This window comes from Pseudophryne corroboree, chromosome 1, assembly GCF_028390025.1.
Source record: "Pseudophryne corroboree isolate aPseCor3 chromosome 1, aPseCor3.hap2, whole genome shotgun sequence".
NCBI lineage: Eukaryota > Metazoa > Chordata > Amphibia > Anura > Myobatrachidae > Pseudophryne > Pseudophryne corroboree.
The window spans coordinates 602,573,357-602,645,445 of NC_086444.1; positions in this window are offsets into that span (position 1 = coordinate 602,573,357).

Consider the following 72,089-nt stretch of genomic DNA (forward strand, 5'->3'; position numbering starts at 1 on the left):
TACTTTGTACCGGTGGCAGAAGAGCCTTTTTCTGGATCAAATTGCATTGGTGTTGTCTCAGTAGTGTTCTGGTGAATACTATCCGTAATCCCTATACCTCCCCCTAGTAGCTAACCTTGACCTTTCCCCTCCCCGAAGCCTAACCCTAGCCACCCACCCCCCCAGTGCCTAACCTCCCACACGCAGCGTAACCCTAAACTTACCCGTAGTGCCTACTATATTGGCGTTATGTGTAAAAGGAGCACTACTGTGTGGCGTAATGTGTATAAGGAGCTCTACTGTGTGGCGTAACCTGTATAAGGGGTACTACTGTGTGGTGTAACATAAATAAGATGCATTACTGTGTGGTGTAAAGTGTATAAGGGCTACTACTGTGTGGTGAAACATGTATAAGAGGCACTACTGCGTGTTGTAATGTTTATAAGGAGCTCTACTGTGTGTTGTAACATGTATAAGGAGCAGTACTGTGTGGCGTAACGTGTATCAGGAGCACATCTACGATAATTTAATCTGACATGCGGGGGGACGCTCAGCACAGGGTTAGTCCGCCCGGCATGACTGGCTCTAGCCCCCCTCGCACAGGTACAAAACCATTGCACAGTGGCGATGATTTTGTACCTGATGAGTAGCTCCCTGCCAGGCCTCCGTTGTCCCGACCGCGGTTCTTACACCGTTAGCACGCCCCCTCCCACCCCGTGACCGCCTCTGCCTATCAATCAGGCAGAGGCGATCGTAGCCCTGAGAGCATCTCACTGGGCTCCCGGGGTGTGCACGGGAAGGGCACACTCCATAAAGTGATTCAGACTGCGATTGCTACCGCTGCAGTGATGCAGTCTGAATTATACCCTAGGCCCGCAGAGACTGCTTTGCAGAATTTTAAAAAATCTTTGTGTGCAGAGCCTGTATTGCAAGCCCCTGATTTAAGATGTCAAATTTGTGGCCCAAGACTAGTTAACCCTTGCAAAACTACAGCTACTTATTCAAAATGGTAAATTATGGTGTGTTTTTTGCCAGCATTTGGCCAGGCAAAATACAAGTGGGTCATATGCAAGTTACCACCCTCTGTTGATTTCAGGTGTCACATTTGTGGCCCAAGACTAGTTAACCCTTGCAAAACTACAGCTACTTATTCAAAATGGTAAATTATGGTGTTTGTGCCCACTTTGCCAGTGTATTTCATGCCCAAAACAGCATTGGGCCAAGCAAAATACAAGTGGGTCATATGTAAATGACCATGCTTTGTTGATTTCAGGGGTCAAATTTGTGGCCCAAGACTAGTTAACCCTTGCAAAACTATAGCTACTTATTCAAAATGGTAAAATATGGTGTTTGTGCCCACTTTGCCAGTGTATTTCATGCCCAAAACAGTATTGGTCCAAGCAAAATACAAGTGGCTCATATGTAAGTGACCACAATTTGTTGATTTCAGGTGTCAAATTTGTGGCCCAAGACTAGTTAACCCTTGCAAAACTACAGCTACTTAATCAAAATGGCAATTTATAAAATGATGTTTGTGCCCACTTTGCCAGTGTATTTCATGCCCAAAACAGTATTGGTCCAAGCAAAATACAAGTGGCTCATATGTAAGTGACCACAATTTGTTGATTTCAGGTGTCAAATTTGTGGCTCAAGACTAGTTAACCCTTGCAAAACTACAGCTACTTAATCAAAATGGCAATTTATAAAATGATGTTTGTGCCCACTTTGCCAGTGTATTTCATGCCCAAAACAGCGTTGGGCCAAACAAAATACAAGTGGGTTATATGTAAGTGACCACCCTCTGTTGATTTCAGGTGTCAAATTTGTGGCCCAAGACTAGTTAACCCTTGCAAAACTACAGCTACTTAATCAAAATGGCAATTTATAAAATGATGTTTGTGCCCACTTTGCCAGTGTATTTCATGCCCAAAACAGCATTGGGCCAAGCAAAATACAAGTGGGTCATATCTAAGTGACCACCCTCTGTTTACTTTAGGTGTCAAATTTGTGGCCCAAGACTAGTTAACCCTTGCAAAACTACAGCTACTTATTCAAAATGGCAATTTATAAAATGATGTTTGTGCCCACTTTGCCAGTGTATTTCATGCCCAAAACAGCATTGGGCCAAGCAAAATACAAGTGGGTCATATGTAAGTGACAACCCTCTGTTTATTTCAGGTGTCAAATTTGTGGCCCAAGACTGGTTAACCCTTGCAAAACTACAGCTACTTATTCAAAATGGTAAAATATCGTGTTTGTGCACACTTTGCCAGTGTATTTCATGCCCAAAATAGTGTTGGGCCAAGCAAAATACAAGTGGCTCATATGTAAGTGACCACGATTTGTTGATTTCAGGTGTCAAATTTGTGGCCACAGACTAGTTAACCCTTGCAAAACTACAGCTACTTATTCAAAATGGCAATTTATAAAATGATGTTTGTGCCCACTTTGCCAGTGTATTTCATGCCCAAAACAGCATTGGGCCAGGCAAAATACAAGTGGGTCATATGCAAGTGACCATCCTCTGTTGATTTCAGGGGTCAAATTTATGGCCCAAGACTAGTTAACCCTTGCAAAACTACAGCTACTTATTCAAAATGGCAATTTATAAAATGGTGTTTGTGCCCACTTTGCCAGTGTATTTTTATGCCCAAAACAGCGTTGGGCCAAACAAAATACAAGTGGGTTATATGTAAGTGACCACCCTCTGTTGATTTCAGGTGTCAAATTTGTGGCCCAAGACTAGTTAACCCTTGCAAAACTACAGCTACTTATTCAAAATGGTAAATTATTGTGTTTGTGCCCACTTTGCCAGTGTATTTCATGCCCAAAACAGCGTTGGGCCAAGCACAATACAAGTGGGTCATATGTTAGTGACCATGCTTTGTTGATTTCAGGTGTCAAATTTGTGGCCCAAGACTAGTTAACCCTTGCAAAACTACAGCTACTAATTCAAAATGGCAATTTATAAAATGGTGTTTGTGCCCACTTTGCCAGTGTATTTCATGCCCAAAACAGCGTTGGGCCAAACAAAATACAAGTGGGTCATATGTAAGTGACCACCCTCTGTTGATTTCAGGGGTCAAATTTGTGGCCCAAGACTAGTTAACCCTTGTAAAACTACAGCTACTTATTCAAAATGGTAAAATATGGTGTGCGTGCCCACTTTGCCAGTGTATGTCATGCCCAAAACATCGTTGGGTCAGGCAAAATACAAGTGTGTCATATGTAAGTGACCACCCTCTGTTGATTTCAAGGGTCAAATTTGTAGCCCAAGACTAGTTAACCCTTGCAAAACTACAGCTACTTATTCAAAATGGCAATTTATAAAATGGCGTTTGTGCCCACTTTGCCAGTGTATTTAATGCCCAAAACAGAGTTGGGCCAGGCAAAATACAAGTGGGTCATATGCAAGGGACCCTACTCTGTTTATTTCAGGTGTCAAATTTGTGACCCAAGACTCATTAACCCTTGCAAAAATGAATGATCTGAATAAGAAGCTGGAGCTCGACTAAGAAGTGAATAAGAAGCTATAGCTTGAATAAGAAGTGAATAAGAAGCTGGCCGAATAAGAAGCTAACTTCAGCCTCGTTGTAATTAGTAGAACAAGAAACAAAGGGCCATATGTATTAACCTGGAGAAGGCATAAGGAAGTGATAAACCAGTGATATGTGCAAGGTGATAAAGACACCAGCCAATCTGTTCCAATATGTAAATTAACAGTTAGGATCTGATTGGCTGCTGCCTTTATCACCTTACACATATCATTGGTTTATCACTTCCTTATGCCTTCTCCAGGTTAATACATCTGCCCCAAAGATTGAAAGCGCTGTCCACAATAAAGAGTAATTTATTCTTTAGAAATTGAAAATAAATAGTCATCAAAAGTACATAAAAATGCATAAAAATACCACCTATTTAATATCAATTCCTACAACTTCTCTGAATATAAGAGATTCTACATAACAAATGGACATTAAAGCATTCCTTGATTATAACACAGCTGTGTACAGTGGCTACACTTTCAAATGAATAGACGCAAACTATTCTATTTGAAACAATTGTATCATAATTAATGTAATATAAATTTATCCACAGTAAGCATTACTAAGGTACTCTCTGCCTCTCACTGATATAAACAGCCTCCTAGAAAATATTAAACTACAATCACTTATATTCACAGCCCAAGCATATCTAGAGGAAATTAAAGCTCCACATTTAATAATGTCCAAGGATGCCTATATCCTCCCGCTGGGACAGTGATGTATTGGTCTCAGAGTCACTGATATTAAGCACGCTGTATTTTAAATAAGAGCATTACATTTACCGGTCTTTAATAATCTCCTGTCCAAGGACTGGCTTGAATGGAAAGTTCTAACGGGCATCCCCGTCTACTTATGCAGTTGAGCTCCTTAGTGTATAAGATAGCGTGCTTCACAGTTAAATATTCACTCAGGTTGTAATGGAGAGCAAAGTACAGCTTGTTTCACCAGTGCCGTCCGCGGCTGCACCTCCCGCCCGGCGTCCGTCCTTGTCCCGTATAGCCCTTGGCTGCTCAGTTGTTTAGTTTGTGCTAGGGATCTCGTGGCCCGCCTCCCGGTGTCAATTAAGCACAGGTGGCTCAGGATATTACAGCTCCTCTGGCCGATTTGAATCCAGCGGCTGTGCTCACGGCTAGGCACTGATCTTTATCACACGGGATCATACGGCGGAGTTCACCGGCACTGGGATATTAAGTGCTGCTTTCAAATGCTTGTGTCCACAAATGCAGGGGTCACTCTTGACGCGTTTCTCAGCCGAGTATCTATGGCTGTTTTCTCAGAAGTATACTGTTTATATCAGTGAGAGGCAGAGAGTGCCTTAGTAATGCTTACTGTGGAGAAATGTATATTACATTAATTATGATACAATTGTTTCAAATAGAATAGTTTGTGTCTATTCATTTGAAAGTGCACCGCTGTGTTATAATCAAGGAATGCTTTAATGTCCATTTATTATGTAGAATCTCTTATATTCAGAGAAGTTGTAGGAATTGATATTAAATAGATGGTATTTTTATGCATTTTTATGAATAAAATACTCTTTATTGTGGACAGCGCTTTCAATCTTTGTTTCTTGATTCTGTCGGGAATCAGCATCGCGGCGGGGAGTTAAGTCAGAGAATGCCCGTTCTCCCGACAAATCAACCTGTTAAGTCTGGGAGAATGGGCATTCGCCGACTTAACTTGAGCTGAATTGAATAGCGACGGGAGCTAATTCCCAGTGCTATTCAACTGTCGGAGAATTGAATCGACCCCTATGTTATCGTAATACCAATGTCACTGTAAGCCACATGCAAGTGGTGTGCTTCCTGCTTGCTGAGAATGGGAAATGCAGTTGTTCTGGCTTAGGGGTCTATTCATGAAGCAGTGAAAAGAGTGGAGAAGTGAGTCTGTGGAGAAGATGCCTAAGGCAACCGATCAGCCGCTCTATATAAGTGTATAGTATGCAAATTATGAATGTTACTTTAATGCTGATTGGTTGCCATGGCCAACTTCTCCACACTTTTCACTGTTTCATGATTAGACCCCCTCAGTGTTTCCTGTTCAGGTTGGAAATATTTCAGGCTGTCGCTGAATACCGGGTGCCAGTCCCTTCAGAGGCGGCTTCTTATGTAGCGTGGTTAGTGTACGCTTGTGTATAATAAGCAGCTGGCTGAGCGGCAGACTGACGCTGACATTTCCCTGTATTATGGGGTTCCCTAGGCGTATTTTCAATTTATGTGAGCAAAGCACTTTCTTGTTCCTTCTGTCCTTGTCTTGCCACTAGGGTGGATCGCTGGCGCTATTACATGCACTGATTGCTGCTTCCACTACGTTCAGCATCACTGCTAAGTAGGCCACACTGAGACTGCTATGTAAACTGCTGGGCGTTTATGGATCAGAATTAACTTTTTAAGGGCAAATCAATTATCATGCTAAATCTCTCTGAAGTGACCAGAAACCCCGGGGGAGATCACTGTCCAAATGTTTTTATTTACTGTGCTGATCGCGCCCAGACAGCACGAGTTTAGCCATGTAAAACTGCTAAACCCAACCAAAGTGCTGGGCTCAATGCAAAAAGTGCAGTTTGGCTCCCAAATGGGTTTAATTTAGCTTTGTTCAGCTTGTCATTGCCAGCATGGGGCAGACAAGCTGAAATGCTGGCAACCGTTCGCACAAGAGCAACAATTGAATTGCTCTGTCAGGCACCATCTAATGGCGGTTGAGCCTTTTGATTTTTCCAGTGTCCTCTATTTAGTATTGCACAGGCTTCAACTGCAGGCTGGGCATGCACACCATGATGGTCAATCTTTTCACAGCAGTACTGTGATGCTCAGTCAGGAGACCCTGGCTGCCCTCTCTGTTTCCCCTGTACAGGGATGGAGGATGCTAGTGCACCGTGATACGTCATACTTGCCTACCTGACCCTCTCCATGAGGGAGAAAATGCTCTGTTCCTGGACTTTCCTGGTAATGTATGATTGCCATCACCTGTGGTGAAACTCCTTTCTTATCAATTAACTAGCTCACCACAGGTGATGGCAATCATACATTACCAGGAAAGTCCAGGAACAGAGCATTTTCTCCCTCATGGAGATGGTCAGGTAGGCAAGTATGTGATACGTTGAAGTGCCATATCGTTTTTTGGGGCATCGGACTCAGGTGGTCATTCCGAGTTGTTCGCTCGCTAGCTGCTTTTAGCAGCATTGCAAACGCTAGGCCGCCGCCCTCTGGGAGTGTATCTTAGTTTAGCAGAATAGGAAACGAAAGATTAGCAGAATTGCTACTTAAAATTTTCAAGCAGTTTCTGAGTAGCTCCAGACCTACTCCTAGATTGCGATCAGCTCAGTCCGTTTAGTTCCTGGTTTGACGTCACAAACACACCCTGCGTTCGGTCAGCCACTCCCCCGTTTCTCCAGACACTCCTGCATTTTTGCCTGACACGCCTGCGTTTCTTAGCACACTCCCAGAAAACACTCAGTTACCACCCAGAAACGCCCCTTTCCTGTCAATCACTCACCGATCAGCAGTGCGACTGAAAAGCACCGCACGAACAGCAAAACTGCTAAGTTTTTAGTTAAATAACTAAGTGCATGCGTGCTGCGTACCATGCGCATGCGCATTTAGCAACAAATCGCAGCATAGCGAAAAACGGCAACGAGCGAACAACTCGGAATGACCACCTCAGTGCCTTGTTCTCTACAATGTGATGTTGTAGAAGATAATTGATGCATGTACTAAAAGTAAGATTATACATTTTCGTTTTCTAAGTACCCATGTGGGGCTGAGTTCATACTAAATTGATTTCTCCCCAAGAACATCTTTAGTCATTAGAAAATCCCAGTGATAATTTATACTGGGTTTTCTCTTACGTCCTAGAGGATGTTGGGGTCCATTTTAGTACCATGTGGTATAGACAATTCTGCAGAAGCCTTCGGCACTTCAAGACTTTTTAACAGTGTGAACTGGCTCCTCCCTCAATGCCCCTCCTCCAGACCTCAGTTTTGAAAATGTGCCCGGGAGACTGGATGCCCACCAGTGGAGCTCTACAGAGCTTTGCTGGAAAAGACTTTGTTAGGTTTTTTATTTTACAGGGAAGCTGCTGGCAACAGTTTCCCTGCTTCATGGGACTTAGGGGGGATAGTAGGAACCAACTTCTCAATTAGTTCAATGGCTCTGCTTCCGCTGACAGGACACCATTAGCTCCCGAAGGGTACTAAACGCAGCCCTTGCCTGGCTGCTGCTCACTCCCACAGCACTGCTGCCACCCCCTAACAGAGCCAGAAGGCTGGTGAGTATTTACCGGAGACCTGCAGAGAGGGGTCCTCTGGTCATCATGGCGGCATAAAGGTACCAGCGCAGCGCGGTGGGCTGCGCACAAACATGTCTCTCAGCACAGGGTGCAGTGCGTGCGGGGGGGGGGGGGGGTGCTCTGAGGGACATGGTAAAATCCTTACTCTCACTGGCATAACAGTACATACATGTGAGCCGCTGATGTACATACCCCTGCCAGTATAAATATTGTAATCACTGATAATGTCGATTTATATACAGGAATGAAAAGCTATACCTTCTATACACTCTAAACACACTTTAAACTTTTAGCCGCTGCGGCCGCTATACTTGGTACACACGCTACGTACTTTTTACGCTATAAGCGTACAGAGTCCCGTACGATGTACTGACTCTGTGTACTAACGCCACGCTGACGGTACAATGCACCCGCAGCGCGTACACACCCAATGAATACGCTTTAAACCTTATACAGCAATGTTCTGCATTACTAATACACTTTCAAACCTTAGCGGGGAAAGGAAGACACAACACCGATTTGTAGTTAAATCACTGGGTTCCGACACCACAGCGTAATATTGCTGAAAGGGGGTTACAATATATACAATACAATATAAGACAATATAACAGAATAATGGCTACATTCAATGGTACATACGTGATTGGACAAGCTTGCGCAACCCGGCCGGTCCCCGGTCATCTGATAGATAACTTTGTGAGTCTTGTGTCAGACCAGGCCCGCAGCAGCTCTCTTTATACAATTCTTCCAAAAAGCAATACAATAGATACTGTAATCTCTTTGTCCATTGGACACAGGAATGCACATTTACAGTACAGGAGAGGTCATAGGTCTGTTTGAATAGGTGGGCGATGTCTATTTTCACTGCTCTTGTGGGTGGTCTCCTCTGGATTCCCGCTGCATACATAATGTACAGTAAATACAGTTTATATCTATATTCTGTTCCTGCACATAACTATCCGCAGGAACATGCAATCTTCCTCCAACCAACACCGGAATGTTTCTCTTAAAATACCCTACAGCTGGATACCAAACACCACCTTGTAACCTTGTTCTGTCCCCTCCTATCCTGTAAAGGTGAATCCCTTTGTTCTGTTACCATTTAAACTGATGTTAATTTCTGATGTGGTGCAAGGAGATTATGTGTACATTGTGCACTATTTGGATTAAATATGTAATGTATTTTGATAGCCTTCCATGCGTTCACAAACTCTACCGTAAATACTCATACCACGCGCTAATGCGCAGGACCGCGGGAGCGACCATACGCAAATTGCGAATATGTGCACGCACAGCAGAACAAGTACACGCGCGGAGGCCACCTGTGTGTAGTTTGTACGTGATGTGTGTACTGCAATATTTTTCAACTTTGACAGTCCACCCTTTGGCAGTCACCAATAACTGCCACTATCTAATCACTAAACAGAAAAATATCTACACAATATCTACAGAAGCTTGGAGTTGTCAGAGGAGAGTTGTAGGTGGGAAATGTATGACCTAGTGGGATAGTAAAAGTATGTATGTATGGATCCATGTCTGAGGGGCATGTATCATTGTGCTGTATATGTTCTAAATAAACTTCGAGGTATTGCGAAGTATACATTAAATCCTTCTCATCCCATACTAAGGGTCTGTAAATGGGCCAACAAACACTACCGAGCTCTTTTCGGCTTCTTGTTCCAACAAATGGGGTGCACATTTAGTTGATGATACATGGAGGGGGAAACATAAGTGAGTGCTAGTATATGTGGATATCACCTGTCGACTATGTGTGCTATTAACTGAAGGTTGCAGAGATGAAGATAAGACATATAAATAAAATACATTCACATAAACATTTTGGGTAGGGCTGATGTCTTTTTCCGGATGGATGTATCTGGGCAGAGGGGGAGACAAAAGAAAAACAGGTGAACGAAACAGGCCATGAAATTCATTTGCAATCCTTATCATATCACTGTCTCTATGGATGGGTCGTAAATTAAATCTGCTGCTATAACAATGCCCTCGCTCCCTAGACTCATCAACTTTGTGCCGTGCTTGCGCTGCGTCAGAATTCGAACACACCTAAATATCAAGCCAATAATTATGACAACTCCCAGGATACAAAGGAGAAACTTCCCTACACTCATAATAACATTTTGAGCCCACTCTCCTAATCCTGAGAACCAATTTTGTGGGTTCAACCATGAGACCCAGCCGGTCAGCTCATTTCCCACAGCCGTCAGGGTAAGGTTGTGTCTCCTCCGGAACTCCCACTTCAACTGCAAGATATCATCCATCTTTTGATCGATAATCTCGGTTGGGTCATCAGTGCTGTTTGTAATATACGTGCAGCACTTCACACCATATTTAGTTGCCAAAGTGACACAGTACCCACCCGTCACGGCTGTGATATAATTAAGGACCATCCTGTGCTGGATCAATTCCTTCTTGTAAGCTTGTAACTCCCTTCCCGTATACCTGAAGGTGTCGTCATACATCTCAGTGATATTATCTATCAAGTTCGCTAGCGCATGGATATACTTATAATTTATAATTCCTCTGGCAGTACGGGTGATGTCTAATGCGAGAAGGAATTGAATCCCGGTGGATTCGTGGATCAAATCAGAGGCTGCGTGCTCTGTCCTATCTATGAGGTGTCTCTTGACGATGTGTTCATAGTGAGTATGAGTATAAGGAGCCTGAGCACTGCGGTGAACATCTCTCATCTTATCATGGGTTATGGTCATGACCTCTGGCAGTACTCTCCCAATATAACACAATCCCTCTGAGCTCGGGGCAAGCCACTTGTACGCCTTCCTCCCACATATGAAATAGGCATCATCTGGGAGAACATAGGGGACAGAATATGACATCACCATATTACAAACTTTCCAAGTGAAAAACCCAATCCCTAGTTCTCCCATCTGCTCAGTACAAGTATCAGGATGGATGATATGAGCACAATACCCTGGTGATACTTTTCCAACCCACATAGTCTTGCTTCCATGAGTATACCTATACCGAAAATACCTCCCACTGTTGGCTATTTGGCGTACAAGTTCAGAGTCTATGGGTATCCTATTAGCTCTGTGTGAAAAGGTCATTGTCTGGTTATTCCACGTCACTTCCCAATTTCCCGGTTTTCGGTAATTGGAAATATTGAAACATAATAAGGATCTATCTACATGATACTGGTGGAGCTTCAAACTAGGGGGCCTAGAAATATTGAATTTCTTGTCCACCAGTCTCCCACCCCGCAATTCGAGTACCTCATCTATTGCTAAAGGGTACGGTACTAATCCTGACCTGCTCTGACCTTGAGGTACTTGTGAGCACACCCAGCATTCTGTCTGGTTTAAGACCTTACCCACTAGTGAGTGGTAATCACTCAACGGATGACGGTCCATGTCGATATTAAGGTTGGACTGACATCTCTGGATGCACCCATCCTCAACTATATTCTCACAATTCCTACAAATACAATATTCATCAGACAATAACCCCTCACAGTGCCTCCGAGCTCCCGGACTACCAGAGCGCTTACTGATGCTAGCCTTTACTTGAGCGATGTGCCGCTCCTGAGATTCTACAAATTCATACTCGTCATCAGAACCCATTCCAGATCCCTGCTCGACCTCTCTGGGACCCTCACAAAAACAAACTGTCCTAATCAAAACCAGAATTAACAGAACCCGAAACGAAGTTTCTTGTAATCGATCTATTTCGTTTAGGGAAAGGAGGAAAATAAGAAGGGGAAAAAACAGGAAAATGCAGGGGGAGGTGATAACAAAGAATGATACTACAACCGTTCTAGATCTGTGCTCGGATGCCCTTCAACAGTCCTGCCTCTCAACCTTCCCGGAACAGACACTCCAGTGATACGAGGTTCTCTACACTCTGCTCTTTGTCACGAGTTCTCTCCGGGTCAGCGACCTTTCTGTAGGGAACATAAATCTTGCATTTCAATGTGTTTAGCTGTTGTGTATCATCAGTTGTGTGACGTGAACCATCTGTGGAGAGTGAAAAGAGAAAGGAAATAATAAAAAGAAAATTTTTCAGATTTGCGTTCACCATCAGGCTGTCACGCCATCATGCATATCGGTGTCTATGCACAGTCTCCCTTCACCAGTATTCTCATTCTCCACCCTTTGTACATGACCAGGCACACTGATACTGGTGTCCCTATGCTGGTGAGATATACTGGATTTGGGCAGAACTCTGAAAGACGAGTATGCCTGTGGCGTCTGAACTGTAACCCTGCCGGTGGACGTAAGAGATGAAGAGGAAGCTTTGAAGACAAATCACATAGAGTTTAGTAACAGATAAGTTGGTAGAGGCAAAGAAGATTTTACAAAGTTTGACATCTGGATTGGGCACTAAGGGGAATGATTCTCTACTCGGTCTGCTCCCCCCCCCCCAAAAAAAAAAAAATCTATGTGTGTTATATCTCTACTGGGACTATCCCAGCCATCAGTCCAGTGTCCTGTCCATTCTAAATTCATAGGGAACCCGGTATTTTTGAGATAATTTCCTCTACCTGTGATGGACATGTAACTAGAACAGTGAAATGCAACCTTAGTCTTCGTGGGTATCCAACATAATTCGTACTTCCTGGGCGGGAGCACGCTATATGTATACCATCTCTAACAAAACTTCTGCTAGAGAAAGAGGTCACTTAATTAGAGGTCACTTCTGCTAGAGAAAGAAGCAGAAGTTTAGAGACCTCCTCCTAACCCCAGTAAGTTCTATCAATAGGGTAAAGTTGCATTTATTCCATTCTTCCCATTAACCGAATCTGTGTTTTCTATATGGCTCGTGACTCCTTACTATATGTCCCTTGATCCCGTCTATGTGTTTAATAACGTGGCTTGTTTTCTCTGTCTAGGGGTCTATATTGGCTATGTGCTCTACTACTCTTGCAATCTCTAGCAAAATGTCCTTTATTTTTTTTACAAATGTAACAATTTCTCGGTCTTTTCTTACAACCAGGGTTTTTGGAGTTTAGGCTGATGAGACTCTGTTGTAAGAGCCTGTATACTTTCAATCCCCAGCCTCTCCTCCTGCAGTTCTCTACGCCTAGCAATATTCTTATGGTGTTCAATCGCGCACTCTCTACGACAAGCTACTGTGGCCCCTCTCCAATCAGGCAAAAAATGTTTGTACCCTGTCCCTTACTGTCTAATTGAGTCCGTCCATTAATACAGAAACAGCTACCTTCCTGTAATTCGCATCGTTCCCTGTATCTGATACCCCCATGTATCTATCTATTATTTTCAGGTCCTGATGGAAGTATTCAGATGTCATTTAATTTTCCCTCTGTTTTATGGAGAAAATTTTTCTCCACTTAACAGTTGTGGGGAAAGACAACTCTAGTTGCATGTTAATTTGCTCTAAGTTCTCCTGATTGTGTTTTGTCAGTCATAAGACTATCCGACTCTAATCTACAATCAGTGGTACATTTTTGGGTGTCAATATTAGGAGGTAGGCACGCTTTCAAAAATATCCGCCAGTGTTTGTTTGTCGGTTCATACGCATTACCCAGATCTATGAAAATTTCTGACATCTGGCTAAATGCTTCTGAGGGTCGGGGAATTCTGAAATGATTGATCGCAGCTCATCTCTGGGCCACGGGCAATACATTGCATTATTCCTGGTGAGGATTATTCCCTGACTATCGTTTCCCCATTGGGGGTTACTATTTCCAAGACAGGGTGTAATCCTACCATTCCGTTCCTAATCTGTTTACTGTGGGGTGTTGTTGTCTCTGTGCAATGAACTGTCTCTAACTTACCGGTAGCTGTGACCTCACCAGTTCTTTCATTGGGGAATATTGTTACTGCTCTACCTGGTTGGACAGGCCCCACCTAAGTTTCCTGCAGCGAGGTGACTGCTTGAAGGAGAGCTGCGATTTGGCTGGATATATTTGTTATTAAAAAAAAGATATAGATTCAATATATATATTACAAAGTACAGTATACCTATAGTTACAACTCAAACAGTAAGCAGTTAAAACATACAGTTACATACAATTACAGTTACAGGCCAGTGATACAATTACCATTCCCTCCAATGCATCTTATGTCTCTCTCTCTCTGTAAATAAATACAGGAACTGATCTGCCAGCAAGTCCATCATCCTCTTGTGACCTATAACCTTGAAAAGACTTCAAAAACAGGATACATCTTGCAAAAAAATAATTAGGGTTAATACATTGTTTTTACATACTACTATATTTTACGGATATACCATTGACTGTAGCCATCTTCTCCCCCGCAATATACGGTAGTGGTGGTGCGGTCGCCATTGATTTCCCGCTAGGTTTGGAACCTGCTGCACGAGCTAATTCCCTTTGCATATCCCCCTCTTGCTGCCATAATTTTAAACAATCATTATGTCTAATCCTTTGTTTTTCTGGATTTAATCAGACATATCTTTAACCTTAGGTTCTGTAATACCTCTGGTTCAAAGCTGCTCACCTTAGGGAATGGTACCTTATCTTTGTCAGTCATACGTACCCATTGATAGAGTCAGTTTTGATAAAGCTAACTATTTATCTTTTAACGCAAGCTATTTACTAATACCATGAAGCCGTAATGGCCGCTAAACCACGTGCACGTGCTACGCACTCCGTACGCTATTTGCGTACAAAGACCTCGCACGTGGTACGCAATTACGTACACACGCTACGCTGAGTGTACGGAATACACACAGCGAGCGTACACACAGATAATAACCTTTGAAACCTTAAACACAGAGTATGATTATACTGTAAGTCTTAGTATTGAGATACTGTAATGATATACCACTGGTTAACCTGGATATTTAAGCAGGCTGTTTGAGTGATTGAGATACTCAGAAACCCTTTGTACTAGCTAGAGAAACACAGACACCTTGCTGAGGTTCCAACACCTTTACTAACGAGATTTAGCTATGTAAAAAGGGAAAAGTACAGTTAACAGCTTATACACTACAAAACTAACATTAATACCTAAACACAATAACTAAGCAGAAATACAAACATTAGCAAACGATTGCAAATACAAATAAACAGAAAGAGGATAAATGGCAAACACTTATAGGTTAGCTACAAAGGAACAAATGCATACATACAGAGTAACGAAATGGCCACAGAGAAAAACTTACACACTTGGGAATGAATCGCATGCGCTATCCTGGAAACCAGCTCTCAGTTAGTCAATGATGATAACCTTGTGGAGAGAAGTGAGTGAGCTGGCCCAGGCTGGCTGCCTTATATACACAACATAGAGTACACTACAAAGGGCCCTATAATCTTATTGTTCATTGGACACAGGAATGTCTCTCTGCATTATAACAAAAGGTCATAGGTGGATTTGAACAGGTGGGCTGTGACTATTTCAAACTGCTAAGGTGGGAGGTATCCTCAGGATTCCCGCCGCATGGATATTGAACTGTAAATACAGTAAATGTCCATAAACTACTTTTAATCATAACTATACGCAGGAGCGATTAATCTCTTCCTAACCAACACCGGAATATTCCTGATAAAATACTCTTCGGTTAGGTACCAGACACCACTGTTCAACCTGTGTCAGACCCTTCGTATCATGAAAAGAGGAATTCCCAAGTCCCTGAACCATTTACATTAAACATACTTACAGATATTATTAAAGGGAATATTACCTACAAAACACACTATGTGGGTTAAATATACTATAAACGAGTCGCCCGCTACAAGCTCATAAACTCTACCGTAAATACGCATATACCGCGCGTACTCGCTGGAGCGAGCGTACGCAATTTGCGGACATGTGCACGTACAGCAGACTATATGCACGAGCAGCGGGCATGTGCATGGGGTTAAATATATGGCAATGTGAAGCATGATATTTTTCGACTTTGACAGTCCAGCCTTTGGCAGTCAACAATAACTGCCACTATCTAAATAATCCAAACAGAAAAATATATGTTATCATGAAATACCTCATTATGATTGGGAGTAGGGAGGAGAGGAGGAGGTGGGAAATGTATGACCTAGTGAGATAGTAAAAGCATGTGTGTATGAATCCATGTCTGAGGGGTCATGTATCATCGTGCCGTACGTGTTCTAAATCAAGCTTCGAGGTATTGCGAATTATACATTTGAATCCTTCTTATCCCGTATTAAGGGTCTGTGCATGGGCTGTCTAACTCTACCGAGCTCTTTTCGGCTTTTGGCTGCAACAAATGGGGTGCACATTAGTTGATGATACATGAAGGGGGGAGTATGTGGATGCTAATATGTGAGAATCACCTTGTCGACTATGTGGGATACTACCTGGGGGTTGTAGAGATGAAGATAAGAAACAAGCGTTATAAATGCAGTCATATAACTATGTGAGTTTTAATAGACAGTCGCCGATTGGGGCCTTGTTGATGTCTTGTCTTGATGTACAAAAGCTTTTCCAGTGTCCATAAAATTACAGTCTCTAAAGTATTGGGTGTCTGTGGCTCAGTTCATCAATGGTCTGTATAAAAGAGGTTGTCAAATTCTTCTTCCAAGTGGATGTCTTTGTACCTTGGAGGAAAACAAAGGAGAAACGGGTGAAAGAAACGGACCGTGGAATCACCTTTTCATCACAACATTGTCTCTATCGTTGGGTCATAAATTAAATTAGTTGTTGTTATTACAGTGTCCTCGCTCCTCAGACTCATTACTCTGGTACTACCTTTACACTTCGTTAAAGTCCGAACGCATCTAAATATCAGACCAACCAATATGACAACTCCCAGAATACACAAGAGAAATTTCCCTACATCCATGATAATGCCTTGGGCCCATTCTCCTAAACCAGAGAACCAATTTCGTGGGTTCAACCATGACACCCAACCGGTCAGCTCATTACCCACAGCAGCGAGAGTGAGATTATGCCTCCTTCGAAACTCCCACTTCAATTGCAAAATGTCATCCATCTTTTGGTCTATGACCTCGGCCGGGTCCTCAGTGCTGTTTGCAATATACGTGCAGCACTTTATACCATACTGAGTTGCTAGGGTAACACAATACCCACCTGTCACTGCTGTGAGATAATTGAGAATCATCCTATGCTGAACCAGCTCTGTTTTGTAGGCTTGTAACTCTCTCCCAGTATACCTGAACGTGTCGTCATACATTTCGGTGATATTGTCTAACAAGTTTGCTAGCGCAGATATATATCTATAATTTATCACTCCTCTGGCGGTACGAGTGATATCTAACGCGAGTAGGAATTGAATCCCGGTGGATTCATGGATCAAATCAGAGGCCGGATGCTCTGTCCTTTCTATCAGGTGCCTTTCAACGACGTGCTCGTAATAAGTGTGAGTATGAGGAGCATGGGCACCGCGGTGAATGTCTTTCATTTTGATATGGGATACAGTCATTACTTCAGGCAGTACTTTTCCAATGTAACACAATCCCTCTGAGTTTGGGGCACGGAACCTATACGCCTTTCTCCCACACATGAAATATGAATCATCGGGGAGAACATATGGGACGGAGTATGGCATAACCATGTTACAAACTTTCCATGTGAAATCTCCTAACCCTAATTCTCCCATCTGTCTAGTATACGTATCCGGTTGTACGATATGTGCACAGTATCCTGGTGATACTTCTCCAACTCGCATGGTCCTACTTCCTAGAGTGTACCTATACCGGAAATATTTTCCACTGTTGGCTATCTGGCGTATAAGCTCTGTGTCTATGGGAATTCTGTCGGCTCTGTGTGAAAAGGTCATGGTTTGATTACTCCATGACACTTCCCAATTTCACGGCTTTCGGGGATTGGAAATGTTAAAGCATACTAACGACCTATCCACATGATACTGGTGGAGCTTCAAACTAGGAGGACTAGAGATATTAAACCTCTTGTCCACCGGCCTCCCACCACTTAACTCAAGTACCTCTCCTACAGTTAAATGGAATGGTACTAGCCCTGATTTGCTGTGACCTTGAGGTACTTGAGAGCATACCCAACAGTCTGTCTGGTTTAACACTTTACCCACTAAGGAGTGATAGTCACCCAATGGATGCCGGTCCATGTTGATATTAAAACTGGACTGACATTTCTTGATGCACCCATCCTCAACTATATTGTCACAATGCCTACAGATGCAGTTCTCTTCAGCTAACAATCCTTCACAATTCCTTCTATTGTCAATGCTACCAGATCGCTTTCTGATACTCGCCTTTACTCGGTGATTGTGTTGCTCTTGGAAATCTACGCCTCCATCCTGGTCATCTGAACCCATTCCAGACCCTTTCTCGACCTCCATGGTACTCTCACCGAAACAGACTGCTCTGGTCAACAACAGGGTCAACAGGAAAATCCAGATCACAGTCTCTTGGGGTAAGTCCATCTTATAGGAGGAAAAAGAGAAATTTGTAATGAGGGTACAGAAAATAATTGAGGGGAAAGAAAAATGTTACGATGTCTTCTAGTCTTGTTGTTCTTCTTGCTCTGTCGTCATCTAAAAGGTGCTGTCTCTCAGTCTTCCAAACGAACATTCCGGTGATGCATTATTCTTTCCGACTCAGCGATCTTTCTGTAAGGAGCAAAAAATCTTGCATTACCATTTGTCTAACTGATGTGTGACATACCATCTGTAAAGCATGAGAACATGAGAAAAAAAAAAATAAAGAGAGAGAGAACAATATATATATGTTACATAAGACACAACCCAAAAAAAAAAACATTGTCAGATCTTCCGTTCACCATCAGGCTGTCATTTCAACACGTCCATTGGTATCTTTGCACAGTCTCCCCCACCAGTATTTCCACACTCCACCCTTTTGTGCCTGGCTAGGACACACCGATGTCGGTAGGTCACACTGGGGTTAGGTAGACTTCTGCAAAGACCAAGTAGTCATGTGACGTTGGAGCTGTCGTGGTGAACGTCAGAGATGGGAAAAAGAAACATTTACAGATAAATTACAAAGCTTACCCAGCCGTTCCTGTGTCTACAAGGAACGGACCTCCCAATTTCATTAACTGTAACCTCAGGCTTACTGTCACGACTAATGATCAACTTTACCGACTGCACATTACAGGTGCGGCCCAAACTTCTTCCTAGGTGATTCCTGATTACAATTTCGTGTGTCATGACTTTGCTCGTGTTTTTGTCTAGGGGGTTTATCTACCTTGTGTGTATCTTTAAACCTACAACTTTCGTGCAAAATGACCTTCCCTCTGGCAATTATAACATCTTATCACCTTTGACTTACCCACAGGGATCTGAGGCTTCTTACCTCCCTGTGCCTCCCTGTGCTTGCTGATGTTTTGATCATGCCCAACAGCGGACTTTCTTAATGCAGCCACCGAGATATTTCTTCAGTTTGGGTTGGTGGTCCGTACCCTTGTTCTCAATACTACCTTTAAACCATCCATTAATACCTTAACCGCTATCTCTCTATGCTGTGCATGATATATAACACCGTACTTACCTGTGGACACGACCTCACCTGATCCTCCGTTAGGGGGTTTGACTACTGCCTTTACCGATTGGGTCGCGTCCACCTGGATGTCTTGTATGATGGCTGCTGGAAAAGGTGCCGACATCGTGCTGGGCTCACTTTCTTGCTTGTAATCCTGAGTGAAGTTTAACATGGAGTGCAACTTGCACGGGTTAGAATTTGTACATTTATCAGTTTTCCTTCTATCATTATTACATTTATTATACTTATCACATTTACTCTTATCATTAATAATACAGTTGCTAAGTGCACAATTATCATATACCAGTGTGCTATTCTCTGCAGCCATTTGTTCTCCTGTTGCGATATTTTTCTTACCAAAGTGAGAGTCAGCTGTGTAAGCTAATCCTCCTTGTATCTCACCTTCCCGTTGCCATAACTGTAAACAATCATAATGTCTAATCCGTTGCTTCCCGGATTTTATGAGACAGATCCTTCTCCTTAAATCATGCAATACCTCTGAGTCAAAACTACCTATCCCAGGAAATGGTGCTTTATCCCCCACAGTCATTCGTGTCCATACATCACAAAAGGTCTCAGTGTGGGGACCATACTTCCCCCACATTACTAACCGAGCAGACCCTCGGGGTCTGCAAGCCTCTTCAGTCTGAACCCTGACTGCTAAACGTCCCTGTGTTGTGCACTTGGCTTCCATTGTGGACCTTTTTAACACAGAAAAACTTCCTAAAATGCACCAAACACAGAAGTCTACGGTGGGAGTTTTCCAAGCTCTTCCACCAGCTTCTTCTGCTCCGAGTACAACGAATCCGCCCCTTTTAGCAGACCCACGTAAACGTTGCAGGCCCTACCAGCGAAAATTCCTTACCTTTATATTTTACACAAATCACGCTTGCATGTGCTCCCTACAACACGCATGAGGGCAATTTAAATATACGACCTCATATCACGTTGCGTTATTGATCACACATACAACCGTGCGGTCCAATCGTACCACTTATAGACACTTGTTGCCTATAAATGGTAGGATCATTGGAGTCTCCCTACTGTGCTCCAGAACAGCCGGAGTGTAATACCACAAAATTATCACACTTCGTCGCACGTGTTCACCAAGTCAGTGCACGCACGTTTTCACCTAGACCGTGCTCATCACGTATTCTCCTAGACCGTGATTCACCAAGACTTCACCAAGACTTCACCAAGACTTCACCAAGTTTTCACCAAGAGGAATTCAATACACTCATACCGTTTTCAACCCACTATCATTCTATAGTTTTCTGATCAGAAAAATCATTTCCTGTAATCTGATAGCTCTCCCCAGAGGTATTACAGTAATGTAAGGTATTTAAACTAAATTTTGGAAACTGAAATCAATTTGTGCTATTATCGCATTGCTTCCGTATCGCCTACTAAAACAATGCTATCGTGTGATTTGTATCTAGTGGGCGTATCTGCACACTGCGTTGCGTAAACACGCCACGTGTGTAGGCCTTTGTGTTTGCGTACGTAATCTCGCACGTTGCCCGAGACACGCATGCAAAAAGCCAGATATGCTCACAGTAACGCAAATAACACGTTTCAATAAATGCAAATGATATTTAGCTATAATCATTTACCGAACACCACACAGATTTCATTGTATCAACTTATATTAGACCAGGCTGTGTGCGTGTTTTAAAATTACTCCCTTAAATATAAATTTTTACTTTTAACTACAAATAGCAACAAATCTTTCTCAGCACGTTATCAATGATAAATGGCAAACAGGAAAGTGAGATATGTGAAAATACACAGATGAAAATGCAATTCTAAATTAATCTAATAACATACATTAATGTAAACACACACATATAATATTACATATATGTACTAATTACTATTACATCTATGAGACCTAATTCAGTGTTTCTAATTTGCATATGAATGTGCTTTTAACTATCTGTGAAGGCGATTTCTTTCACTGCTGGGAGAAAAAGAAACCAGTTACAGAGGTTAATTTGCATTTCAATGGCCAACCAGCAGAGAATTCTAGAAACCAAAAAAACAACAACCCAAAACTTTGTTTTATCTGTGTATTTCCTAAATCCTAAACCAGCAGAGAATCCTAGAAACAAAAAAAAAAAAACCAACCCAAAACTTTGTTTTATCTGTGTATTTCCTAAATCAAATATTCATTTTACTATTAACTTACATTAAACTCTATCTAAACTATTTATGATTGATTAAGATGTGGATTAAATAAATGCATTGGTGATTTCTTTTTGACAAGGGACGGATGATTATTCCTGAGTCAACTGAAAATCAGCCATTCAGAAAGAAAACAAAAATTTTGACCTTCCCAAAATGGCCGCTGCTCCTCCCCCTTCCCCATCCATGAGGGTTACACAAAATGGAGGGCAGACCATGCAGCTTCTATTGTCACAAAAAAAAAAATCACCATCCAAGCACCTGAAGTTATTTTAGGCCTGGGTTAAAAATAAAACTATCAAGCTATGCAGAGCGATTAAAATATTTTCAAACCTACTTAACAGAAATTAAAAATCGTTTAAAAAGCAATAGCGTAACGTTCTTACCTTCCTCGGATTCCACCAGCATCCCTACAACCCAAGAGAATCAGACGCAGACGCTCATCTGATCAGCACTACAAGATACCACCTTTCCGCTCTTTGCTGATCGATAAAAGTCTGCGCGTTTTCGCCTGACTGCGGATATGAGGTGGACCGGACTAGAGCCCCCAATTGATAGAGTCAGTTTTGATAAAGCTAACTATTTATCTTTTAACGCAAGCTATTTACTAATACCATGAAGGCGTAATGGCCGCTAAACCACGTGCACGTGCTACGCACTCCGTACGCTATTTGCGTACAAAGACCTTGCACGTGGTACGCAATTACGTACACACGCTACGCTGAGTGTACGGAATACACACAGCGAGCGTACACACAGATAATAACCTTTGAAACCTTAAACACAGAGTATGATTATACTGTAAGTCTTAGTATTGAGATACTGTAATGATATACCACTGGTTAACCTGGATATTTAAGCAGGCTGTTTGAGTGATTGAGATACTCAGAAACCCTTTGTACTAGCTAGAGAAACACAGACACCTTGCTGAGGTTCCAACACCTTTACTAACGAGATTTAGCTATGTAAAAAGGGAAAAGTACAGTTAACAGCTTATACACTACAAAACTAACATTAATACCTAAACACAATAACTAAGCAGAAATACAAACAGTAGCAAACGATTGCAAATACAAATAAACAGAAAGAGGATAAATGGCAAACACTTATAGGTTAGCTACAAAGGAACAAATGCATATATACAGAGTAACGAAATGGCCACAGAGAAAAACTTACACACTTGGGAATGAATCGCATGCGCTATCCTGGAAACCAGCTCTCAGTTAGTCAATGATGATAACCTTGTGGAGAGAAGTGAGTGAGCTGGCCCAGGCTGGCTGCCTTATATACACAACATACAGTACACTACAAAGGGCTCTACAATCTTATTGTTCATTGGACACAGGAATGTCTCTCTGCATTATAACAAAAGGTCATAGGTGGATTTGAACAGGTGGGCTGTGACTATTTCAAACTGCTAAGGTGGGAGGTATCCTCAGGATTCCCGCCGCATGGATAATGAACTGTAAATACAGTAAATGTCCATAAACTACTTTTAATCATAACTATATGCAGGAGCGATTAATCTCTTCCTAACCAACACCGGAATATTCCTGATAAAATACTCTTCGGTTAGGTACCAGATACCACTGTTCAACCTGTGTCAGACCCTTCGTATCATGAAAAGAGGAATTCCCAAGTCCCTGAACCATTTACATTAAACATACTTACAGATATTATTAAAGGGAATATTACCTACAAAACACACTATGTGGGTTAAATATACTATAAACGAGTCGCCCGCTACAAGCTCATAAACTCTACCGTAAATACGCATATACCGCGCGTACTCGCTGGAGCGAGCGTACGCAATTTGCGGACATGTGCACGTACAGCAGACTATATGCACGAGCAGCGGGCATGTGCATGGGGTTAAATATATGGCAATGTGAAGCATGATATTTCTCTGACGTCCTAGTGGATGATGGGTACTCCGTAAGGACCATGGGGTATAGACGGGCTCCGCAGGAGACTGGGCACTCTTAAAAGAAAGATTAGGTACTATATCTAGTGTGCACTGGCTCCTCCCTCTATGCCCCTCCTCCAGACCTCAGTTAGTATCTGTGCCCGGCCAGAGCTGGATGCACCCTAGGGGCTCTCCTGAGCTTCCTAGAAAAGAAAGTATTTGTTAGGTTTTTTATTTTCAGTGAGATCTGCTGGCAACAGACACTGCTACGTGGGACTGAGGGGAGAGAAGCGAACCTACCTGCTTGCAGCTAGCTTGGGCTTCTAAGGCTACTGGACACTATTAGCTCCAGAGGGATCGAACACAGGCCCAGTCCTCGGTCGTCCGGTCCCGGAGCCGCGCCGCCGTCCCCCTTGCAGAGCCAGAAGAACGAAGAGAAGTTGAAAATCGGCGGCTGAAGACTCCGGTCTTCATTAAGGTAGCGCACAGCACTGCAGCTGTGCGCCATTGTTCCCTTAGCACACCACACACTCCGGTCACTGATGGGTGCAGGGCGCTGGGGGGGGGGGGCGCCCTGGGCAGAAATTAGATTACCTTACTTGGCGAAAAGCACATAATACAGTCTGATAAACTGTATATGTGCATTAACCCCCGCCATTAAAGTACATAAAAGGACAGAAGCCCGGTGAGGGGGCCGGGCCTTCTTCCTCAGCACACCGGCGCCATTTTCTCTTCACAGCTCAGCTGGAAGGAAGCTCCCCAGGCTCTCCCCTGCAGTATCCTGGTACACAAAGGGTAAAAAAGAGAGGGGGGTGCACATAAATTTAGGCGCAAAACTGTGTATATAAGCTGCTATAGGGGAAAAATCACTCAGTATAGTGTACATCCCTGTATTATATAGCGCTGTGGTGTGTGCTGGCAATACTCTCTCTCTGTCTCTCCAAAGGGCCTGGTGGGGGAACTGTCTTCAAATAGAGCATCCCCTGTGTGTGTGGTGTGTCGGTACGCGTGTGTCGACATGTCTGAGGTAAAAGGCTCCTCTAAGGAGGTGATAGAGCGGATAAGTGTGTGGGAGGGTGTCTCCGTCAACAGCGCCGACACCTGTTTGGATATGTGTAAGTGCTGAGGTAAAATTATTGCACAAAAGGTTAGGGAACAGAAAGGAAATCTACCCTGGTCTGTCCCTATGTCACAGAGTCCTTCAGAGTCTCTCTATGTTCACTATCCAAAATAACAAAGTATCGACACGGAGTTTAACTCCACTGTCGACTACGATAATGCAAAGTTACAGCCAAGAGGGCTAAAAGATATTCAATATATGATTATTGGAATAAAAGATGATTTGCATATCACTGATGACTCATCTGTCCCTGACACAAGGGTACACATGTTAAGGGGAAGAATGCTGAGGTAAATTTCCCTCCTCTCATGAGGAAAAAGAGCGGGAATCTCCAGACAAGAAACGGCAGCTTCCCACAAGAGAATTCTCAGGCTGTATCCTTTCCCCACTAGGGCCAGGATGTGTTGAGAATCTTCCCCTTGGGTGTCCTGTTTGCACTAGCTATTCTGAGGGATCCTGCAGACAGCGTGCACATTCTAGTATACTACCCAGACCGGCGATTGTGTCGGCATGGGTTTATAGCGCTGTGGCAGCGTGGACAGGTACCTTATCAGCAGAGATTGAGACCCTAGTATGCATATAAATATTTTAAGATGCTGTTTTAAGTGATAGATATATAATTATAAAGCATGCCCAATGGGACATGAGTATACTGGGTCCTAGAGACAAAAGCTATGTCGATTTCTGCTTGACATGTCCTGTAGAATATACATTGGACAGATGATGCCGACTTAAGAGGCATATGGAAGGCTGAGGATTGTGTGGAGAAAGGTTCTCGGGCCTGGTCTCCACAGCTATAGCTGGTAATTCTGATATTTTGCCTTATATTCCTGCACAGCCTAGGAAAGCACAACATTATTAAATGCAGCTTTTCGAATAAAGAAACAAGAAAGTCTGAGGTGCGTCCTTTCTTGTCAGAGCCGGGGGCAGATGAAAGAAGCTGTACAACACAGCTAGTCCCCAGGAACAGAAGTCCTCCCCGGCCTCTACAAAAATCCACCGCATGTCGCTGGGGCTCCACAGGCGGAGCTAGGCCCGGTGGGGACACGCCTTCGTAAGTTCAGCCACAAGTGGGTTCACTCCCTGTTAGATCCCTGGGCAATAGAAATTGTATCGCAGGGATACAGGCTGGACTGTGAGAAGATGCCCCCTCACCGAGGACCCGGCGGGCTTCCCCCCAAGAGAGGGAGCCAGTGTTAACTGCAATTCGTAAATTGTATCTTCAACAGGTGGTGGTCAAGGGTCCCCTCCTTCAACAAGAGGGTGTTATTATTCGACCATGTTATAATCCCGAAACCAGACGGTTCGGTTAGACCCATATTGAATTTAAAATCCCTGAACATATACCTGAAAAGGTTCAGGTTCAAGATGGAATCGCTAAGAGCGGTCATTGCATGCCTGAAATGAATCGGGACATAAGGGATGCATACCTTCGTGTCCCCATTTATCCACCTCATCAGGCGTACCTCAGAATTGCGGTACGGGATTGTCATTACCAATTTCACCAAGGTAATGGCGGATATGATGGTGCTCCTGCGGAAGCAAGGTGTCACTATTATCACATACTTGGATGATCTCCTCATAAAAGCGAGATCAAGAGAGCAGTTGCTGGACAGCGTATCACCTTCTCTGGAAGTGAAACGGCAACACGACTGGATTCTATATATTCCAAAGTCGCAGTTGGTTCCTACAGCTCATCTGCCTCGCCTAGGCATGATCCTAGACACAGACCAGAAGAGGGTTTATCTCCCGATAGAGAGAGCTCAGGAGCTCATGACACTGGTCAGGAATCCATTGAAAACCAAAACAGGTGTCAGTGCATCACTGCACTCGAGTCCTGGGAAGGATGATGGCATCATACGAGGCTATCCCCTTCGGCTGGTTCCATGCAAGGACAATGGAACTTACTGGACAAGTGGTCCGGATCACATCTTCAGAAGCATCGGTTAATCACCCTATCCCCCAGGGCCAGGGTGTCTCTCCTGTGGTGGCTGCGGAGTGCTCACCTTCTCGAGGGCCGCAGATTCAGCATTCAGGACTGGGTCCTGGTGACCACGGATGCAAGCCTCCAAGGGTGGGGGGCAGTTACACAGGGAAGAAAATTCCAAGGTTTGTGGTCAAGCCAACAGACTTGCCTTCACATCAATATCCTGGAACTAAGGGCCATATACAACGCCCTAAGTCAAGCGGAGTTCCTGCTTCGCGACCAACCGGTTCTGATCCAGTCAGACCGCAGGGGCTCATGTAAACCGCCAGGGCGGCACAAGGAGCAGGGTGGCGAGGGTAGAAGCCACCAGAATTCTTCGCTGGGCGGAGAATCAAGTAAGCGCACTGTCAGCAGTGTTCATTCCGGGAGTGGACACGACCTCCACCCGGGAAAGTGGTGACTTCATCAGGAAGTCTTCACGCAGTTTTGCAAATTGATGGAAACTGCCTCAGGTGGACTACATGGCGTCCCACCTCAATAAAAAGATAAAAAAGGTTTTACGCTGGGTCAAGGGACTCTCAGGCGATAGCTGTGGTCGCACTAGTAACACCGTGGGTGTTCCAGTCGGTCTATATATTCCCTCCTCTTCCTCTCAGTCCCAAGGGCTGAGAAGTGTAATAAACGGAGGAGTGTGAACAATATTCTTTGCTCCGGATTGGCCAAGAAGGACTCGGTACCCGGAACTGCAAGAAATGCTCTCAGAGGACCCATGGCCTCTGCCTCTCAGTCAGGACATGTTGCAACAGGGACCCTGTCTGATCCAAGACTTACCGCGGCTGCGTTGGACGGCATGGCGGTTGAATGCCGGATCCTAGTGGAAAAGGGCATTCCGGATGCAGTTATTCCTACGCTGATAAAGGCTAGGAAAGACATGACAGCAAGACTTTTTCACTGTATATGGCGAAAATAGGTTGCTTGGTGTGTGGCCGGGAAGGCCCTACAGAGGAATTCCAGGGGGAGTGACTATGGGCCTAAAATTAGGATCCATAAAGGCCAAGATTTCGGCCCTATCCCTTTTTCTCTCAAAATGAACTGGCTTCACTGCCTGAAGTTCGGACGTTGTTACAGGGGTGCTGCATATTCAGCCCCTTTTGTGCCTCCAGTGGCACCTTGGGATCTTAACGTGTGTTGGATTCCTAAAATCCCACTGGTTTGAGCCACTTAAGACCGTGGAGCTAAAATATCTCACGTGGAAAGTGGTCATGCTTTTGGCCTTAGCTTGGACTAGGCGTGTGTCAGAATTGGCGGCTTTGTCATGTAAAAGCCCATATCTGATCTTCCATATGGAAAGGGCAGAATGGAGGACTCGTCCCCAATTTCTCCCTAAGGTGGTATCATCGTTTCATTTGAACCAACCTATTGTGGTGCCTGCGGCTACTAGGGACTTGGAGGATTCCAAGTTGCTGGACGTAGTCCGGGCCCTGAAACTTTATGTTTCCAGGACGGCTAGAGTCAGAAAAACTGACTCGCTATTTATCCTGCATGCACCCAACAAGCTGGGTGCTCCTGCTTCAAAGCAGACTATTGCTCGCTGGATCTGTAGCACCATTCAGCTTGCACATTCTGCGGCTGGACTGCCGCATCCTAAATCAGTAAAAGCCCATTCCACGAGGAAGGTGGGCTCTTCTTGGGCGGCTGCCCGAGGGGTCTCGGCTTTACAACTTTGCCGAGCTGCTACTTGGTCGGGTTCAAACACTTTTGCAAAATTCTACAAGTTTGATACCCTGGCTGAGGAGGACCTTGAGTTTGCTCATTCGGTGCTGCAGAGTCATCCGCACTCTCCCGCCCGTTTGGGAGCTTTGGTATAATCCCCATGGTCCTTACGGAGTACCCAGCATCCACTAGGACGTCAGAGAAAATAAGAATGTACTCACCGGTAATTCTATTTCTCGTAGTCCGTAGTGGATGCTGGGAGCCCGTCCCAAGTGCAGACTCTCTGCAATACATGTATATAGTTATTGCTTAACTAAAGGGTTATTGTATGAGCCATCTGTTGAGAGAGGCTCAGTTATTGTTCATACTGTTAACTGGGTATAGTTATCACGAGTTGTACAGTGTGATTGGTGTGGCTGGTATGAGTCTTACCCTGGATTCCAAATCCTTTCCTAGTAATGTCAGCTCTTCCGGGCACAGTTTCCCTAACTGAGGTCTGGAGGAGGGGCACAGAGGGAGGAGCCAGTGCACACCAGATATAGTACCTAATCTTTCTTTTAAGAGTGCCCAGTCTCCTGCGGAGCCCGTCTATACCCCATGGTCCTTACGGAGTACCCAGCATCCACTACGGACTACGAGAAATAGAATTACCGGTGAGTAAATTCTTATTTTTTCGACTTTGACACCATTCAGACAAAAAGTCTTCAGTGTGTGATCCATATTTACCACACATAACAAACCTCGCTGACCTATTAGGCCGCGGCACCTCAACCTGAACTCTGGTTAAACGTCCACCGCTTGTGCAACTGGATCCCATCGCAGACTTTTTCCTTATTACGCAATCCCCAATGCACAATACGAATAGACGGTGAAAGTTCTTAAAGCGCTTTCACCCACTCCTTCTCCAACGGGTACCACGACTCACTCCAGTAATGACCACCGCGTACCCAGTGAGGTCCCTATCTGATTTCTATTCACTGGAAATGTTTAGGAGTGACTTACCTATTCCAGTGAATATACACCGCTGGAGATTTTCCTGAGAGAGACCAGCGAAAACTCCCTATACTCTTATACACAAATAACACTTGCGTATGCTCTATACAGTGCTAATGGTACCGCGATTTTACGCAAAGCACGTAAAGGGGTATCCAGTTGCGCTATATATATCGCATCCACAAATGCGCGGTCCAATCGCACAGCATATAGGTACTTGTTACTTATCTGCCGTACGACCACGGGTCGTTATACAAACTGGGACCCTCAGTCTGGAGCGTAATACAAAAACCTTTTAACTTCAATACTTCACAATACAATGCACTATCACGCTCCTTTACAAATCACCTCACGATTTGCGTTTTAAACCTTATACTAACGCGAGTCAGCCGCCTCACGCCACCAAGTCTCCACTCACTTGATGTACCAAACAACGGGATCCCGGATTACGGGGTTCGAATTTCACTCACTCTTACGTTCGCTCACTCAGGTATACTTGGTTTTTCTGTACAGAAAATTATCATTCATTCAGATAAGCAGTTTTACTCCCAGAGGCAATACAGTAAATAAGAGTTTTATACTAAACTTTGGAAACTGGGCAATTTTGTGCTATTGTAGCGTGGCTACTGTCCCACCTTTAAACTAAACGAACTATCGTGTGGTTTTATTCTGCGCACACAACGCTACGCAAGCTTGCGTAATTACGCAACCGTGCGTACCTATCACTGACCTGGTTTGAGGAGGTTGTGGACTCGGGGTTTCTTCCGATGACCGGGAAGTGGAACCGCAACTGGGCCGCAGCAGAGATGGCCGGATGTAAGTCTTCCTCATGCAGGATCAGATCGGCGGACAGGAGGCACGTGCGGACGCTGAAGGTCTCCTGAAAGAGAGAACTTGACAGGTGCTGGTGAATCACAGAAAATACTAGGTGCTGGAGGCACGGAGGTGCTTGGAGGCACGGAGGTGCTGGAGGCACGGAGGTGCTTGGAGGCACGGAGGTGCTTGGAGGCACGGAGGTGCTGGAGGCACGGAGGTGCTTGGAGGCATGGAGGTGCTGGAGGCACGGAGGTGCTTGGAGGCACGGAGGTGCTTGGCACGGAGGTGCTGGAGGCACGGAGGTGCTTGGAGGCATGGAGGTGCTGGAGGCACGGAGGTGCTTGGAGGCACAGAGGTGCTGGAGGCACGGAGGTGCTTGGAGGCATGGAGCACTGGAGATCACAGGTACAGTAGCACGATGATACTCAGGCGCCGGAGCACTGCCCGGCGTCTGAATTTAAACTTCCCGCCAGGGCCTGATTGGAGGACGGGCCGATGACATCACCCGCAGCTCCCGAGGACGTCGGACGTGGAGGCCGGCTAGACGGAGCACCGGTCGCCGGGACCCGCCAGCGAGGATGGCCGCACGGAGACCCAGCGCGCCCGGAGAGGTAAGTACGAAGACCGCGGCGCCGTGACAGTACCCCCTCCTCTAGGAGTGGCCCCTGGACACTTTCCCGGCTTCGTAGGATGTCTAGCATGGAAGATCCGGACTAGTCGAGGAGCCGAGACCTCAGAAGCCTTTATCCAACTTCTCTCCTCAGGACCATATCCTTTCCATTCCACCAGATATTGCAGATTCTTGTGAAGGTAACGCGAGTCTAGAATATTTCTGATCTCGAAGTCTGTTCCTGTTTCAGTCTCCACTGAGGTGGGGCTAGAGGTCTTTGAATGGAAACGATTAAGGACGAGAGGACGAAGAAGAGAAACATGGAAGGCGTTAGGTATACGTAGGTGCGAAGGTAAACCCAGCTTGCAGACCACAGGATTCAGGACTTGTAGCACAGGGTAAGGACCGATGAATCTTGGAGCAAACTTCATGGTGGGCACCTTCAACCAGAGATTACGTGTGGACAGCCATACCCTGTCGCCAACCTTGTATTGTGGAGCGGCTCGCCGTTTCTTATCCGCAAAGAACTTGTACCGGACTGAAACCTTCTTAAGATTAGCATGAACCTTACTCCAAATTTGTCTGAAGTGTAGTAGAGTGGACGTTACGGCTGGAACCTCTTACATCGGAAGGATTGGTAATTCTGGAACACGTGGATGGAACCCATAGTTGATGAAAAATGGAGATTCACCAGTGGAAGAATGAAACAAATGATTATGGGCAAACTCCGCCCAAGGTAACAACTCCACCCAGTTGTCCTGTGAAGGGGAGAGATAAAGACGGAGGAAAGTCTCTAGATCTTGATTGACTCGTTCCGTTTGTCCATTCGTTTGGGGATGATAAGCGGACGAAAACTTAAGTTTAATCTGTAGAGTCGAACAGAGGGCTTTCCAAAACCTTGCGGTGAACTGTACCCCACGATCAGAGACTATTTCCTGTGGCAACCCATGCAACCGAAAATGTTCTTGGATGAACAGTAGAGCTAGTTTCGGGGCTGTCGGTAGACCAGTCAAAGGAACGAAGTGTGCCATCTTCGAAAAACGGTCGACGATTACCCAAACGGTGTTGCAACCCTTGGAATGGGGCAAGTCAGTGATGAAGTCCATGGAAATATGAGTCCAGGGTTTCATAGGAATGGACAGAGGACGAAGCAACCCAGCAGGGGGTAAACGGGGAGATTTATGCTGTGTACACTGGGGACAGGAATTAACGTAATCCTGTACATCCTTCCTCATGGAGTCCCACCAGTAAGATCTTTGCAGAAACTTGTACATCTTCTGGGCGCCGGGATGACCGGAGAATTTGGAGATATGGGCCCACTGAAGTATCCTCGACCGGAATTTGACCGGTACGGACATTCTCCAGGAAGAGGACCTGGAGTAGTCGAGGCAGCAGAGACAGAAATTGGATTTAGAATTAAACTCCGTTCAAAGGAATCCTCATCATCTGTGGGAGTTTGTGAACGGGACAGTGCATCCGCTTTGGTATTGAAAGTCCCGGCTCGGTACTTGATAACAAAAGAAAATTGAGTGAAGAAGAGTGCCCATCTAGCTTGGCGAGGATTCAAGCACTGTGCGGTTTTGATATACAACAAATTTTTGTGATCAGTGTAAATGGTAGTCACATGTTTGGCCCCCTCTAAGAGATATCTCCACTCTTCCAAGGCAGATTTAATCGCCAAGAGTTCCTGGTCTCCAATAGTGTAATTCCGTTCAGCCGGAGAGAATTTACGAGAGTGAAAGCCGCACGGATGTAATTTCTTATCTGAGGCATACTGAGAGAGAACGGCCCCAACTCCGATCGAGGATGCGTCCACTTCTAGGAAGAAAGGTTCCTCGAAATTTGGTTGTTGGGGTACTGGAGCGGACATAAAAGCTGATTTCAAGTGGGAAAAGGCCTCTATGGCTTCGGGAGACCACAACCCCGGGTTGGAACCCTTTCTCGTTAGGGCGGTAATGGGTGCAACAATGGTGGAGAAACCTCTAATGAACTTTCTATAATAGTTTGCAAAACCCAGGAATCTTTGTATTGCTTTCAAGGAGAGTGGCTGTGCCCAGTCCCGAATGGCAGAGAGTTTCTCCGGATCCATGCGAAGCTCCTTCCCCGAGATAATATAACCGAGGAACGGTATTGATGTTACTTCAAAGGTACACTTGGACATCTTGGCATAGAGATGATTCTCACGTAGACGGCGGAGTACCTCTTTGACTTGTATTCTGTGTTCAGCAAGGTCTTTTGAAAAAATCAGGATGTCATCCAAATACACCACGACACTTAGGTATAACATGTCTCGGAAGATTACGTTGACGAATCCCTGGAAGACAGCAGGAGCATTGCTAAGACCGAACGGCATCACCAGATACTCATAATGCCCATCCCGGGTATTGAAGGCGGTCTTCCATTCATCTCTCTCTCTGATGCGTATAAGGTTATAGGCCCCCCTCAAATCGAGCTTGGAAAAAACATGGGCACCACGAACTCTATCAAACAGCTCTGTGATTAGAGGCAAGGGGTATTTATTTTTGATGGTAATATCATTTAAGCCGCGGTAGTCGATACATGGTCTTAACTCTCCGTCCTTTTTTTTCACGAAGAAAAAGCCCGCTCCAGCCGGGGAAGTAGAGGGGCGGATGAATCCCTTGTGAAGATTGGTTTTGATATAGTCAGACATAGCCTGTGTCTTTGGGAGGGACAGAGGATAAATGCGACCCCGAGGCGGCATTTTCCCAGGGATAAGGTCAATGGGGCAGTCCCAAGCCCTATGGGGTGGTAACTGGTCCGCTGCTTGTTCCGAAAACACATCTCTAAATTCTTGGTACGCCTCTGGAATAGGTTCCTCCTCCGCCTTAGAAGAAACACGAAGCGGACAGACAGGGGTGAGACAGTTAGCGTGACAAAAAGAACCCCAAGACCGAATCTGTGCGGTCTTCCAATCGATATGGGGATTGTGACTTTTGAGCCAAGGTATTCCGAGAACCAGATCGTGATGCATTTCCGGGATCACCAGGAACTCCAAATATTCTTGATGTAGAGCCCCGACCTGTAGTTTAACTGGAACCGTACGTTCTGTTATGATACCCTTGGATATCCTAGTACCATTGATGGCTGTCAAGGAAATAGGCCGTTCGATGGACCGTACTTCCAAATTCAGGCTTTGGACACAGAGGGAAGAAACGAAATTCCCCGCAGCTCCAGAGTCCAACAGGGCTTCAAAAGACTTGGAAGTAGCCTTGGTGATTAACGTTACAGGAAGCAAACAGTCCGAAGTGGGAGAAGATTTGGTCGTAACCCCCAACTTGACTCCTCCGGAACAAGCTAGGCCTTCTCGTTTCCCGGACGGGATTTGCAGGACTTGATGAAGTGACCCGCAGCTCCGCAGTACAAGCAGAGCTTACCCTCATGACGACGCTGCCGCTCCTCCGGGGACAATCGGGATCGGTTAATCTGCATGGGTTCGTCCGGACTTGGAACCACCGCTTGCCTTGTAGGAGGAAGCCGGAACCTAGAACGATCCGATCGACTACGTTCTCCTCCACGTTCCTGCATCCGGAGATCTACCTTGACACAGAGAGAGATCAATTCCTCTAAAGAATCCGGAAGCTCTCGAGTGACCAACTCGTCCTTCAGGCGATCAGAAAGACCGTTCCAGAAAGCAGCTCTCAGAGCCTCATTATTCCAACGAAGTTCAGAGGCAATGGTTTGGAAATGAACCACATACTGACCCACGGATCGGGAGCCTTGACGGATGCGGAGTAAGTCAGAAGAGGCCGAGGTCATCCTGCCGGGCTCGTCAAAAATTAGTCGAAAAGACTTGATGAATTCGGAGTAATTGGAAACCAGTGAATCAGAACGTTCCCATAATGGAGACACCTAATCCAAGGCAGATCCTTCCAGCAGAGAAATAATATATGCTACCTTGGACCGGTCTGTAGGAAAGTTGTGAGCTAGTAGCTCGAAATGTACCTCGCATTGGTTTAAGAAACCACGACAATTCTTAGGATTCCCATTATAACGGGATGGCGTAGGCAGCTGAAGGCGCGGAGTGGCACCGGCCGATGGTTGGACATTGCTGGAGGTGGCAAGTGGTGCAGCTACCGGAACTGGTGCCGGAATTACTGAGGCTAGAGACGCCTGAATCTGATCCAGACGTCCGGACAACTCCTGGAGGTACTGCATCACCTGACCTTGTGCCGCTTCCTGACTTTGTACACGGGAAGCCAGGTCCTGGATGGCACTTGAGTCCGTGTTCCGATTCCCCGGGTCCATGTGGCCTGAGTATACTATCACTGACCTGGTTTGAGGAGGTTGTGGACTCTGGGTTTCTTCCGATGACCGGGAAGTGGAACCGCAACTGGGCCGCAGCAGAGATGGCTGGATGTAAGTCTTCCTCATGCAGGATCAGATCGGCGGACAGGAGGCACGTGCGGACGCTGAAGGTCTCCTGAAAGAGAGAACTTGACAGGTGCTGGTGAATCACAGAAAATACTAGGTGCTGGAGGCACGGAGGTGCTTGGAGGCACGGCAGTGCTTGGAGGCACGGAGGTGCTTGGCACGGAGGTGCTGGAGGCACGGAGGTGCTTGGAGGCACGGAGGTGCTTGGCACGGAGGTGCTTGGAGGCACGGAGGTGCTTGGAGGCACGGAGGTGCTTGGAGGCACGGAGCACTGGAGATCACAGGTACAGTAGCACTATGATACTCAGGCGCCGGAGCACTGCCCGGCGTCTGAATTTAAACTTCCCACCAGGGCCTGATTGGAGGACGGGCCGATGACATCACCCGCAGCTCCCGAGGACGTCGGACGTGGAGGCCGGCTAGAGGGAGCGCCGGACGCCGGGACCCGCCAGCGAGGATGGCCGCACGGAGACCCAGCGCGCCCGGAGAGGTAAGTACGAAGACCGCGGCACCGTGACAGTACCTCTATGCCACGTGTGCGGCCTTGCGCCACGTGCACTTTTTTTTGTGTGCGCTGTCCTCACGTTCCGTACCACGTGTACCAATGTGCGTACGCAATAAAACAACTCACACAATTTCTATAAATGTGAGCAATATTAACTATAATCGCTCACTTAACACGCCACACAGTTTCTTTCTGTATAAACCTTTATGCAGAACTGCGTTTGTGTCTTTACGCTTACTTCCTTAAAATACTGTTATTTCAAATTTACCTATATATTTACCTATATAGCAACAAATGTATCCTATTTCACACAGATCTATAATGACTCTAGCAATAATCAATAATTTAAATGATATGATTCCGATTGTATAGCTATCTTGCAGAACACACACTGATATAAATATACACATAATTATAATAATTATATATATGTACCATTCACTGGTCTCCTGAGACTCCTTTACCCATTCAGTGCTTCTAATTTGCATATGAAAGCTATGTGCTTTTGCCTGCCTGTAAAAGTGGTTTTTCATTGCTTTGAAAAAGCAGTTACACAGGTTAATTTGCATTTCAATGGCTATCGTATAGCAAGCAGATTCTAACTAAATCCTAGAGGTAAAAGAAAAAAAAAAGAAAAAAACCTTTGTTTATATCTGTGTGTAATTCTTACATCAAGTATTCATCTTACTATTAACTTTCACTAGGCCCAGCTGAAACTATTTGTAATTGACTATGGCATGGGTTAAATAAATGTATTGGTAACTCATAAATGGTTATTGATGTGACCAAGGAGAGCTGATTATTCTGGGCAGTGAAAATCAGCCATTTAGAAAAATGACCTTCCCAAAATGGCTGCTGCTCCTCCCCCTTCCACATCCATGAGGGTTACACAAAATGGTGGACAGGCCATGTGGTTAGTCCAAAATGGAGAACAGACCATGCGGCTTCCTTTGTCACAAAGAAATCACACATCATACAAGCCCCTGAAGTTATTTTAGGCCTGAGTTAAACATAAAAACTATATCAATGCTATGCAGCAACTTTTAAATGTACTTTTAACCCTACTTAACAGATAAGCAATCCAATCTGAATCAAACACAACATGACTTATTTGAACCTTGTTTTGCAACAATGTGAGAGAGTATGCAAAGTATGGGTGCCGTGTACGCTTTTGGCGCCCAAAAAATTCACAGATTTTAAATAGCTTTTTTTTTCTGTTTACCTTACGAGTTCTACCAGCATCCCTACAAACCATACAGAGCAGACGTCATCTAATCAGCAAATAAGTAGGGTTTCTCAGTGCATCCACCGACCAAGAAAAGGTTACATAGGATACCTGTCCACCCTTTTGCTGATAGGTTAAGTCTGCTGTGACCTGTTAGGCTGTGGATATGTGGAAAACCGGACGATGCCCCCAATTGATAATGTCGATTTATATACAGGAATGAAAAGCTATACCTTCTATACACTCTAAACACACTTTAAACTTTTAGCCGCTGCGGCCACTATACTTGGTACAAACGCTACGTACTTTTTACGCTATTAGCGTACAGAGTCCCGTACGATGTACTGACTCTGTGTACTAACGCCGCGCTGATGGTACAATGCACCCGCAGCGCGTACACACCCAATGAATACGCTTTAAACCTTATACAGCAATGTTCTGCATTACTAATACACTTTCAAACCTTAGCGGGGAAAGGAAGACACAACACCGATTTGTAGTTAAATCACTGGGTTCCGACACCACAGCGTAATATTGCTGAAAGGGGGTTACAATATATACAATACAATATAAGACAATATAACAGAATAATGGCTACATTCAATGGTACATACGTGAGTGGACAAGCTTGCGCAACCCGGCCGGTCCCCGGTCATCTGATAGATAACTTTGTGAGTCTTGTGTCAGACCAGGCCTGCAGCAGCTCTCTTTATACAATTCTTCCAAAAAGCAATACAATAGATACTGTAATCTCTTTGTCCATTGGACACAGGAATGCACATTTACAGTACAGGAGAGGTCATAGGTTTGTTTGAATAGATGGGCGATGTCTATTTTCACTGCTTTTGTGGATGGTCTCCTCTGGATTCCCGCTGCATACATAATGTACAGTAAATACAGTTTATATCTATATTCTGCTCCTACACATAACTATCTGCAGGAACATGCAATCTTCCTCAAACCAACACCGGAATGTTTCCCTTAAAATACCCTACAGCTGGATACCAAACACCACCTTGTAACCTTGCTCTGTCCCCTCCTATCCTGTAAAGGTGAATCCCTTTGTTCTGTTACCATTTAAACTGATGTTAATTTCTGATGTGGTGCAAGGAGACTATGGGGTATATGCAATTGCGGTCAAATTCATGAAAATGTCGAAAAACGGGGCATTTTCGACAAAAAAAAAACATGTCGAATTGGATTCGTCAATGCAATACAGTACTTTTCGTCAAAATACCTGCCGTTTCAGATTCAACTTTTTGCAAATCGCCTTTTTCAAAATTCGACATGTCTGCAATGGTCAAAATGCGGCTTTTCGACAAAAGTATATTCAATTGAAGAATGTCGATTTGACAACAGTGCTTTTCGACAGCAATTTCGTCATTTTCAGTCCGCCTCACTTGCTGGCGGGATCTAATAATTTTTTTTAAATTTTTTTGCTTTTTGGATTGCTAATAGCATATCTATTTATATTTGAAGGGATTATCTACTTGGTTTGTCTTTTTTTGACTCACAAGTATTATTTAATTGATTTTTTAAAAGAATATTTTTTTCTTCACTCTGCTGAGGGAAATGTACCCATGATTTCACAGTTTTACCCAGGATACACTTCTGCAAAGCCACTCCAGTATTGGACCAGTTTACCCCACTCTACCATGGACGTCCTACTTGTGATGTGGACATGAACCACCGCCATGTTAGTCACTCTTTCAGGTGAGATTTATTGGCCAAAAATCCATCTTGTCTGAGTAACCTGTGTATATGCGCAGTGTTGCTGGGACCTTTTTTGTTTCCCAGGGTGGAGGAAACGCTCTCAAATTAGCTCCTCATTCTCTTCCACAGGTCTTGCGGAGTATCCTTCCCAAGGTGCAGGAACCAGCGTGGATGAAGTGACAGGACAGTTCCCCTGCTGTACCTTGTGTTTGGATGACACAAATACCTGGAACCTCATACTATTCTCTTCCACAGGTCTTGCGGAGTATCCTTCCCAAGTTGCGTGGATGTGAAGGGACACGACTGTTCCCCGATGTACCATGGGCGACCTACTTGTGATGTGGACCTGGACCTCCGCCATGTAGCAGACAACCCCCCTCAGGTGAGATGTATTGCCCAAAACCCCCTCCTGTCCAACGTCACCCCGGCGTGTCCCAAGTGCAGCCCTCCGGCATTTGCAAAACTGCACATCCAATCATGCCCTGACAGCAATGCTTACGCTGTGTCAGGGCATGCTTGGATGTGTAGTTTCTCAAGTGCCGGAGGGTTGCATTTGGGGCCGCTGTAACCTGCTTGTGTCAAAGTGTTGCTTGTACCTTTTCCATAGAAGGGTGACACTATTACCAATACCTGGAACCTCATACTATTCTCTTCCACAGGTCTTGCGGAGTATCTTTCCCAAGTTGCGTGGATGTGAAGGGACACGACTGTTCCCCTGATGTACCATGGGCGACCTACTTGTGATGTGTACCTGGACCTCCGCCATGTAGCAGACAACCCCCCTCAGGTGAGATGTATTGCCCAAAACCCCCTCCTGTCCAAAGTCACCCCGGCGTGTCCCAAGTGCAGACCTCCGGCATTTGCAAAACTGCACATCCAATCATGCCCTGACAGCAATGCTTACGCTGTGTCAGGGCATGCTTGGATGTGTAGTTTCTCAAGTGCCGGTGGGTTGCATTTGGGGCCGCTGTAACCTGCTTGTGTCAAAGTGTTGCTTGTACCTTTTCCATAGAAGGGTGACACTATTACCAATACCTGGAACCTCATACTATTCTCTTCCACAGGTCTTGCGGAGTATCCTTCCCAAGTTGCGTGGATGTGAAGGGACACGACTGTTCCCCTGCTGTACCATGGGCGACCTAACACAATACCACTGCATCTCATATATTACATTTTATTTACTAATAATTTAAAGAAAAACACAAAACTTCTCATTTTAAAAATTTATTAAAGAAATATAAATAATTGTATTTTATTTTGGAATAAAAAATAAAATGTAATAAAATAAAAAAGTAGTGTTTGTTCTTCTTTACATTCTTTTCTTGTGTAGATATCTGTGAAAAAAAAAACATTAAAGTAAAGACACTAATGATGTCATGTTCATTCCTTTCCAAAGAGCATGACCCATTGCGGGGCTGTGTGGTTCCACAAGGGCAGGCGGTCCAAAGTGGAATAGTGGTGTCAGTGGTCAGCACTTTGACACGCCTGCCCTTGTGGAACCACACAGCCCAGCATGACCCATTGCTGGGCTGTGTGGTTCCACAAGGGCAGGCGGTCCAAAGTGGAATAGTGGTGTCAGTGGTCAGCACTTTGACACGCCTGCCCTTGTGGAACCACACAGCCCAGCATGACCCATTGTTGGGCTGTGTGGTTCCACAAGGGCAGGCGGTCCAAAGTGGAATAGTGGTGTCAGTGGTCAGCACTTTGACACGCCTGCCCTTGTGGAACCACACAGCCCAGCATGACCCATTGCTGGGCTGTGTGGTTCTACAAGGGCAGGCGGTCCAAAGTGGAATAGTGGTGTCAGTGGTCAGCACTTTGACACGCATGCACTTGTGGAACCACACAGCCCAGCATGACCCATTGCTGGGCTGTGTGGTTCCACAAGGGCAGGCGGTCCAAAGTGAAATAGTGGTGTCAGTGGTCAGCACTTTGAGACGCCTGCCCTTGTGGAACCACACAGCCCAGCATGACCCATTGCTGGGCTGTGTGGTTCCACAAGGGCAGGCGGTCCAAAGTGGAATAGTGGTGTCAGTGGTCAGCACTTTGACACACCTGCAGTTGTGGAACCACACAGCCCAGCATGACCCATTGCTCGGCTGTGTGGTTCCACAAGGGCAGGCGGTCCAAAGTGGAATAGTGGTGTCAGTGGTCAGCACTTTGACACGCCTGCACTTGTGGAACCACACAGCCCAGCATGACCCATTGCTGGGCTGTGTGGTTCCACAAGGGCAGGCGGTCCAAAGTGGAATAGTGGTGTCAGTGGTCAGCACTTTGACACGCATGCACTTGTGGAACCACACAGCCCAGCATGACCCATTGCTGGGCTGTGTGGTTCCACAAGGGCAGGCGGTCCAAAGTGGAATAGTGGTGTCAGTGGTCAGCACTTTGAGACGCCTGCCCTTGTGGAACCACACAGCCCAGCATGACCCATTGCTGGGCTGTGTGGTTCCACAAGGGCAGGCGGTCCAAAGTGGAATAGTGGTGTCAGTGGTCAGCACTTTGACACACCTGCAGTTGTGGAACCACACAGCCCAGCATGACCCATTGCTGGGCTGTGTGGTTCCACAAGGGCAGGCGGTCCAAAGTGGAATAGTGGTGTCAGTGGTCAGCACTTTGACACGCCTGCCCTTGTGGAACCACACAGCCCAGCATGACCCATTGCTGGGCTGTGTGGTTCCACAAGGGCAGGCGGTCCAAAGTGGAATAGTGGTGTCAGTGGTCAGCACTTTGACACGCATGCACTTGTGGAACCACACAACCCAGCATGACCCATTGCTGGGCTGTGTGGTTCCACAAGGGCAGGCGGTCCAAAGTGGAATAGTGGTGTCACTGGTCAGCACTTTGACACGCCTGCACTTGTGGAACCACACAGCCCAGCATGACCCATTGCTGGGCTGTGTTGTTCCACAAGGGCAGGCGGTCCAAAGTGGAATAGTGGTGTCAGTGGTCAGCACTTTGACACGCCTGCAGTTGTGGAACCACACAGCCCAGCATGACCCATTGCTGGGCTGTGTGGTTCCACAAGGGCAGGCGGTCCAAAGTGGAATAGTGGTGTCAGTGGTCAGAATTTTGACACGCCTGCCCTTGTGGAACCACACAGCCCAGCATGACCCATTGCTGGGCTGTGTGGTTCCACAAGGGCAGGCGGTCCAAAGTGAAATAGTGGTGTCAGTGGTCAGCACTTTGACACACCTGCACTTGTGGAACCACACAGCCCAGCATGACCCATTGCTGGGCTGTGTGGTTCCACAAGGGCAGGCGGTCCAAAGTTTCTTGAATATATACATTGAAACATGGCTTTACTCACCTTGGTACGCACAACACGAACTACGCCGTCCACTTCAATTTTCCACCCAATCCTATGAATAAGCCAAAAATAAACACTAGTGAATAGTAAATTCACACAACAGTGAAAGCCTATTGTACACCAATACAAAAAGGAGTTTTTTTGTAAAAAAAAAAAGTGGTATCAGAATAGCTCTTTGGCCCATCATACATGTAGCCACAAGGAGCTTTCATCCGTTACCACACGCGCCCGCATACATGCCCGCGCATGTATGCCTAGACATAAAGCTCCTTGGTAGTACCCGGTCACGGGTGGGGGAGCCCAACAAATATAAAACAATAGTAAGAAAGAAAAAAAAACTAATGGGAGGGGGAGAAAGGGATACATGAAAAACATAAGAGTAAATAAAACAATACGACCGGGCTTATGGTGGTTGTCCGTCCGGATCCCCTTCTTCCTCCTGATGGGGCGTCGATGCCCTGGGCGGCTGGGGAGTGTGTTGACTTGGCCTCAGTGCCCGTGCGGGTGTAGATGTTGCGGCCGGTGTTGGTGGTGGAGGCATCTGGTGGGTGGGGTACATCCCTGTATATCCTTGGTACAGCTGTGACCGTCTATACCAGGATGGTGGTGGAGGAAGGGAAGGAGGCGTCCATGTGGCTTGTGATGGCGGAAGTGGTGGATCACCAGCGTGTTGATGAGCTGGCTCTGGGAGCTTATCGTACATCATCTGCAGTGTGGTTGCGATGATCTGTTGGCTGGATGCCGAATGTCGTTGGCTCTCCGACATGTTGTCAACGCTGTGTGCCAGGCATGATGTGTTCTCCACCAGCCGGTTGATGGATGTGGCCAGAATGTGAAGGATGTCCATAGTCTCCCTGTGATCTTCTCGTCTGGTCTTTTGCATTTCGGCCAAGCTGTCGGCATGAGCCTTTTGCATTTCAACCAGACCGTTTGCCATCTGCTCCATTATCTTCTCAATGGCGTCCAGTCTGGTTCCAACGACATTCGTGTAAGTATCCTGGCGGTAAGTCATCTTGGATGCCAGGCTGTGTACCCTCTGAACATTTTAGGGATCCTGCCCTTCCTGTACGTCTGCCACCAATTGCATTTGTGTAGCTGAAAAGAAAATTAGAAATTAGTATACACATTCATACATTTGTTTGAAGGCTCACAATTCGATATTTACTCACACAGGGATGTAGAAACAGCAGGCTGCTGCACTTCCACCTCGTCGTCCGACGAATCCTGTAGGAGATCCGGCCTGTAGAAGAAACCAATCCCCGACGCAAGTCCGCTGCTGGTCCGTGGCACCTCTGTTTGCAATAGAAAAAAAAATGAAAGTTAATAAACTATACAAAAATGGTGCACCCCCCACCCACCCACCCACCCCTCCCATCCCCCCCAAACAAAGTAAATACAAACCTTCTTCATCCGGAGGTGCCGCTGCTCCAGGAGCTTCGCTTGTCCTCAATTCTGGAGACTTTTCAAGGGTCCGGCTGGATACTTCTGCACGGCTGTCTTCAAACCCCAAAAAAGTCTCGTCCGTTAACCCTGTAGACTCAAACAGTTCGGGTGATGGGTCCACAAGGGTAGTGTCTTGTTGAGGCTCTTCGGTCACAGTCCCAGAGCTCCTGGAGAGATGACGGCTGGTGATGGCCTGCGCGCAGGAGATGTAGTTTGGCGTCCAGCTGGTGGTGTGGTCGCCGACGGTGTCTGGCGCACAGGTGACGTTCCGCGCGCTGATGTCTGGCGCGCAGGTGATGGTCTGCACGCTGACGATGTCTGGCGCACAGGTGACTTTCTGAGCGCTGATGACGTCTGGCGCGCAGGTGACTTTCTGCGCGCTGACGATGTGTGGCGCGCAGGTGATGATCTGCGCGCTGCCGATGCTTGCTGCGCAGGTGATGGTCCGCGCGCTGCTGCCGATGCCTGCTGCGCAGGTGATGGTCCGCGCGCTGCCGATGTCCTGCGCGCAGGTGATGTCCTCTGGGCAGGTGTGTCTGTGGAAAAACAAACAAACACATTAGCAAATACAAAAAAAAAAAAGATTTAGTACAGCTCATCTAAATGTATTCTTACCATCAGGCCTCCTTTTGGACTGCTTATCTCCCGCCGTCTTCCGTCTGCTGGGTGGTTCTTCCTCCTCGGGAAAGCCAGCAGGACGGCTGGAGTCCACACCTCCGCGAACTCCTTGGACCATGACAGGGTTCATGCGCCTTTTAATAACGTCCTCCCAGGGTAGCCACTTCAGATTGAGAGCCGGACCACCTCCCGAAGCTGTCTCATGTCGGCGCTGAATCCCCATCTTCTTTTTGGTCTGTCTGCGGCAATCACTGTACCGCTTCATGCAGTTTCTGCCTGGTGCTCCGGCGGTTTCCAGATACTGCAGTGACTTGTCTCGCGATGGCATCCCAGATGTTTCGCTTGGTCTTAGCTGCTGTGGTCTGTGCCCTTAGTCCATACAGAACGTCGTAGGACCTGTCGACGCCATCCACTAGGGCACAGTTTTCCACCTCAGTGTATCTGGGTCCACGCGGCTTCTTCGGTCCTGCATCTTCACCAGAGGCTTCCTCCTCCGACTGCTCCTCTGGCTGGCTTCTTGCCTTTAGGGATTAAAAAAAAAACATGCATTTAATAAGATCGGTATGTACCTGTGAGTGTCAGTATCCCTGGCAGTGCGCAAAGATACCTGTAGGTGTGCATGGCAGTGCGCAAACTAGGGTGTGTCAAGTTGGATGCTATTGTGTCTGCAGGTGTTGTCAGTATTTACCTTTTTAGGCTTTTTCTTTGACTTCTCCATTTGGTCCCTTGACGACCGCGGCTGGTCACTGCATGCCTGGTCGGTCGTATCCTCCCCCTGGGTCAGCTCCCACTCCTCGTTGCTATGCAGGGAAAGTTCTTCTGAGGGTTGGGGGGAAGGGGGGGATCGGGGCCGCTTGTCCCTGAAATCTCTGTTGTAAAAAGAAAAAATATATATTTTTACAAATTTAACACACATTACAAAATTACGGCCCTCATTCTGAGTCGTTCGCTCGGTATTTTTCATCGCATCGCAGTGAAATTCCGCTTAGTGCGCATGCGCAATATTCGCACTGCGACTGCGCCAAGTATCTTTGCTATGAAGATAGTATTTTTACTCACGGCTTTTTCATCGCTCCGGCGATCGTAATGTGATTGACAGGAAATGGGTGTTACTGGGCGGAAACAGGCCGTTTTATGGGCGTGTGGCTGAAAACGCTACCGTTTCCGGAAAAAACGCAGGAGTGGCCGGAGAAACGGGGGAGTGGTTGGGTGAACGCTGGGTGTGTTTGTGACGTCAAACCAGGAACGACAAGCACTGAACTGATCGCACAGGCAGAGTAAGTCTGGAGCTACTCTAAAACTGCTAAGTAGTTTGTGAGCGCAATATTGCGAATACATCGGTCGCAATTTTAAGATGCTAAGATACACTCCCAGTAGGCGGCGGCTTAGCGTGTGTAACTCTGCTAAATTCGCCTTGCGACCGATCAACTCGGAATGAGGGCCTACATGCAACCACACGTCATGCTGCTGGGACCCCAGTTCTCAAGCAGGACCAAACACACATTTAAAAAAAAGAAAAGAAAAATAGAAAAAAAAAACAGCCAAATAAGCCAAAACCCCCGTACAAGCATCCCTACACATGCTGGTGGTCAACCAGTGCTAACACAAACTGGCTGACACAAACAAAATGGCTGACAAACACAGTCACCCGAAACAAGCCAAAACGCATCCCTGCACATGCTGGAGGTCAACCAGTGCTAAAATAGGAGCAAAAAAACATGTTTGGCAAACAAACGACATGACCTGTCGACCGCATGGCTGACACAAACACGCTCAAAGTCACCCCAAACAATCCAAAAAGCATCCCTGCACATGCTGGAGGTCAACCAGTGCTAAAATAGGAGCAAAAAAACATGTTTGGCAAACAAACGACATGACATGTCGACCGCATGGCTGACACAAACACGCTCAAAGTCACCCCAAACAAGCCAAAAAGCATCCCTGCACATGCTGGATGTACACCAGTGCTAAAATAGGAGCAAAAAAACATGTTTGGCAAACAAACGACATGACCTGTCGACCGCATGGCTGACACAAACACGCTCAAAGTCACCCCAAACAAGCCAAAAAGCATCCCTGCACATGCTGGAGGTCAACCAGTGCTAAAATAGGAGCAAAAAAACATGTTTGGCAAACAAACGACATGACATGTCGACAGCATGGCTGACACAAATACGCTCAAAGTCACCCCAAACAAGCCAAAAAGCATCCCTGCACATGCTGGAGGTACACCAGTGCTAAAATAGAAGCAAAAAAACATGTTTGGCAAACAAACGACATGACATGTCGACCGCATGGCTGACACAAACACGCTCAAAGTCACCCCAAACAAGCCAAAAAGCATCCCTGCACATGCTGGAGGTCAAACAGTATTCCGAAAATTAAAATATTCCGAAATCAAAACGGTTTCCCAAGAAGGAAAGATAAGCCACCATCCAGCACAAAAGGGGAAGTCTGGACCCCCGAATGTATAGACGGTGATAACTAGAGATGTGCACTTGAAATTTTTCGGGTTTTGGTTTTGGGTTCGGTTCCGCGGCCGTGTTTTGGGTTCGACCGCGTTTTGGCAAAACCTCACCGAATTTTTTTTGTCGGATTCGGGTGTGTTTTGGATTCGGGTGTTTTTTTCAAAAAACACTAAAAAACAGCTTAAATCATAGAATTTGGGGGTCATTTTGATCCCAAAGTATTATTAACCTCAAAAACCATAATTTCCACTCATTTTCAGTCTATTCTGAATACCTCACACCTCACAATATTATTTTTAGTCCTAAAATTTGCACCGAGGTCGCTGGATGACTAAGCTAAGCGACCCTAGTGGCCGACACAAACACCTGGCCCATCTAGGAGTGGCACTGCAGTGTCACGCAGGATGGCCCTTCCAAAAAACACTCCCCAAACAGCACATGACGCAAAGAAAAAAAGAGGCGCAATGAGGTAGCCGTGTGAGTAAGATAAGCGACCCTAGTGGCCGACACAAACACCTGGCCCATCTAGGAGTGGCACTGCAGTGTCACGCAGGATGGCCCTTCCAAAAAACACTCCCCAAACAGCACATGACGCAAAGAAAAAAAGAGGCGCAATGAGGTAGCTGTGTGAGTAAGCTAAGCGACCCTAGTGGCCGACACAAACACCTGGCCCATCTAGGAGTGGCACTGCAGTGTCACGCAGGATGGCCCTTCCAAAAAACACTCCCCAAACAGCACATGACGCAAAGAAAAAAAGAGGCGCAATGAGGTAGCTGTGTGAGTAAGCTAAGCGACCCTAGTGGCCGACACAAACACCTGGCCCATCTAGGAGTGGCACTGCAGTGTCACGCAGGATGGCCCTTCCAAAAAACACTCCCCAAACAGCACATGACGCAAAGAAAAAAAGAGGCGCAATGAGGTAGCTGTGTGAGTAAGATAAGCGACCCTAGTGGCCGACACAAACACCTGGCCCATCTAGGAGTGGCACTGCAGTGTCACGCAGGATGGCCCTTCCAAAAAACACTCCCCAAACAGCACATGACGCAAAGAAAAAAAGAGGCGCAATGAGGTAGCTGTGTGAGTAAGCTAAGCGACCCTAGTGGCCGACACAAACACCTGGCCCATCTAGGAGTGGCACTGCAGTGTCACGCAGGATGGCCCTTCCAAAAAATACTCCCCAAACAGCACATGACGCAAAGAAAAATTAAAGAAAAAAGAGGTGCAAGATGGAATTGTCCTTGGGCCCTCCCACCCACCCTTATGTTGTATAAACAGGACATGCACACTTTAACCAACCCATCATTTCAGTGACAGGGTCTGCCACACGACTGTGACTGAAATGACGGGTTGGTTTGGACCCCCACCAAAAAAGAAGCAATTAATCTCTCCTTGCACAAACTGGCTCTACAGAGGCAAGATGTCCACCTCATCATCATCCTCCGATATATCACCGTGTACATCCCCCTCCTCACAGATTATCAATTCGTCCCCACTGGAATCCACCATCTCAGCTCCCTGTGTACTTCGTGGAGGCAATTGCTGCTGGTCAATGTCTCCACGGAGGAATTGATTATAATTCATTTTAATGAACATCATCTTCTCCACATTTTCTGGAAGTAACCTCGTACGCCGATTGCTGACAAGGTGAGCGGCGGCACTAAACACTCTTTCGGAGTACACACTTGTGGGAGGGCAACTTAGGTAGAATAAAGCCAGTTTGTGCAAGGGCCTCCAAATTGCCTCTTTTTCCTGCCAGTATAAGTACGGACTGTCTGACGTGCCTACTTGGATGCGGTCACTCATATAATCCTCCACCATTCTTTCAATGGGGAGAGAATCATATGCAGTGACAGTAGACGACATGTCTGTAATCGTTGTCAGGTCCTTCAGTCCGGACCAGATGTCAGCATCAGCAGTCGCTCCTGACTGCCCTGCATCACCGCCAGCGGGTGGGCTCGGAATTCTGAGCCTTTTCCTCGCACCCCCAGTTGCGGGAGAATGTGAAGGAGGAGATGTTGACAGGTCGCGTTCCGCTTGACTTGACAATTTTCTCACCAGCAGGTCTTTGAACCCCAGCAGACTTGTGTCTGCCGGAAAGAGAGATCCAAGGTAGGTTTTAAATCTAGGATCGAGCACGGTTGCCAAAATGTAGTGATCTGATTTCAACAGATTGACCACCCGTGAATCCTTGTTAAGCGAATTAAGGGCTCCATCCACAAGTCCCACATGCCTAGCGGAATCGCTCCGTGTTAGCTCCTCCTTCAATGTCTCCAGCTTCTTCTGCAAAAGCCTGATGAGGGGAATGACCTGACTCAGGCTGGCAGTGTCTGAACTGACTTCACGTGTGGCAAGTTCAAAGGGCAGCAGAACCTTGCACAACGTTGAAATCATTCTCCACTGCGCTTGAGACAGGTGCATTCCACCTCCTATATCGTGCTGAATTGTATAGGCTTGAATGGCCTTTTGCTGCTCCTCCAACCTCTGAAGCATATATAGGGTTGAATTCCACCTAGTTACCACTTCTTGCTTCAGATGATGGCAAGGCAGGTTCAGGCGTTTTTGGTGTTGCTCCAGTCTTCTGTACGTGGTGCCTGTACGCCGAAAGTGTCCCGCAATTCTTCTGGCCACCGACAGCATCTCTTGCACGCCCCTGTCGTTTTTTAAAAAATTCTGCACCACCAAATTCAAGGTATGTGCAAAACATGGGACGTGCTGGAATTTGCCCATATTTAATGCACACACAATATTGCTGGCGTTGTCCGATGCCACAAATCCACAGGAGAGTCCAATTGGGGTAAGCCATTCCGCGATGATCTTCCTCAGTTGCCGTAAGAGGTTTTCAGCTGTGTGCGTATTCTGGAAACCGGTGATACAAAGCGTAGCCTGCCTAGGAAAGAGTTGGCGTTTGCGAGATGCTGCTACTGGTGCCGCCGCTGCTGTTCTTGCGGCGGGAGTCCATACATCTACCCAGTGGGCTGTCACAGTCATATAGTCCTGACCCTGCCCTGCTCCACTTGTCCACATGTCCGTGGTTAAGTGGACATTGGGTACAACTGCATTTTTTAGGACACTGGTGAGTCTTTTTCTGACGTCCGTGTACATTCTCGGTATCGCCTGCCTAGAGAAGTGGAACCTAGATGGTATTTGGTAACGGGGGCACACTACCTCAAGAAATTGTCTAGTTCCCTGTGAACTAACGGCGGATACCGGACGCACGTCTAACACCAACATAGTTGTCAAGGCCTCAGTTATCCGCTTTGCAACAGGATGACTGCTGTGATATTTCATCTTCCTCGCGAAGGACTGTTGGACAGTCAATTGCTTGGTGGAAGTAGTAAAAGTGGGCTTACGACTTCCCCTCTGGGATGACCATCGACTCCCAGCAGCAACAACAGCAGCGCCAGCAGCAGTAGGCGTTACACGCAAGGATGCATCGGAGGAATCCCAGGCAGGAGAGGACTCGTCAGAATTGCCAGTGACATGGCCTGCAGGACTATTGGCATTCCTGGGGAAGGAGGAAATTGACACTGAGGGAGTTGGTGGGGTGGTTTGCGTGAGCTTGGTTACAAGAGGAAGGGATTTACTGGTCAGTGGACTGCTTCCGCTGTCGCCCAAAGTTTTTGAACTTGTCACTGACTTAATATGAATGCGCTGCAGGTGACGTATAAGGGAGGATGTTCCGAGGTGGTTAACGTCCTTACCCCTACTTATTACAGCTTGACAAAGGCAACACACGGCTTGACAAATGTTGTCCGCATTTCTGTTGAAATACTTCCACACCGAAGAGCTGATTTTTTTGGTATTTTCACCAGGCATGTCAACGGCCATATTCCTCCCACGGACAACAGGTGTCTCCCCGGGTGCCTGACTTAAACAAACCACCTCACCATCAGAATCCTCCTTGTCAATTTCCTCCCCAGCGCCAGCAACACCCATATCCTCCTCATCCTGGTGTACTTCAACACTGACATCTTCAATCTGACTATCAGGAACTGGACTGCGGGTGCTCCTACCAGCACTTGCAGGGGGCGTGCAAATGGTGGAAGGCGCATGCTCTTCACGTCCAGTGTTGGGAAAGTCAGGCATCGCAACCGACACAATTGGACTCTCCTTGTGGATTTGGGATTTCGAAGAACGCACAGTTCTTTGCGGTGCTTTTGCCAGCTTGAGTCTTTTCATTTTTCTAGCGAGAGGCTGAGTGCTTCCATCCTCATGTGAAGCTGAACCACTAGCCATGAACATAGGCCAGGGCCTCAGCCGTTCCTTGCCACTCCGTGTGGTAAATGGCATATTGGCAAGTTTACGCTTCTCCTCCGACAATTTTATTTTAGATTTTTGAGTCCTTTTTTTACTGATATTTGGTGTTTTGGATTTTACATGCTCTGTACTATGACATTGGGCATCGGCCTTGGCAGACGACGTTGCTGGCATTTCATCGTCTCGGCCATGACTAGTGGCAGCAGCTTCAGCACGAGGTGGAAGTCGATCTTGATCTTTCCCTAATTTTGGAACCTCAACATTTTTGTTCTCCATATTTTAATAGGCACAACTAAAAGGCACCTCAGGTAAACAATGGAGATGGATGGATACTAGTATACTTATGGATGGACGAGCGACTGCCGACACAGAGGTAGCTACAGCCGTGGACTACCGTACTGTGTCTGCTGCTAATATAGACTGGATGATAATGAGATAAAATTAAAATATATATATATATCACACTAGTACTGCAGCCGGACAGGTATATATTATGTAATGACGGACCTGCTGGACACTGTCTGTCAGACTCAGCACTGCAGACTCCTAAAGTAAGCTACTAGTATCAAGAAGATAGAAAAAAAATAAACCACGGGTAGGTGGTATACAATTATGGATGGACGAGCGACTGCCGACACAGAGGTAGCTACAGCCGTGGACTACCGTACTGTGTCTGCTGCTAATATAGACTGGATGATAATGAGATAAAATTAAAATATATATATATATCACACTAGTACTGCAGCCGGACAGGTATATATTATGTAATGACGGACTTGCTGGACACTGTCTGTCAGCACTGCAGACTCCTAAAGTAAGCTACTAGTATCAAGAAGATAGAAAAAAAAAATAAACCACGGGTAGGTGGTATACAATTATGGATGGACGAGCGACTGCCTACACAGAGGTAGCTACAGCCGTGGACTACCGTACTGTGTCTGCTGCTAATATAGACTGGATGATAATGAGATAAAATTAAAATATATATATATATCACACTAGTACTGCAGCCGGACAGGTATATATTATGTAATGACGGACCTGCTGGACACTGTCTGTCAGCACTGCAGACTCCTAAAGTAAGCTACTAGTATCAAGAAGATAGAAAAAAAAATAAACCACGGGTAGGTGGTATACAATTATGGATGGACGAGCGACTGCCGACACAGAGGTAGCTACAGCCGTGGACTACCGTACTGTGTCTGCTGCTAATATAGACTGGATGATAATGAGATAAAATTAAAATATATATATATATATATATATATATATCACACTAGTACTGCAGCCGGACAGGTATATATTATGTAATGACGGACCTGCTGGACACTGTCTGCAGAATGCGTTTATAAAAACACCACACGACGAGTGTTTTACTTTTTCAGGCAGACAATCACAATATACTGGTGGTCAGCAGACAATCACAATACTGGTGGTCAGTGGTCACTGGTCAGTCACACTGGCAGTGGCACTCTGGCAGCAAAAGTGTGCACTGTACTTAAAATATGTACTCCTGCTATAACTGCTCCCCAGTCTCCCCCACAATTAAGCTGTGTGAGCAGTGAGCACTCAGCAGCCAGATAATGATATACAGTATATGATGCAGCACACTGGGCTGAGCACAGATATGGTATGTGTGACTGTGTCACACTGTGTATCGTTTTTTTTCAGGCAGAGAACGGATTCATTAAACTGGTGGCACTGGTCACTGCCACTGGTCACACTATCAGCAGCAAGTAGTACTCCTCCTATATTATGCTCCCCAAAATTTGTGTGTCTCTCTCTCTAGTACTATTAGTCACTCTAAACGGAGAGGACGCCAGCCACGTCCTCTCCCTATCAATCTCAATGCACGTGTGAAAAATGGCGGCGACGCGCGGCTCCTTATATAGAATCCGAGTCTCGCGATAGAATCCGAGCCTCGCGAGAATCCGACAGCGGGTGTCACGATCCGGGTATCTGGACGCCATTACTTACCCTTCAGATGCCTCCTAAGGCGGGCTCAGCGTTCCAGGACCAGATTCCGCTGTTCCTGAGTTTCCACATGCAGAGTGTCAGAGTGGTGTTTTCATCAGCCGCGGCCTCCGCTGTGCCCGCGTGGTTAAATGTGCATCTATCAGCCTGGCGTCTCCTGTCTCCGGTGGCCGGCGCCGCCATTACTGTTTCCCAGACCACATGGATTACAAACCAAACTTCCCTCCAAGTGTCTGCATGGGCGCAGCCATCTTGGATTCTGTCATCTGATCATTTCCACCAATCTGCTGTTTGTATTGTTGATTTGCATAATTGCCTAGCCAACCCCTTCCTTGCTGCAGGTATAAGTAAGCTGTGCCTGAGCAAGGAAGACGTCAGTGCTTTGGTTGTCAAACCTAGTTCCTGTTTGTCTCTCTTCTATGATTGTCTTCCAGGTTCCAGCTCCTGTCTCAAGACTTCCACCATAGAGACCCGCACCAGCATTCCACCTGCGGTGTAGCCTGACTCTCCAATCCATTGTGGATTCATCTGTTTCCAGCTACAACACTACCTGCTTCCAGCCTCAGCTTCCAGCAGAATACAGCTTCCCTTAAAGGGCCGGTGTCCTTTCTACACTTTACCACTCTCCACCGGAATTATTATTTCTCCGCTCTCAAGTTCTACATTTCAGTTCACATTTCATCGCTCCCAAAGTTCATTTATTATTTAACTGGTTCCAGCCAGTATCCACTCCGTGCTAACAACAGTCTGGTTCCAGCCAGTATCCACAGCAGCTGTTTTACCTTCAGCAACCCAGCTCTTCCTGGAACACCAGCTGGTACAATCCTGGGTTATCTCCATTGCTACAGCCGGGCCTGGTAAGGACTTTCCATCTAGAAGATCATAAGAACTATCTCACACTACCAGTGCCCTGTGGCTCCTGCCATGCTGTAGTACTCAGGAACTGTATTTATTCTTTGCTGACTTTTACGTTTTCTTTTATTGCTGCTGTGATGCGGAGTTGTCATAATAAACATCATTGACTTTTATCTAAGTTGTCGTGGTCACGCCTTCGGGCAGTTATTATCCATGTTACTTACATGTCCAGGGGTCTGATACAACCTCCCAGGTTCCGGTACATCTCAGCCCCTACAACTGAGGCTGCCTCCCGTCAGCTCAGGCCCTCAGTTGTGACAGTAAGCACTGACCTAATGAATCCAGCCGGAGACCAGGATCAAGCGGCTAGGCCGATGCAAGAACTGGCAGCCCGACTAGAACATCAGGAGGCTGCACAGGGCCACATCATCCGCTGTCTCCAGGATCTCTCTACTCGGCTGGATGGGATTCAGACCACTCTCCGTGGATCAGGCGCGTCTGGTACGTCAACCACAGTGACTCCAGCTATAACCCCACCCACCTTACCCATTCCTGCTCCACGTCTTCATCTTCCAACGCCAGCAAAATTTGACGGATCTCCAAGATTCTGCAGGGGATTTCTCAACCAGTGTGAGATTCAGTTTGAGCTACAACCTGGCAATTTCCCCAGTGACCGTACAAAAATTGCCTACATTATTTCTCTTCTCAGTGGCTCAGCCCTCGATTGGGCATCACCGTTATGGGAGAGGTCCGACACCCTGCTATCTTCTTACACTGCATTCGTGTCAACATTCAGGCGCATCTTCGACGAGCCAGGCCGGGTAACTTCAGCTTCGTCTGAGATTCTCCGTTTACGCCAGGGATCACGTACTGTAGGACAATATCTTATACAGTTCCAGATCCTGGCATCCGAACTGGCATGGAACGACGAGGCCCTGTATGCTGCATTCTGGCATGGTTTATCCGAGCGTATTAAAGATGAGTTAGCTACCAGAGACTTACCCTCCAAGTTAGATGAGTTAATCTCACTTTGTACGAAGGTTGACTTGCGTTTCAGAGAGAGAGCAACTGAGCGTGGAAGATCATCTGCTCCAAAATCTTCTGCTCCTCCTCCTCGCCAACTGTCACCAACTAAAGATGAACCCATGCAAATTGGCCGTTCCCGTTTAACTCCTGCTGAGCGCCGAAGACGTCTCTCCGAGTTTCTCTGTTTGTACTGTGCAGCTCCGTCTCACACCATTAATGCCTGTCCCAAACGTCCGGGAAACTCCAAATCCTAGCTCGCCAAGGAGAGGGCCGGCTAGGAGTAATGATCTCCTCTCCATCTCCTCAAGATTGTAACCTCCCAGTCTCGCTTCAAGTTGCTCAACGTTATCAGAACGTCATTGCCCTCCTGGATTCCGGAGCAGCTGGGAACTTTATTACCGAAGCCTATGTTAAACGGTGGTCCCTACCCACCGAGAGACTTCCTTCGTCCTTTTCCTTAACTGCTGTGGATGGCAGTAAAATTTTTGATACAGTTATTTCTCTAAGGACTCTACCAGTTCGTCTGAGAGTGGGAGTTCTTCATTCCGAACTTATTTCACTTTTAGTGATTCCAAGAGCCACACATCCTGTGGTCCTGGGCCTTCCATGGCTCCGTCTTCACAATCCTACAATTGATTGGACGACTACGCAAATCCTGGCATGGGGTTCCTCCTGTACTAAGACATGTTTGTTTAAAGTGTTGCCTGTCTGTTCCTCCTCCCCCAGGTCGTCTGATGTTCCACCTCCTCCATATCAAGATTTCACGGATGTGTTCAGTAAAGCTTCTGCTGATATCCTTCCCCCTCATAGAGAATGGGACTGCCCGATTGATCTCGTTCCAGGGAAGGTTCCACCTCGAGGCCGAACTTATCCGTTGTCTCTCCCCGAGACGCATTCTATGGAGGAATACATAAAAGAGAACCTAGCAAAGGGGTTCATTCGACCTTCTTCTTCTCCAGCCGGCGCAGGCTTCTTTTTTGTAAAGAAGAAAGATGGTGGTCTGCGGCCGTGCATCGACTACAGAGGTTTGAACGACATTACCATCAAGAACCGCTATCCTTTACCCCTGATTACTGAGCTCTTTGACAGAGTTAGCGGAGCTACCATCTTTACAAAGCTGGACCTGAGAGGTGCATACAATCTCATCCGGATCCGTGAGGGTGACGAGTGGAAGACCGCATTTAACACCCGTGACGGACATTATGAGTACCTCGTCATGCCCTTCGGATTGAGCAATGCTCCAGCTGTCTTCCAGCATTTCGTCAATGAGATCTTCAGAGACATTCTATACCGTCATGTCGTGGTCTATCTAGATGATATCCTCATTTTTGCCAACAATTTAGAGGAACATCGTTTCTGGGTAAAGGAGGTTCTGTCCCGTCTCCGTGTCAATCATCTTTACTGCAAATTAGAGAAATGCGTCTTTGAAGTCAAGTCCATTCCGTTTCTAGGGTACATTGTGTCCGGTTCCGGACTAGAGATGGATCCTGAGAAACTACAAGCAATCCAGAATTGGCCAGTACCCTTAACCCTCAAAGGGGTCCAGAGGTTCTTAGGGTTCGCCAATTATTACCGAAAGTTTATACGAGACTTTTCCACCATTGTGGCGCCTATTACTGCTTTCACCAAGAAGGGTGCTAACCCGTCCAAGTGGTCTGAAGAAGCCATGCAAGCTTTTCATCTTTTAAAACAGAGGTTCATCTCTGCACCTGTCCTGAAACAGCCTGACGTCGACTCTCCTTTCATCTTAAAGGTGGATGCCTCCTCCGTTGGAGTAGGAGCGGTGTTATCTCAGAGGGCTAAAGATGGTCATTTACATCCTTGCAGTTTCTTCTCACGGAAGTTCTCCCCAGCGGAGCGCAACTATGCCATTGGCGACCAGGAGTTGCTAGCCATCAAGCTCGCTCTAGAGGAGTGGAGATATCTGTTGGAGGGAGCTTCTCATTCAATCACCATCCTTACAGACCACAAGAACCTTCTATATCTAAAAGGCGCACAATGTCTCAACCCTCGTCAGGCCAGATGGGCACTTTTCTTTTCCAGGTTCGACTTTAAACTCCAGTTCTGTCCGGGCTCTCAGAATCGCAAGGCCGATGCCCTTTCCCGCTCATGGGAGCAAGAAAATGAGTCAGAGTCTTCAGACAAGCATCCTATTATAAATCCGTTGGCATTCTCCACGGTAGGGATGGACTCTACGCCCCCATCAGGGAAAAGTTTTGTGAAGCCGACACTAAGGAAGAAGCTCATGCATTGGGCCCATGCTTCCCGTTTTGCCGGACATACAGGTATCCAAAAAACCCTGGAGTTTATCTCTAGGTCCTATTGGTGGCCAACTCTGAAAAAGGACGTTTTGGAGTTTATTGCATCTTGCCCAAAGTGTGCTCAACATAAAGTATCCCGCCAGTCGCCTGCGGGGCAACTGGTTCCACTATCTGTTCCCCGTCGACCATGGACCCATTTGTCGATGGATTTTATTACAGATTTGCCCATGTGCAACAAGTTCAATACCATCTGGGTGGTAGTTGACCGGTTCACCAAGATGGCACACTTCATTCCTCTCACCGGTCTTCCGTCAGCTTCCAAGTTGGCTCAAGTATTCATACAAGAGATCTTCCGACTCCACGGTCTTCCAGAAGAAATTATCTCAGATCGAGGAGTTCAATTCACAGCCAAATTCTGGCGAAGTTTATGTCAAGTCCTCCAAGTCAAGTTAAAGTTTTCCACGGCTTACCATCCTCAGACCAATGGTCAAACTGAGAGGGTGAATCAGGACTTGGAGGCCTTCCTCCGCATCTATGTGTCCTCCTCTCAAGATGACTGGGTTCAATTACTTCCCTGGGCCGAGTTCTGTCATAACAACCAGTATCATTCTTCATCTTCTTCAACACCATTCTTCACCAACTTTGGATTCCACCCTAAAGTCCCTGAGTTCCAACCGCTTCCAGCAACTTCTGTTCCCGCAGTGGATATCACCTTGCATCAGTTTGCCAATATCTGGAAGAGCGTACGATCAGCTCTGCTCAAGGCATCGTTCAGGTACAAGAAGTTTGCGGATAAGAAGCGTCGAGCAGTTCCTGCTCTTAAGGTGGGTGATCGGGTATGGTTATCCACGAAGAATTTGAGGTTAAGAGTTCCCAGTATGAAGTTTGCACCTCGCTACATCGGTCCTTTTAAAATTGATCAAGTCATCAATCCTGTTGCTTACAGACTCCAGTTACCTCCCTTCTTAAAAATACCCAGGACATTCCATGTTTCCCTGTTGAAACCGCTAATCTTGAATCGGTTTCATTCCTCACTTCCACCAACTCCGAAAGTCCAAACTCAACGAGGCGTTGAGTATGAAGTGGCCAAGATCCTGGACTCACGTCACCGTTACGGTCAACTTCAGTATCTCATTGACTGGAAGGGCTATGGTCCTGAAGAACGCTCTTGGACCAATGCCTCTGACGTCCATGCTCCTGCCTTGGTCCGAAATTTCCACGCAAAGTTTCCTTTAAAGCCTAAGAAGTGTCCTGGGGCCACTCCTAAAGGGGGGGGTGCTGTCACGATCCGGGTATCTGGACGCCATTACTTACCCTTCAGATGCCTCCTAAGGCGGGCTCAGCGTTCCAGGACCAGATTCCGCTGTTCCTGAGTTTCCACATGCAGAGTGTCAGAGTGGTGTTTTCATCAGCCGCGGCCTCCGCTGTGCCCGCGTGGTTAAATGTGCATCTATCAGCCTGGCGTCTCCTGTCTCCGGTGGCCGGCGCCGCCATTACTGTTTCCCAGACCACATGGATTACAAACCAAACTTCCCTCCAAGTGTCTGCATGGGCGCAGCCATCTTGGATTCTGTCATCTGATCATTTCCACCAATCTGCTGTTTGTATTGTTGATTTGCATAATTGCCTAGCCAACCCCTTCCTTGCTGCAGGTATAAGTAAGCTGTGCCTGAGCAAGGAAGACGTCAGTGCTTTGGTTGTCAAACCTAGTTCCTGTTTGTCTCTCTTCTATGATTGTCTTCCAGGTTCCAGCTCCTGTCTCAAGACTTCCACCATAGAGACCCGCACCAGCATTCCACCTGCGGTGTAGCCTGACTCTCCAATCCATTGTGGATTCATCTGTTTCCAGCTACAACACTACCTGCTTCCAGCCTCAGCTTCCAGCAGAATACAGCTTCCCTTAAAGGGCCGGTGTCCTTTCTACACTTTACCACTCTCCACCGGAATTATTATTTCTCCGCTCTCAAGTTCTACATTTCAGTTCACATTTCATCGCTCCCAAAGTTCATTTATTATTTAACTGGTTCCAGCCAGTATCCACTCCGTGCTAACAACAGTCTGGTTCCAGACAGTATCCACAGCAGCTGTTTTACCTTCAGCAACCCAGCTCTTCCTGGAACACCAGCTGGTACAATCCTGGGTTATCTCCATTGCTACAGCCGGGCCTGGTAAGGACTTTCCATCTAGAAGATCATAAGAACTATCTCACACTACCAGTGCCCTGTGGCTCCTGCCATGCTGTAGTACTCAGGAACTGTATTTATTCTTTGCTGACTTTTACGTTTTCTTTTATTGCTGCTGTGATGCGGAGTTGTCATAATAAACATCATTGACTTTTATCTAAGTTGTCGTGGTCACGCCTTCGGGCAGTTATTATCCATGTTACTTACATGTCCAGGGGTCTGATACAACCTCCCAGGTTCCGGTACATCTCAGCCCCTACAACTGAGGCTGCCTCCCGTCAGCTCAGGCCCTCAGTTGTGACAGCGGGATGATGACGTTCGGGCGCGCTCGGGTTAACCGAGCAAGGCGGGAGGATCCGAGCCTGCTCGGCCCCGTGTAAAAAAAGCTGAAGTTCGGCGGGTTCAGATTCAGAGAAACCGAACCCGCTCATCTCTAGTGATAACAATACCTTCTGGTCCCCGAGATAGATAAAAAGATGTTCCAAAGTCACAGTACCAGAATCTGTCAACGCGTTTCGGCTCTTTGTGGAGCCTTTGTCAAGACATCTTGACAAAGGCTCCACAAAGAGCCGAAACGCGTATGGTGTGCTGGATGGTGGCTTATCTTTCCTTCTTGGGAAACCGTTTTGATTTCGGAATATTTTAATTTTCGGAATACTGTTTTGTTTGTTATTTGGATGTCTGCATTGAGTGTATTTTTATGTGATGTATACCAATCCCTTTTAAAAAAACAATAACAAAATATAAAGAGATTTTTTTTCAACCATTGTGGATTGGTTTCCTTGGAAGGGAACATTATATACGGTTAAAGGTTGGATCTTGTATATTTGGGGATCACAACAGTGGAATCCTTAGAGGAAAAGAAACCAAGATAAGAGGGATATCTCCATTTACACGTGTGAGTAAGGGTACGCATCACCTTTAACAGGATAAAAGAAACCTTTATTGGGATTGCAAATATCTTGTCCACAAGTGACCTCTCGCATACAGTAGTGGACGTCACACTGGGTTTCATTGTAAAAAGAACCGTTTCATACACGTGGTGGGGATTAGCACTGTGAGTTGGGGTACGCTCCACACACTTCCTTCAATTTTCTAAGTGGGATTTTCTGAGGGATGAATGATATACGGTTATAAAACAACGCTACACATTGTATGTCAAATTCTTTTCCCACATACTCACGAGAACTAAGCACTTCGGGAGGAATAGAAGGAGCGAGTTGGGTTCGAATAAAGATACCTTTTGAGGCTTGTCTCCGCTCAAGTGAGTTGGGTACGCATTCCTTCAAAAAACACGTTGGGTAAATGTCCCATGTAAGATCATCATCCAAAGTATATCTTGGGTCCGAGATTTTCTGGTGAAGGGCACACGAGGTTTAGGATAAAGAACCTGCTACGTGCACGGTGTTGAATACTCTACTGTGAGTCGTGGTACGAATCCCAGATTCTCGGAGTTTCTCCTCTTACGGGTTCTGTGGGCTACACATAACAGGATAGACTTTAAACAATTCTACACATTTTGTGTTTTTTTGTTTTTCATGCATTGAGACCGGAGTGGAAATAATTGCTACCTCGATACTGAAGTGAGAGGAATAGAGAACATCATTGTGGACATAAAAGGAATGTATAATCCATTTCTCCTTTTTTAAAAGCCAAAAAGCATACCTGCACATGCTGGAGGTACACCAATGCAAAAGCATGACCCAAAAAGTCATTTTATGAAGAAAAAAAAAAAGTGAAAAACTACCCCAAAACACAAAACTCCAAAAAAAAAATGCAGCAATACAAGCAGGAGCTATATACACATACCTGCACACATATACATACCCCAAACACCCCAAAGCAACGCCACATGTACACCTCATGGCAACCCCCACTACACAAACACATACATGCAACACCAGACCCACATGTGGTACTTACCTAAAAATGTAGAAATCGCTCCAAAAACGACTCTCCTCCGGGGTAACAGGTATCCTCCTGTCTGTCCTGGATTAAAGCCTGCTGGGTGTCCAAACGATACCACAGCAAACAACAACCAATTTGCTAGCTCTGCACCTCCACACACCTCTCTGCAGGTTCACAAAATGGCTGCTGAACACGCAGCAAACAAGCCCTAATAAAGGGCTCAAAACGGCGGGAAGTCGAATTCAGGACGCCCACTTCTCGACGATTGGTCCGTTATTCGACAAGGGGAGTGTCGAATGCATTTTGTATTGAATATGTTGAATTCATGGTCCCGTCGGGAGGGCTGCGGCTGTCGAGTACAGTCGAATTTTAAAACGGACGAAAAAAAGGCGCAATTCGTCCGGAATTGCATATACCCCTATGTGTACATTGTGCACTATTTGGATTAAATATGTAATGTATTTTGATAGCCTTCCATGCGTTCACAAACTCTACCGTAAATACTCATACCACGCGCTAATGCGCAGGACCGCGGGAGCGACCATACGCAAATTGCGAATATGTGCACGCACAGCAGAACAAGTACACGGGTGGAGGCCACCTGTGTGTAGTTTGTACGTAATGTGTGTACTGCAATATTTTTCGACTTTGACATCACTGAGGTAGAATCGCGCCATTACAGGGGGGCGGGGCTTCTCCTCAAACTTGCCAGTAACACTCATTGGGTGCCATTTTCTCCTGCAGAGACGCCGGAGTGCTGATCCTGAACGCTGCTTCTCCTCACACGTCACATTATAGAAAGGGAAGGGAGCACATATTGTGTTGAGGTCTGCAGACTTCATATTGGATAAAAGCGCTGTGGTTGTATATATTGTATGCAATACATATAGGGCGCGTGGTGTGGACTGGCAATTCCCTCTTGGTCCCTCTGACAGACATTAGGGTAGATCTGTTCCCAATAGCTCCCCGGTGTGTGAGTGGTGTGGCTGTACAAGTGTGTACCATGTCTAGAGAAAGCTCTTCCCCAGAGGAACCCATTTTGGATGCACAAGAGTGTTCTGTGCCGGTGTGGGTGAGAAAGTTGCAGCGTAATATGTCTAAACTGGCAAAGAAATTCTGAGTCTGAACTATAGACAAAGTATTGGAGACAGTCTGTGGAGGATGCAATGTTTGCTGATTCCTCCACATCATCCACTCAGGACCCCTCCAATTCCCAGAAAAGGTCTCTGGCCCAAATTATGCAAAGGGACACTGACACGGATTCCGACACTGAGGTCGACACTGGGGATTTGAGAGGGGTAAACCCCAAACTAGCTAAGAGCATTCAATGTATGATAGTCGCTATAAAAGAGGTGTTAGAATTTACTGCACCTGCACCTGAGGAAAAAGATTATTTTAAATTAAATAAAAAACAGGTGGTGACTTTTCCTCCGTCTAAGGACTTAAATGCATTCTTTGAGGAATCCTGGTCTATCCCGGAAAAGAAGTTTGCTATTCCTAGAAGGTTCCGGGTAGCGTACCCTTTCCCTGAAGAGGACAGGCGTAAGTGGGAGTCGCCCCCAATTGTACACACCTCAGTTTCTAGGTTGTTGAAGAAAATTATTTTGCCTGCCCCAGGGTCAGCTTTGTTAAAAGAACCTGCTGACCGCAAGTTAGAGACAACATTAAAGTCCATCTATATTGCTACGGGTACGTTACTCAGGCCCACAATTGCTTCTGCGTGGGTAGGTAACGCAGTGGAAAAATGGGCAGACAACTTGATTGTTAATATTGACACTGTCGATAAAGATGATATGCTTCTAATTCTAGGTCATATCAAAGATTCTGCAGGTTACTTAGTTGAGGCTATGAAGGATGTTGGCTTACTGGGCTCAAGAGCCTCTGCTATGGCGATTTCAGCCCGCAGGGCACTCTGGATCCGCCAATGGAATGCTGACGCAGAATCCAAAATAAATATTGAGGCGCTCCCTTAGAATGGTGAGGCCCTCTTTGGTGAAAAGCTGGATGCCATGATATCAACTACTACATCTGGCAAATCAGCATTTCTGCCGTCGGCAGCTGCACCGGCTAGAAAAGTATATCATTCTCATACTATGCAGTCCTTTCGGCCCAACAAGTACAAAAAGGCTAAGGGTACCCCTTTCTTCACAGGAAAAGGGAGAGGTAGAAAACCTACAACACCATCAGGCTCGCAGCAGCAGAAGTCAGCAACTACTTCTGCTAAAGCCACAGCATGACGCTGGGGCTCCCCTGCGGGAGTGCGATCGGGTGAGGGCACGTCTACTGTTTTTTAGCCAGGTCTGGGTTCACTCAGATCTGGATCCTTGGATATTACAGATAGTATCCCAGGGTCACAGGTTAGAATTTCAAGACCTTCCCCATGCCGATTTTTCAAATCAGCCTTGCCAGTTTCTGTTCAGGACAGCACAAATGTGCTGAAAGCAATACAGAAATTATGTCAAGACAAAGTAATTTCCATGGTTCCTGCCCAAAAAAAGAACCAAGGCTTTTATTCAAGCCTGTTTGTGGTGCCGAAGCCGTATGGCTCAGTCAGTCCGATTTTAAACCTAAAATCTATGAATCTTTATTTGAAAAGGTTCAAATTCAAGATAGAAGAAAAGGAATTTCTGGTGTCAGTGGAAGGATGCCTACTTACATGTTCCCATTTATCCTCCGCATCAAGCTTATCTTAGATTCGCAGTGCAGGATTGTCATTATTAGTTTCAGACGTTGCCGTTCGGACTCTCCACGGCACCGAGGGTGTTCACCAAGGTGATGGCGGAGATGATGGTCCTCCATCGACAGCAAGGAGTCAATATAATTCCTTACCTGGACGATCTCCTGATAAAAGCGAGGTCCAGGGAAAAGTTGGTACAGAACATTGCACTCTCCCTGACAGTACTCCAACATCACGGTTAGATCATAAATTTTCCAAAGTCACAATTGGAACCGAAGACAAGATTGTCCTTTCTCGGGATGATACTGGACACAGAAGTACTGAGGGTATTTCTTCCAGTAGAAAAGGCTCTGGAAATCCAGAGAATGGTCAAACAAATTCTGAAACCAACAAGAGTGTCGATTCATCAATGCATTCGGTTGTTGGGAAAGATGGTAGCGGCCTACAAGGCCATAAAGTTTGGCCAATTCCATGCCAGACTATTCCAGTGGGACCTATTGGACAAGTGGTCCGGATCCCATCTACACATGCATCAGAGGATAATCCTGTCATCCAAAGCCAGAATTTCGCTCCTGCGGTGGCTACACAGTTCTCACCTCCGAGAGGGATGCAGGTTCGGGATTCAAGACTGGATCCTGGTGACCACGGATGCAAGTCTCCGAGGCTGGGGAGCAGTCACACAGGGGGAAAGCTTCCAAGGAAAATGGTCAAGTCAAGAAACTTGTCTTCACATAAACGTTCTGGAGTTGAGAGCCATTTACAACGGCCTTCTACAAGCGGTACATCTTCTTCAAGATCAACCAGTACAGATCCAGTCGGACAATGTAACAGCAGTCGCGTACATAAACCATCAGGGCGGAACGAAAAGCAGAGCGGCAATGGCAGAGGTGTCAAAGATCCTCCTCTGGGCAGAAAGACATGCAAAAGCTCTTTCTGCAATTTTCATTCCGGGAGTGGACAACTGGGAAGCAGACTTCCTCAGCAGACACGATCTCCATCCAGGAGAATGGGGCCTCCACCAAGAAGTCTTCGCAGAGTTGACGGGTATTTGGGGAATTCCTCAAATAGACATGATGGTGTCTCATCGCAACAAGAAGCTTCAGAGATATTGTTCCAGATCGAGAGACCCTCAAGCAATAGCAGTGGATGCACTAGTGATCCAGTGGGTGTTTCGGTCGGTATATGTCTTCCCTCCACTTCCACTGATACCAAAAGAAGAACAGGAGTTCGAGCGATCCTCATTGTCCCAGACTGGCCAAGGAGGGCTTGGTATCCAGATCTTCAAGAGTTGATCATAGAAGATCCTTGGCCTCTTCCTCTCCGCGAGGACCTGCTGCAGCAGGGACTGTGCGTGTATCAAGACTTACCGCGGCTACGTTTGACGGCATGGCTGTTGAGCGCCAAATCCTAGCCCGAAAGGGTATTCTCAAAGAAATCATTCCCACTCTTATTCAGGCCAGGAAAGGAGTAATGTCTAAACATTACCACCGTATTTGGAAAAAATATGTGTCTTGGTGTGAAACCAAGAAGGCTCCAACGGAAGAGTTACAGTTAGGACGTTTTCTCCATTTTCTCCAGGCGGGTGTGGATGCGGGCCTATGATTGGGTTCCATCAAGGTCCAGATTTCGGCCTTTTTCGTTTTCTTTCAGAAACAATTGGCCTCCCTTCCAGAAGTTCAGACTTTCGTGAAAGGGGTTCTGCACATCCAACCTCCATTTGTGCCTCCTGTGGCACCATGGGATCTTAACGTGGTGTTGCAGTTCCTTAAATCAGACTGGTTTGAACCTCTCCAAGAGGTAGAGTTAAAATTTCTCACTTGGAAAGTGGTCATGCTGTTGGCCTTAGCATCTGCAAGGCGGGTGTCTGAGTTAGGGGCCTTGTCTCACAAGAGCCCTTATTTGATCTTCAATGAAGATCTAAGAACTCGTCAGCAATTTCTTCCAAAGGTGGTTTCTTCTTTCCATATAAACCAACCAATTGTGGTGCTAGTGGCTACTGACACCTTTGCTGCTTCAAAGTCTCTGGATGTGGTCAGAGCTTTGAGGATCTATGTCACAAGAACAGCTCAGATAAGGAAAACAGAGGCTCTGTTTGTCCTGTATGCTCCCAACAAGATTGGGTGTCCTGCTTCTAAGCAGACTGTTGCGCGCTGGATCAGAGGTACGGTTCAGCACGCTCATTCTATGGCAGGTTTGCCGATGCCGAATTCAGTGAATGCCCATTCTACTAGTATGGTGGGCTCATCCTGGGCGGCTGCCCGGGGGGTCTCGGCATTACAGCTTTGCCAAGCAGCTACTTGGCCAGGGGCAAACACGTTTGCTAAGTTTTACAAGTTTGACACCTTGGCCGATGAGGACCTTCCAGTTTGGTCAATCGGTGCTGCAGGGTCATCCGCACTTTCCCGCCCGTACTGGAGCTTTGGTATAACCCCATGGTACTGAAGTGGACCCCAGCATCCTCTAGGACATATGCGAAAACAGGATTTTAATACCTACCGGTAAATCCTTTTCTCCTAGTCCGTAGAGGATGCTGGGCACCCAGCCCAGTGCGTACTTTACCTGCAGTTAATAATTTTGTTGAAAATGTTTTCAGCACGTTTGCTGTTGTTTCATGCCTGTTGGCATGTGGTTTGTTGAATGCCATGTTGTGCGGCATGGTTGAGGTGTGAGCTGGTATGAATCTCACGATTAAATTAAAAGTAAATCCTTTCCTCGAAATGTCCATCTCCCTGGGCACAGTTCCTATACTGAGGTCTGGAGGAGGGGCACAGAGGGAGGAGCCAGTTCACACTCTGAAAAAGTCTTAAAGTGCCCATGGCTCCTGCAGAACCATCTATACCCCATGGTACTGAAGTGGACCCTAGCATCCTCTACGGATTAGGAGAAAAGGATTTACCGGTAGGTATTAAAATCCTGTTTTGCAGTATCTTTGGCCAGCATTTTTGGAAGGGGGCTCCTTATCTGGTTTGGGTGCTATTGCTTCAAACTTATGGTTGAACCCCAAGGAAAGATCCTAATTTTGGGGTAAACACAGAAAGCGTTGCATTTGGTTTGTTAAGAAATTCTAGAAAGTAAATTTGTCTACATTTTCCTACAGGAAGTGGATTTATAGAGTTGTCTCAGGTTGCATCGGGAACAAGTTCCCAAATTTCTGAATGTAATTAGGTTTTATTTATTATTACCTCTCATTCATGATGTGTTATTGGTCAGTTCATATGCAAGCAACGTCCAGTTTGAAGATGCAATTGTAGGGGTTAGCCACTGGTTTTTGCTGCACACATGCTGTCTTCAAGAAGTTTTTTGTTCTAGTAAGAGTGACTTTAGATTCCATACATTTAATCATAACTAAACGTTGCAATGTGCTACAATCTATTCATAGCTATCAAATTACTCCACACATTCTCCTCATCATTTTGACACTAAGCATGATATAATTAACAATAATACATATATATCTGATGTTACACTCTATTATATAATTAAATATAAAATGGTGCTAAACATGTTTTGTCTATGTGTTGTATGAATATGTTGTATATGTCTCTGTGGCTTCTCTGTGCGAATGCGTATGCTACCGTATATGCGCAAAATGCACGAACAGAGGCCACTATGTTTGGAGTTTACATGTAGTGTGTATGTAATATTTTTGACTTCGACACCCCTATAAGCAATTTTGGTGTTGGTTAGAATCTTTTCTTTTTCAACATGAATCATGTACTCTAATGTTTGAATCGACCTTGTAGATAAAAGAAAGAGAATTTAGCAGAAAAAATGCCCCAGACTGTAAACCACATAACTGATTATGAAGAGTATTACCACTTTTCCAGCAATATCGTGTCTAAAAGGAGTTTATCCATGAAATCCCAACCATTAGAACCTTCTATAAGGTATAACTTATGGGGAATGTAGAATAGCAATATGAAATTTAGCAGGGCAGGCCTGGCTTACAGGGGTACAGGAGAAATTTGCAGTGGACCCCATTGCCTGAGGCCCTGCTGCCCATCTTTTGGTCAGGTTCTAGACTGTGCACTTGAGTTATATATTGTTACCCTATTAGAGGATGTTACCTGGTGCACTGATGAACAGGGTGGTCTTCAGTTTGCTGGCTGCTGGGGTCCCGGCGCACAGTATACCGGCGCCGGAATCCCGACTGCCGGCATACCGACACCATTTCTCCCTATTGGGGGTCCACAACCACCCTGGAGGGAGAATAGATAGCATGCCTGCAGAGTGGGTAGCGCAGCGAGCCCGCAAGGGCCTCATTTGCGCTTGCCACACTGTCGGTATGCCGACGGTTGGGATTCCAGAGCTGGTATGCTGTGCGCCGGGACCCCGACAGCCGGCATACAATACTACACCCGATGTACATGGGTGTTCGGTTCTCTTCAGTAGAAACTACACCAAGATTGCCCTCATACCAGTCCAAGTGGGAGGTCGTGACACAATCTGTTTGTTTATCAGGAGGCTTGCCACTTTAGCCAAAATAGCAGTAGCTAGTAGGCTAAAGTGGCAAGCCTCTGAAGCAATCGCTGATGGCAGGGAGAGTGATTTTTTTTTAATCACTTCCCTGCCAAACTTAACAGAGCTGCACATGCACGCTGCTGGCCAAACCATGGCCCTCATTCCAAGTTGATCGCTCGCTGGCTGCTTTTAGCAGCAGTGCAAACGCTAAGCCGCCACCCTCTGGGAGTGTATCTTAGCTTAGCAGAAGTGCGAACGAAAGGTTAGCAGAATAGTGCTGAAATTTTTTCAAGCAGTTTCAGAGTAGCTTCAAACCTACTCCTTCCTTGCGATCACTTCAGTCTGTTTAGTTCCTGCTTTGACGTCACAAACACGCCCTGCGTTCGGCCAGCCACTCCTCCGTTCCCCCAGGCATGCCTGCGTTTTTACCTGACACGCCTGCATTTTTTAGCACACTCCCGGAAAACGGCCAGTTACCACCCAGAAACACCCACTTCCTGTCAATCACTATACGATTAGCAGAGCGACTGAAAAGCGTCGCTCGGCCTTGTGTAAAACTGCATAGTTTTGTGTGAAAGTACGTCGTGTGTGCGCACTGCGACCCATACGCATGCGCAAAAATGCTGATTTTTAGCCTGATCGCTGCGCTGCGAACGCCAGCTAGCGATCAACTCGGAATGACCCCCAATGTGCATCTGCTGAGAGAATCAGATTTTGTCTCAGCAATCAGCACTTTGTCTCAGATGGAGGATGCAGTTTCACTGTCGGTGACTGACACAGTGTCACAAATAAGTGGAAAATTACAGTTTCCTCTACATCATCTTCCTCAGAAGAATTAAAAAGAGAAATGCTAATTTCTTCAGATTGGAAGACAACTCTCAGTCCGAAACAGCGGAGATAATTGAAACAGAAATCCTTGAAATCAGTGTCTGAGATAGGCACAAAACGAGATTTATGGTAAGAACTTACCATTGTTAAATCTCTTTCTGCGAGGTACACTGGGCTCCACAAGGAAATACATCGGGGTGTAGAGAAGGATCTTGATCCGAGGCACCAACAGGCTCAAAGCTTTAGACTGTTCCCAAGATGCACAGCGCCGCCTCGTCTATAACCCCGCCTCCATGCCAGAGAGTTCAGTTTAGTTAACCAGCCCAATGCAGTAGCAGGTACCAGAGACGACAACCGCTCGTAGCCAATTACACCACACACTCACAACAGGAGAGGGTGTCAGCGGCTATGCCAATACCAATCCAAAAAAACTAAGTCAGGGTGGGCGCCCTGTGGAGCCCAGTGTACCTCGCAGAAAGAGATTTAACAATGGTAAGTTCTTACCATAAATCTCGTTTTCTGCTGCGGGGTACACTGGGCTCCACAGGGAAATACATCGGGGATGTCCCAAAGCAGTTCCTCACGGGAGGGGATGCACTGTAGCGGGCACAAGAACCCGGCGTCCAAAGGAAGCATCCTGGGAAGCGCCAGTATCAAAGGCATAGAACCTAATGAACGTGTTCCTCGAGGACCACGTAGCCGCCTTGCACAATTGTTCAAGGGTCGCACCATGGTGGGCCGCCCAAGAAGGTCCAACCGACTGAGTAGAATGGGCTTTGATGGTAGCAGGAACAGGACGACCAGCCTGTACATAAGCATGTGCAATCACCATTCCAATCCATCTGGCCAATGTCTGTTTAGAAGCAGTCAATGCAAAAGAAAAAATAAGATTTTAAACCAACCGGTAAATCTTTTTCTCGTAGTCCATACAGGATGCTGGGGACTCCGTAAGGACCATGAGGATAGACGGGCTCCGCAGGAGACAAGGGCACTTTAAGAAAGACTTTAGGTATGGGTGTGCACTAGCTCCTCCCTCTATGTCCCTCCTCCAGACCTCAGTTAGAGAAGCTGTGCCCAGAGGAGACGGACAGTACGAGGAAAGGATTTTTGTTAATCCAAGGGCAAGATTCATACCAGCCACACCAATCACACCGTATAACTTGTGATATACTAACCAGTTAACAGTATGAAAACAACAAAGCATCAGTCCAAGACCGATGAAAACTATAACATAACCCTTATGTAAGCAAAACTATATACAAGTCTTGCAGAAGTAGTTCGCACTTGGGACGGGCGCCCAGCATCCTCTACGGACTACGAGAAAAAGATTCACTCCGTAAGGACCATGGGGATTATACCAAAGCTCCCAAACCGGCGGGAGAGTGCGGATGACTCTGCAGCACCGATTGAGCATACAGGAGGTCCTCCTCAGCCAGGGTATCAAACTTATAGAACTTTGCAAAGGTGTTTGAACCCGACCAAGTAGCAGCTCGGCATAGTTGTAGTGCCGAGACCCCTCAGGCAGCCGCCCAAGACGAGCCCACCTTCCTAGTGGAATGGGCCTTGACCGATTTTGGTAATGGCAATCCAGCCGTAGAATGCGCCTGCTGAATCGTGTTATCCAGCGAGCAATAGTCTGCTTTGAAGCAGGGGCGCCAACCTTGTTGGCTGCATATAGGACAAACAGTGCTTCTGTTTTTCTGACTCTAGCCGTTCTGGCCACGTAAATTTTCAAAGCCCTGACTACATCAAGGGACTCGGAATCCTCCAAGTCTCGCATAGCCACAGGCACCACAATAGGTTGGTTCATATGAAAAGATGACAGCACCTTAGGCAAGAATTGAGGACGGGTCCGCAATTCCGCTCTGTCCATAAAGAAAACCAAATAGGGGCTTTTATGAGACAAAGCCGCCAATTCCGACACTCGCCTAGCCGAAGCCAAGGCTAATAACATGACCACCTTCCAAGTGAGATATTTTAACTCCACCTTTGAAGTGGTTCAAACCAGTGTGACTTAAGGAAACTCAACACCACGTTAAGGTCCCAAGGCGCCACCGGAGGTATAAAAGGAGGCTGAATATGCAGCACTCCCTTCATAAAAGTCTGTACTTCTGGGAAAGAAGCCAATTCTTTTTGAAAGAAAATGGATAAGGCCGAAATCTGAACCTTAATGGAGCCTAATTTTAGGCCCAAATTCACTCCAGTCTGTAGGAAGTGAAGGAAACGGCCCAGATGGAATTCTTCTATAGGAGCATTCCTGGCCTCACACCAAGAAACATATTTTCGCCATATACGGTGATAATGTTTAGCTGTCACGTCCTTCCTAGCCTTTATCAGCGTAGGAATGACCTCATCCGGAATGCCTTTTTCCGCTAGGATCCTGCGTTCAACCACCATGCCGTCAAACGCAGCCGCGGTAAGTCTTGGAACAGACAGGGCCCCTGTTGCAACAGGTCCTTTCGTAGAGGAAGAGGCCACGGATCTTCTGTGAGCATTTCCAGCAGATCCGGATACCAGGTCCTTCGTGGCCAATCTGGAACAATGAGAATTGTTCTCAATCCTCTTTTTCTTATTATTCTCAACACCTTGGCTATGAGAGGAAGAGGAGAAAACACATAGACCGACTGGAACACCCACGGTGTCACTAGGGCGTCTACAGCTACCGCCTGAGGGTCTTTTGATCTGGCGCAATACCTCTGTAGCTTTTTGTTGAGGCGGGACGCCATCATGTCTATCTGGGGCAGTCCCCACTGACTTGCAATCTGTGCGAAGACTTCCTGATGAAGTCCTCACTCTCCTGGATGCAGGTCGTGCTTGCTGAGGAAGTCTGCTTCCCAGTTGTCCACTCCCGGAATGAACACTGCTGACAGTGCGCTTACATGATTTTCCGCCCAGCGAAGAATCCTGGTGGCTTCCGCCATTGCCACTCTGCTCCTTGTGCCGCCTTGGCGGTATACATGAGCCACTGCGGTGATGTTGTCTGACTGAATCAGAACTGGTAGGTCGGGAGGTAAGGTCTCCGCTTGACGAAGGGCGTTAAATATGGCCCTCAGCTCCAGGACGTTGATGTGAAGACAAGTCTCTTGACTTGTCCAAAGTCCTTGAAAGTTTCTTCCCTGTGTGACTGCTCCCCAACCTCGGAGGCTCGCGTCCGTGGTCACCAGGATCCAGTCCTGAATGCCGAACCTGCGGCCTTCTAGAAGGTGAGCACTCTGCAGCCACCACAGGAGAGATACCCTGGCTCTGGGGGACAGGGCGATCAACTGATGAATTTGTAGATGTGACCCGGACCACTTGTCCAGTAGGTCCCATTGGAAAGTCCTCGCATGGAACCTGCCGAAGGGAATGGCTTCGTATGATGCCACCATCTTTCCCAGGACTCGAGTGCAGTGATGCACTGACACCTGTTTTGGCTTCAATAGTTTCCTGGCCAGAGTCATGAGTTCCTGAGCTTTTTCTATCGGAAGATAAACCCTTTTCTGGTCCGTA